General features: G+C 43.2%; 8 protein-coding genes across 10 annotated transcripts in view; 3 read left to right on the forward strand and 5 right to left on the reverse strand.

Moving 5' to 3' along the window:
• The window catches only part of ubl3b (ubiquitin-like 3b), an 8,967-nt gene extending 5,098 nt beyond the window's left edge, over positions 1-3,869 (forward strand). The window contains exons 3-5 of the mRNA XM_080840655.1: positions 548-634; positions 1,028-1,105; positions 2,496-3,869. Coding sequence (XP_080696781.1) covers positions 548-634; positions 1,028-1,105; positions 2,496-2,548 — 218 coding nt within the window. The 3' untranslated portion in view covers positions 2,549-3,869. The remainder of the gene's footprint in view (positions 1-547; positions 635-1,027; positions 1,106-2,495) is intronic.
• Positions 3,870-25,284: 21,415 nt separating this feature from the next.
• On the forward strand, positions 25,285-29,868 carry prss23 (serine protease 23). 2 transcript variants are annotated; one of them, XM_080840635.1, is made up of 2 exons: positions 25,285-25,639; positions 28,000-29,868. In XM_080840635.1, exon 2 carries the CDS (start codon positions 28,018-28,020, stop codon positions 29,185-29,187), a length of 1,170 nt encoding a protein of 389 aa, XP_080696761.1. In that variant the 5' UTR covers positions 25,285-25,639; positions 28,000-28,017; the 3' UTR covers positions 29,188-29,868. The 2 variants fall into 2 exon arrangements, with proteins under 2 accessions (XP_080696761.1, XP_080696762.1); XM_080840636.1 differs by having other exon boundaries at positions 25,285-25,603.
• Positions 29,869-31,515: 1,647 nt separating this feature from the next.
• cfl1 (cofilin 1) lies at positions 31,516-36,212 on the reverse strand. The gene is made up of 4 exons (XM_080840653.1): positions 36,142-36,212; positions 32,352-32,650; positions 31,834-31,910; positions 31,516-31,675 (listed from the first exon to the last, which is right to left on the reverse strand). Exons 1-4 carry the CDS (start codon positions 36,142-36,144, stop codon positions 31,557-31,559), a joined length of 498 nt encoding a protein of 165 aa, XP_080696779.1. The 5' UTR covers positions 36,145-36,212; the 3' UTR covers positions 31,516-31,556.
• A 3,066-nt stretch (positions 36,213-39,278) lies between these two features.
• On the reverse strand, positions 39,279-49,738 carry LOC308366858 (atlastin-3-like). Its single transcript, XM_080840630.1, has 14 exons — positions 49,697-49,738; positions 47,903-48,128; positions 47,311-47,445; positions 45,973-46,077; positions 45,521-45,571; positions 44,978-45,034; positions 43,699-43,791; positions 43,350-43,488; positions 42,955-43,082; positions 42,744-42,800; positions 42,568-42,639; positions 42,015-42,206; positions 41,307-41,546; positions 39,279-40,595 (listed from the first exon to the last, which is right to left on the reverse strand). Exons 2-14 carry the CDS (start codon positions 48,104-48,106, stop codon positions 40,533-40,535), a joined length of 1,536 nt encoding a protein of 511 aa, XP_080696756.1. The 5' UTR covers positions 48,107-48,128; positions 49,697-49,738; the 3' UTR covers positions 39,279-40,532.
• A 1,276-nt stretch (positions 49,739-51,014) lies between these two features.
• LOC308366865 (forkhead box protein N2-like) lies at positions 51,015-53,016 on the reverse strand (the record flags this gene model as incomplete). Its single annotated transcript, XM_080840639.1, has 4 exons — positions 51,015-51,307; positions 51,898-51,953; positions 52,160-52,281; positions 52,429-53,016. 4 exons carry the CDS (start codon positions 53,014-53,016, stop codon positions 51,015-51,017), a joined length of 1,059 nt encoding a protein of 352 aa, XP_080696765.1.
• A 1,633-nt stretch (positions 53,017-54,649) lies between these two features.
• On the reverse strand, positions 54,650-60,852 carry yif1a (Yip1 interacting factor homolog A). 2 transcript variants are annotated; one of them, XM_080840641.1, is made up of 9 exons: positions 60,811-60,852; positions 60,438-60,487; positions 59,662-59,918; positions 59,433-59,537; positions 56,356-56,434; positions 56,036-56,093; positions 55,667-55,822; positions 55,405-55,498; positions 54,650-54,949 (listed from the first exon to the last, which is right to left on the reverse strand). In XM_080840641.1, exons 2-9 carry the CDS (start codon positions 60,466-60,468, stop codon positions 54,791-54,793), a joined length of 939 nt encoding a protein of 312 aa, XP_080696767.1. In that variant the 5' UTR covers positions 60,469-60,487; positions 60,811-60,852; the 3' UTR covers positions 54,650-54,790. The 2 variants fall into 2 exon arrangements, with proteins under 2 accessions (XP_080696767.1, XP_080696766.1); XM_080840640.1 differs by having other exon boundaries at positions 60,814-60,847.
• A 2,176-nt stretch (positions 60,853-63,028) lies between these two features.
• fosl1a (FOS like 1, AP-1 transcription factor subunit a) lies at positions 63,029-65,820 on the forward strand (the record flags this gene model as incomplete). The annotated part of the gene is made up of 4 exons (XM_080840638.1): positions 63,029-63,139; positions 63,715-63,978; positions 65,003-65,110; positions 65,236-65,820. The coding sequence occupies 4 exons, from the start codon at positions 63,029-63,031 to the stop codon at positions 65,818-65,820; spliced, it is 1,068 nt and encodes a 355-aa protein (XP_080696764.1).
• Positions 65,821-68,430: 2,610 nt separating this feature from the next.
• On the reverse strand, positions 68,431-70,075 carry ccdc85b (coiled-coil domain containing 85B). The gene has a single exon (XM_080840649.1). It carries the CDS (start codon positions 69,965-69,967, stop codon positions 69,365-69,367), a length of 603 nt encoding a protein of 200 aa, XP_080696775.1. The 5' UTR covers positions 69,968-70,075; the 3' UTR covers positions 68,431-69,364.
• Between the last annotated feature and the right edge of the window lie 140 nt (positions 70,076-70,215).

Genomic DNA, 70,215 nt, shown 5'->3' on the forward strand with positions numbered 1-70,215 from the left:
CCCACAGAATGAATGAGTCATAACAACAACAGTTACAGTGATGAGTTTCATCTCTCGCACAGTGTAGCTAGCGATTCTATTAAACCCCTACGTACTAATTCTAAATACCAGTGAAACTGAAAGATTTTAATGACACAAACAAATACAATTGTGATGTTTCATGGCATAAACATTTAATATGCACTACTGTCATGGCAGAGTGCATGGCCTCTGTCCCTCTGTAAGTATGATGAGTTTGTTACGCACCTCTAAAAGCTCTCTCTCTCCCTAACCCACCAAAACTTCCAGTCTGATTGTCTACGTCACCACTGCAGCAGTCTGTATGTTGGTCATGACCCTGTTCCCCTTACCTCATGCCTAAAAACGTGTTTCAATGGTGCAGTCAGTTCAGTTGCTTTCAGCATAACAATTCCTAGATACTCATGGTTTCTCTCTCTCTCTCTCTCTCTCGCTCTCTCTCTCTCTCTCTCTCTCTCTCTCTCTCTATCTCTCTCTTTCTTTCTTTCTTTCTCATGGCCTCTCTCTCCCTCTCTCTCTCCCTCTTCAGGTTGGGAGGAGGAACAGGTGAGCAGCCCCGGCATCCTGCGCCTCATCTTCCAGGGTCGCTTCCTTCACGGGAACGTCACACTTGGAGGTGAGCACCCGCCTAACTGCCATCGCTGCCCACTCAACACAACTCGCATCAATGACTCAAACGCAGTGTCAGAACCGGACTCCACCGTACATGCTTCTGAGCACGTTGTACATTCATACTCCTGCACGTACATTCATTACTTCTAGGCAGCGGTGCCTTTCAAAGACAGAAGAAAGGCAGAAAGGCAGTTTGAGGAATAATCAGAGTATATGAGTGTTTTTGAGAAATGGAGCATGTCTTATGCAGTGAGGTCAAGCTAATACTGTTATTTTTGGTTGCCTCAGAAAAAGAATTGACCAATTTGATGCCAGCTGTGCATAGTAGTGAAAATATCCACAACTATCCAAGTGTTGAGAATTTCCAATAAAAATGTTCCCTCTTTCTGTTGGACAGCTCTGAAGTTGCCCCCTGGCAGGATAACTGTCATGCACTTGGTTGCCAGAGAGACCCTTCCAGAGCCCAACTCCCATGGTAAGCCGCCAGCAACTCCTCCAGGCAACCGCCTCAGCTTTCCCCTCCAGAAGGGTTCAAATCCATCCATCTTTCTCTCCCGCCCTTTCTCTCAACAGCAGCTTGGATGTGTCGCTGGCTGCCAGACACTGATTAGTTCCAACTTCTCCAGCGCAAGAACAGCCAGTTCAGAGTTCCCCTCTTTGTTGTCCTTTTCTTCAAGTGTTAGTGAATAGTAGGAGTGCTCTGGCTTGAACGCATGGATACCAAGAGACTTTCATTGAAATATTCCAAGACCCTGTTTACGTGGAGACGCTTCAAGTAATGTCAAGATGTGTTAGTCTTGTGTTGAAGAATCCTGAGGTCAGTAGTCAGAAGTTACTAGCATTAGGGGCTAGCATTATTTGAGAAATGTATTTAGCATTTGAATAAGACTTAAGTCAAACATCTTGATTCCAATACAATACAGAACAGCTTTGTTCTTGTTGGTGCTATAAGTCATAAGATGCCCCAAAAGAACACGTCTTTAGACACAGCTTTAGACACGTGGTCATTCTTAAATGCAACGTCCTAATACAATCAATTAAAAAGCCCACTCACCTCATAAATGGTGTCATATGGCCCATATTAGTTTTGTAATGAGCCCTATCGTGTTTGTTAGAAAATGAGATCGCAAAACAAGGCTGAGAATTGGGGCCAAGTTCTCATTGAAGCAGAGTTTGATTAGACTGAGCCCTGTGTGTGCACTTGGAAATGGATGGGTGCTGCTGAGGTATTGCTCAGTTTTAGCTTCTAGCTCCGTGAGAAACTTCAATACTCACTGGATGGTTAAATTAAATGGGAGACTATGGCATGCCCCATGATTTTAGCAAATATAGTAAGCAAATCAATCTGAAAGATATAGTCTTTTTAGTGTGACTATTGAAACGCTGTTCATGCCGTTGGTCAGAATGAAAAAGTAATTCCAGCTATGTACTTTTTAGGTCTGTTTGAGCATTCTGTGTGGAAACTCTATTTAGATACGAGACTGATCTTGTTTGCACAAACGAGACTTGCCTGTAAGGACTTCATACGTGCTCAAGATTGTTTGTAGACTAGCATCTTTGCCCTATCAGCTGTTAAGCAATGAGAGCACTGGTGCACCTCACTCTTGTCTCCTATCGGGGGCTCACAGCTGAATGGGTGGTCGGCCCAAGATTAAGACGCCGCAGAGCAAGAGGCGTGTTGCAGCCCAAAAGTAGAATGCAGACCTTGCGTGTCTTCACCAAATATGTTCTCTTTTCTCAATGAATGTTTAAACAGTTGGGTTAAGCTTGCGTGTACATTTTCGGTGTGAACCCTTATGGAATGCTTGTAATCATTTTTTACTGGCACATGACTGATATGCGGCCTTTCTCCACTTTCTCCCCAGGCCAAAGGAACCGCGAGAAGACTACAGAGAGCAGCTGCTGCCTATTGTTGTGAAGAAAAAGAATATTAAGAAATGATCGATTTAAAGACAGGGCCCAACTATAACCACATCCTTAATCCCTTCCCTATCCATTTCAGCCCTCACCCCTCCTAGGTCTGTCTGTTTGTCTGTCAGTCTGTGTGTCCACCCATTGTGTGTCTTTGAGGTGATCTTTGCCTGAGAACTTTCAGCTGAATGGACTGGATCCTCGCCTAGTTCTTACACACTTTTTTTTTGTCTTTCCTTTTTGTGCCAAGTGTTAATATCAGAAATGTTGTGTTGTTGCCAAAATTCGCATCGGATTTTACTCAAAACTGTTTGAGGAGGAAGAAAAAAAATGTACAGAATGCTGCCAACTTGAGGCCCCTCCATGAGGTGACCGGGGGAGGGAAGAGGAGACGGACGAGCAGGAACAGCTCTGCATCCAAAGGAAGTCTACTCTGCTCCCGATGTTCCCAGCTCAAGGACAAGAATGCCTCCCTCCCTCATGGAGGAGCCTCTTTCTTTTCCTTCTGTGATGGCCCACGGACTGGGGGTCTGCAGATCATGCTTCTGACTGTCAAAGGAAGTGTGTGTTTGCATGTGTGTGTGTGTGGTCTGTAGTGAGAGACCTTGGACTGTACTTGTCTCGGGACTCTGTCAGGAATTTATTCTGTGTGTTTATAATGGTCTTAACCTCACAACATAACCTCTCCCCCCTCACACCCAGTCTGATGTTCTAGACTTGCCTGTTAGGAAGTGCCATGTGTCACCGCACCCTTTCCCTCCAAATATGAATCTGCCTTTAGGTGTAACGTAGTTCCTTCTGAAGGGCACTTGTTTGCAGTGGAAATGATCGATTGACTGATATGTTATGAGTGGGATTTGTTTTTCTGGATTTGGACCAAGTGCAGAAGAGAAGTGCCGAGGGTCTTGCTTCGAATAAATAAACCAAGAGATGCCATTGGTGCATATGACCGTGTGGACACCGATGCATGGCCTGGTCTTATAAGTGTTTTATCACTTTGGTGTGTGGTTGTGTTTGTATGCAATTTCTGGCCTTGAACCCCAGGATTTCCTTTCGTGAAGTGCAGTGAAGATGTGTGGTTGCATGAATCAACTGCTGGGATGCCCACGGTGCAAAACAACAACAAAAAAACAAGAAATTAGTCCTAGCTCGTCCCAGTCTTGATAATGCGCTGCCATTTTGTCTGATATTTGCCGCCGCCTCGTGCGCACAGACGAGACGTCTGTCTGGCGGGCAGAGGCCCCTTGGGGCAGTCGCAGTCTCATGAGGAGTCAGGGATGCATTAGGAGACGCTGGGTTGACTAGGAGGAGGCCTGAGGGGGGTGGGGGGGGGTCGTGATCAGGCTTTATGTACCCACGGTCCTGTCCAAACCCCCCCCCCCCCCCCCTTTTTTTTTGTTTTTTGTTGAAAAGGGTCAGCTCCACTACACGTCCTCTCAACCCCAAGATGTCATGGGACGAAGGATCTCCGGATGGTTGGATTTCACTTTATTATTATTATTATCCTTTGTTCTTGATTGTGAAAATAAATATTAATGATAGAAGGTCTTTAAAAAGGAAATCTTTTAATACATATTGGTATTGCATTGTATTGCTACACTTTCAAAAAATGGCTTACTGATGTTAATTGAATGAGATCATAGTCCCGAGGGATATATTTGTATGTGTGTGTGTATGATGGCGAGAGAGAGAGAGAGTGTGTGTGTGTGTGTGTGCGAATGTGATGGTGAGAGTGAGTGTGTGTGATGGCGAGAGAGTGTGTGTGATGGCGAGAGAGAGTGTGTGTGTGTGTGAATGTTTTGGTAGGAATGGTGCAGATGAAGCAGGAGAACAAATCAGTCATGGGTGACCGTGGTTGTCTTGGAAACGGCTTGAGTTCCTCCTCTGAGAGACCCTTCCTCAGTGATAGTCTGTTAACCTCAGTCACCACCCTGCAATTTAGCTCCAAATGATTAAACAAAAGTTCTGCTTAAAGCTTGTATTATAAATTAATAAAACATCTTTCCAGATAATGTAATATTTGTACGTGTTTTTTTTCTCTTTGTTTACCTTTCTGTGTCTCATACGGGGGACCACAGATTTTGTTTTACAGGTGTTGCCTTTTGTTCGTTAGTGCTGAGATGGAAAGTAGAATGTTCCGGTCCGTTTTAAGCCTAACCTTTTCATAACAATTTGGAGATTAGCAAATAAAAAAAAAACAAGGGATATTGGCTCTTGTACTTCCTGTGGTTTCTAATCATGGATCACCAAGAACACACAAACCCTCAATTGTTTGAAAGAGTTTGCATAGCTGAACTAGTGTAATGCTATTAAATACAACCGGGTAAACCCATGAAATGTTAAATCCGCTCGTACAGAATAGAGAACATGGTTATTTCCATGTGATCTCCTTTTGGTCTTGACAGTTTCCTGTAACCTTAGCAAGGATGTGTTCCTCTAGATGGCAGTGTTGCTTCTAACTCCATTTGTGTGTGTGTGTGTGTGTGTGTGTGTGTGTGTGTCTGTGCACCCTCACGCAGCCCCAGAGCAACGTGTTGTTAAACTCACAATTTGAAATAGAACCTAATAGCACTACCACAGAAATGCAGTAATCTGCAGCAGTGATGGCTATATTAGCAATGTACAACATATTTTGCTAAGATTTTCTAATGCATTAATGGTTGAGGTAGACTGTACAGCACATCTGTGTTACAGATATTCTTCATATTTATGTTGGCTCAGTGAGATGTCAGGCAGCATGCCACTAGATGAGTAAATCCCAGTGTTTCCATTCCTTCCACAGTGGCAGTTGCTGGAAGTCTATGGGGTACCCTTATAAAGTTTTTCTTTCATTAGTTGTAATGAGTGTTTAATTTTTTACTAGAGCCTTCCTGATTCAATATATTTTTCCTCCAGTGTTTCTGAAAAGGTCGCTTTATGACGCAAAGCTGAAGAAGGTCCAGGTTTCCACTGGAGTTTGGCAGCTGACTTCAGGAAAAGTAGATCCGTCCAGACACTTTTATTCCAGCACTGGACTCCTGTTCTTAATCATTTCATATTTAAGCCCCTGTGCTCTTGTGCCTGTTGTGTGTGTGTGTGTGTGTGTGTGTGTGTCTGTGTGTCTGTGTGTCTGTGTGTCTGTCTGTGTCTGTCTGTGTGTGTGTGTGTGCATCTGTTCTTGTCCTGTCTTGCCCCCCCCCCCCCCCCCCCCAGCCCTGGCAGCTTACTCACACCTGCAGATAGTAAAAACATTAGTGGAAAGAAACGGTCGTGTTTGTGACAAAAATGTTACTTGTTGGACCCTCTGTAAAATGTGACCTTTTCTATTGAGTCCTGATGGTGTTTATGTCATATGTTTGATATTATGACAATATGTCGGTATGGACATACAGTGCCCTCCACAATTATTGGCACCCTTAGTGAATGTGACCAAAACAGGCTATGAAAAAATATATCTTTGCTGTTTATCTTCTTGGTCTTTCCCTCAAAATATTCACAAAAATCTTACCTTTTCATTGAAGTAAAATTCTTGAAAGAATTAATTTTTTTGACATTACATAAAATATTTTTCTCCAAAACACGGGTGCCACAATTATTGGCACCCCTAGAAAATCCTTTAATTAAAATCTAACTGAAGTATTTTAGCAGTCATTTTTTACATTTTTGAGTTAACCTAGATAGATAGATAGATAGAAGGATACTTTATTTATCCCGAGGGAAATTAAGGTCATCCAGTAGCTTAACTTACATACATACATGAATCACAATAAATACAAAAATACAAAAATCACAATAAATACAAAAACAATAATAATACACATAGGGAGAACATGTACACAGGGGGTGGGGTGTTTACATATAACATATACATATGACATTGTGCGTTACTTGTGAAAGGGCTGCAAATAGTGAGAAGTAGTGCAAAAGTGTTCATGTGCATGTGTGGATAGTGCAAAGAGTCCTGTGCTTGTGTGTGTGGGGATAGTGTAAAGTGATATAAATACTTAAATAAAGTAAAGACAGTCCAAGGGGCTAGTGTAGCCAGTAAAAAAGTGGAAAAATAGAAAAGGATGGGCAGTGGGATGTTATAAAGTGTGATGAGACACACTGTTTGATTAGGAACTCTTAAGTGGTCAAACATGGCTTCCTGCTTCACAGAGGTATACATATGAGGTGACACAGGCCAAATACCCTTAGTCATTCATCAAGATGGGAAAGACAAAAGAACTCCGTGTCAAAGTGCGCCAAAAAGTTGTTGAGCTGCTGGATCCTGGATTTAGGGATATAAGAAAATATCTAAGCAGTTGGAAATACCCACTTCCACAATCAGTCTGCTCCCCTACAGGTAGTCTGCTCCCCTACAGGTAGTCTGCTCCACTACAGGTAGGCGGCTCCCCTACAGGTAGGCGGCTCCCTTACAGGTAGGTAGTCTGCTCCACTACAGGTAGTCTGCTCCCTTACAGGTAGGTAGTCTGCTCCACTACAGGTAGTCTGCTCCCTTACAGGTAGGTAGTCTGCTCCACTACAGGTAGTCTGCTCCCTTACAGGTAGTCTGCTCCCTTACAGGTAGTCTGCTCCCTTACAGGTAGTCTGCCTAACTGCAGTAGACACATGCACAGGGTGGTCGAGGTGCCTGTGGTGAGTGCATCTTGCTAAAATGCACAGAATGGCCTTTAGCAGCATTAGTGTATGACCAGACATCCTCAGTGTTGACTCCATCGTTCCTTATTTTTCTCTTATGTGGAAGTGAATAGGGAGAGATACCCTTAGCAAAATCCCAGGAGAGATCCATGGGGGGGGGCTTTGCTATGTGGAAACCCTGTCACAGGCCGGTTTCTCAAATCCTTTGAGGCCCATCCATGTAACGCTGTTGTGGGAGCCAATCCCCCCCCACCTCTCTCATTCTCTCTTCCTTGCAGGTCTTGACCTAGCCCCTTCTTAGAGGCCATCTGCAAGCAAGACGGTGGAAAAAATGTAAAGCTCTATGTAAGATCTATGTAAACATAATAAAAGTAACGGATGCATGGTGCCTGGTGCTGGTAGGGCTTTATGTCTCATGACTGTTTATTTTTTCTCATCTTTAGCTCTTCCCTGGATTTTACGCCAGTTCCATGCCTTTTCCACTTCCTGCTTCAGCTGAGGCCAACTTATCTTACTCTGTCAGTTGCACTAATATTAAAACCAGCTGTGTGTCTAATACTCCCTTCCAGAGCAGAGGGACTGAGCACACGGACACGTCACTGATAAGGCAGTCTCCCCACTGCCACGTCTCCAGGGCTTTGGAAGAAAAAGCTGCCTAATTCTGAGTGAAATAATGGGGCAGTGTTTGTTTTCCATTGTGGTGCCAGGGTTGTTTCTCTAGCCTACTTCCACCTCCTCCGTCCCTCGGGGTAGCCTGTGGTCTGACCGGCACCACAGGAGCGCATGAAAGACTTCAGTAGGCCAATGTTGCTCGCATGGCTTGAATGTGTGAATCCCCCTCTGCTGCGCTCTCCTCAAAGGTCACATCCCAGCACGGTGCGAGACCCAAGGCTCCCTCAGCTGAGCACCGCGTCAGAAGGCAGCCGGGGACTCTGCTGCAGCGAGCTTCCCGCTCCCCTTCTCTCCCCTCACAACCCAATGGGGAAAAAGTGATTATCCACTTTCCATGCGAGAGGCCCTGAGAAAGAGACAGAGAGACAGCTGCAGCCGGGGCACCAGTAGTTGGGTGGGAGTTGCCTTTCGGTAGCTGTGGGTGGGAAGTGCCAAATCAACACAGTCCCTCTGTTGCTGCAGCCGTGAGGAGGTGGTGCAGAGATAATGGCTGGAGCCATCCCAGACGGGCGAAAACATTCACTTCCATCCCCATCTTCCCGTCTGTTTGGCTGTTTATCTTCTTAGCTGTTGGGCCCAGGAGCTGAATAACATGCCACTGAACTGAAGGGACTCGAGAGGGAGGAGCAGTCAACAACTGCATAACAATGTGAGCTCTGTACCTCTGAAACAGAGAGACAGAAAGAGAAAGAGAGAGAGAGAGAAAGGAGGGCAGACTGAAAGAATCTGCTGTTCGGCACAACATTAAGGGAAGAATTTTTCAGTGTAGTGAGGGAAATGTGTGACGGTGTCGTGAATGTTTACCTTCTGTCACCTCATTATGTCTCTTAACTCCTGAAAACACCCTCTTTCCTCTCATGACTTTCAGATGAATGCAGTTTGTATGACTATTAGCATTAAGAAAGTCCTGTAGCTGCTAAGCACTGTGTGATTGGCACAGCTTGTTTTGTTTGGCTGTGGGATGGCTCTAGGAAGGTGCCATAATGAAGAAGGATTATGTCATGAATGACTAATACTCAGAATCTATGGAACTAAATCCAGAGAAGTTTACACAAGCTCTCAAGTTCTGCTACATGTAATTGTGTGCAGTTACTTTATTTTACCAAAAAGGAGTTTTTTCATTGCTACTTCTGTATAGTAGCGAGAGTTCAGCTACCCAACTATTTCATAAATTAATCTGAAAAAACAAAACAAAAAAAAACAGTATAGTTCACCATTCACCAAGGTCAAATAAACAGATTTATATTGATGCCATTAGTTCTGTTGACAGTGTTATTATTTTTGACAAAGTGATCTAATTTTGCCTAACTGGCATGAAAAGTTTTAGTCTGATCAGTATAAGCGTCCAAGTTCATACACACATTGAGTTCATGCGCTGGTTGTTTTAAAACGTTGCAAAACGCTATGTAGCCCCATGTGTGTATGTAGAACTCCAACTTTGGTTTGACCGAAGTTACACTTCTACAAGAATCCTTGCTCGTTAAATTAGATTTTCTTTCAGATTCTTCATCTAAGTCTTCAGACAACAATTTTCCTCCTGTTCCACTGCATATCCTATTAGCTGGATGAAGACAGAAGTGCTTGGTTCACGCTGTGCCACCGGTCAAATTGTCTTTATTAGTTCCCCTGGCGATTCTTTCCACAGCCTGCCTTTGCTCACAGCGTGTAATGGCAAGACCTTTATGCGTCGTCTTCATGCCACAGAAGGGAGTATTCAAGCACCTGTAGCATCGCTGCTAAAAAGACAGGTAAGAAGTAAGGTAGGTGAAAACGCTATGATGCATGTGGCAGATGTGTGGAATGTGCCAGTTTTGTCACGTAGTGTGTCAGCATTGCCAAAAACGGATTACGGTATGAAAACCCTACTATTTTGTAGCATTGTTTAGCTTTGAATGGCCTTTCTTTTGTGGGCCATTAAGTGGAACAAGTTGTGTAAAACAGAGGATAACGGCTTTCTTTTATAGGACATGCCCTGCCATGGAACTGCATCATTAAAATACATATTTTTTAACAAAAGCTCTTGGTAAGACCCTGGGGTTGGTTTTGGGAGACCCCAGTGTATTACAGCAAAATGTCTCTACAAGTCCTCTTGAGTGCGTAAGCCCTCCAAAGCTAATGAGGTAGTATAATAAGAGAGGATGTGAGAGATCATTGAAGATTTGTTCAGGCATTTTTTTGGTCAAATGCAGCAGTCTTAGATCACAGCGCTAGTGTCCCGTTCTCATTTCAATGCAAATAGCTAACAGATGATGTGTGAACTTTGGGCCAATTGTTGTGGATTTTGCAAAATGTTGTTTGGTTTGGCAATCACATATGTTGTTAAAACAGTTCAAGTGATGACTTCGGGGAATGGTCTCATTCAGGCTGGACCTGCGGCCTGGGCTCGTCTGAAACCATACGAAGAGAAAACAGTCCATAGAAATGAGGCACAGCCGGTGCCAAGAATGGCCCTCAGTATTGTTCAGTGTCAACAATGACATGCAACAATCTGACAGGCAGCAAACTCACGCTGAACAGTCCACCGCAAACAATGGAGCTCTCCAAGCTCACGTTTCATGCTAAACTCTGAAGTCTCTGTGAAGTGGGTCGGTGAGAACTCCCATAATTAACTGCCATGATGCTGTGATGGCTTTCACTACAATGCATTATAAAAGACCAGTAGCCACACACTTCAAACATTCATATTATCAACATTGGTTGCCAGATCAAGGCTGCCTCAGAAGCATCACCTATCGCCATCTGGTTTGAGTGCCTCCATCTTCTTCAAACCGACAGAAATTACACCATCTTCTTCCACCGCCATAAATAACACCATCTTCTATCACAGACAGAAATTACACCATCTTCTATCACAGACAGAAATTACACCATCTTTTTCGGCCGACGAAATTACACCATCTCCATTGGGACATGTGAGTCAGCTCACTTCCCTTCCAGACCAATTGGGAACTGCTGGGATTGGGCCGTCCTCAAGTCTGATTCTGTGTCTATGTCCTCAAGTCTGATTCCCTCAGGATCCGACGGGGCCCTCGCACCTGTGCTGCCTGGGCCAACTGCGTCAAATCACATCCTCCCATCCTGCAATTCCCACACAGGAGAGCGTGATGGTATGTTCTAGAAACAAGAAATGACTGATGGTCTGTTTCACAACCACAGAGAGAATCATGCACTGCCTGGCTTGGACGTTGCTGTGCCTCTTGTTTGCTCATTACACTCTCCGGGACACACACACACAGCCCTCACTCACCAAGAATGCAGTTGAAGCGTGTTCTTGAAGCTGTGTTTCCAGTAAGTGAAATATAATAAGGCTTTCTAGGCCAGTGCTGGCAGCTGGAGGCTTGATTCTGGAGTGTGCCATGTCCTTCTGTCCAAACCACCACAGCAATTAGCCCTGCTCTAGCAGAGAGAGTCACTTCAGCTTGATTCTCAACTTCACTTAATCAGTCTCGCCTGTCAGCTTCGGCAGGAAGAAGAATCCCCTCAAACAATGTTCGCTTTATCACATACAACTACAGTCGGAGATATAGTTCCTTCCTTCTGAGTCTTGGGTCTGTTCTGCTTTGCATCAAACACTGAAGACAGTGCCAGGGGACCCAGAATGCACCTCTGCTGAGCTGTAGGCAGGAAAGGATCTGCATGTCAGCAGCTACTGTGTCGGAGTCCTCATCACTCCCTGCAGCCAATTACAATTGGCCTGGCACTGGTGCAGCAGTTCCATTTGGGAGAAAAATGTCGCCCAGAGGTCTGCTTGTTTAACGTATACCTGATGCCTCAGGGTTTGCATTAAAAGGCGCCGAAGGATTTGATGGGTTTGTGCAAACAAAGACTTCATGTTTCCACTGAAGTGGTCTGCACAGTTTCTAAAAGAGGTTTGAAAAAAAAAGAAAAGATGCGATTTGGCAAGTGGAAAGGAAGAACTTGAGTATAAAACTGAAAGAAGAAAAGGGAAGAACAAGGGCCTCTGTTTCAGTGTAGGCTGAAGAGTCAGGGTGAGACCTCGGCGTTTGGCTCCGAGGCTGGATGACATGGAGGTGGATACTCCCTGTGTCTGGCTCTCTGTGTGAGACACATCTGTGTGTCACAGAGCATATGTCAGAATCTTCAGAAAGAAGAATAATGAAGGCTGGGAAAGTGATGCAGGGAAAAGTGCAAGGATTTCTTAGTGCCGCTTTCAATTCCCCTTTGGTTTATCAGACTTCCTCTGAATGCTGGAACTGCAGTTCTGAGATGGCATCCGAAGAAAAGTCAAAACTTTACAGCTTCCAGTGTAACAAATTGGTAGCCAAGACGTTCTTAGACATTAAAGCTATTTCAATCAGAGCATATTTTGAAGTTCAGAAGGATTTGCTATGGCCTGGTGTGTAAAAGAGTTCACAGAAATCTGTCTTGACTAGAGCTGCTTTGACAAATGGTTTAACTGTGTATGTGTGTGTGTGTGTGTGTGTGTGTGTGTGTGTGTTAGAAGTCACGGTGTAGTCATTTACTTAAGCACATAAAGGGGCCCTTTGCGCGGCGGTTCAGAGAGTTTGTATGCCCGGGCACAGTGGCAGATCAAGCATATAACATTCACCCAGCAGCACTGTGTTATTGGTGCCGGGCTCTCATCCTTACATGTCAATACACACCTCTGCAACTTGAGACAGGTGAAAGCCTCTTTTAAAAGTGCTCATTAAGAGCAGACGAACCTTTGTTCGGAAGCTATAAAGATAGGAGGTGACGCCCTGGCTGTAAATCAGATGTCTGTTCCTCACTCAGAGCCCTGTCCTGGGCCTCAACATGCCCCTCGTTTCCCCTGCGTGTGTGTGTGTGTGTGTGTACGTGTGTGTGTGTGTGTGTGTGTGTGTGTGTGTGTGTGTGTGTGTGTGTGTGTGTGCGTGCGTGTGTGTGCGTGCATGCGTGCGTGCGTGCGTGCGTGCGTGCGTGTGTGTGTGTGTGTGAGTGTTGGCTTTACTTCTGATCCATGCTGGCCGTCCAGCCCACCCAGTCCTCTCTTGATGGCCGTGTCACTTGATGTAACTCACATTGGCAGCTGTCTGTTGAGTTAAAGTTCAAATGCTGACCTCTTGACACTTTTGTCGATCAGTTTTTTTGCCATGTATTACTAAAGGAAATATGCTAAGATATTGCACACGAACACACAAAGCCATAGCTTATTGTTGATAGTGCTGCATGAAATAAAACAGAGATTGTTTGGAGCTGTGACCAAAGTAGGATTTGTTGTTGGAGACTTAAAACTAAAATCTAATGCAATGGCATAGATGCAATGACTATAGTCCAGCAGTGAATAGATATGGTTTTGGAATGACGATGATAATTCTGTTGTTTTCTAAGACCTCCACTGCGGAGGACATCTTGGCAGCGTTCCGGTGGTCATTAGACACTAATTACACACACAGCACTTGTTTGTTGTGTGGAATTTTCCAGGTCAAAAATGCTAAAAAGGAGACATTTTGGACTAAAGAACGAGGGCATGTTCTAGGTTAGTTCAACAGAGAGGGAGAACAGTGATGGATACAGAACGAAGTGCATGTGAATGGGCCCAATCATGGCAACATTTGAGTTTGAGAACTAGTTGACACTTCCTGGCATCTCATTCTCTCTCTGCCATGCACAAATATTTTCTCTCTGTCCCCCTCTCTCTCTCAGGGAGGCATTGGCTAATGGGGGGTATTATTGTAGCAGAATAATTTGCAAATGTGTGTGGAGAGTTGTGTAACTGTATCTCAATCTGTGTGTGTGTAATTCAATTTGTAAATGTGTACAGCAACCTGCAAATGTGTTTCAGAATCCGTGTATACATTTGTAAATGTGTAAAACAATCTCTTAATGTGTAATGTGATTTGCTTTGAGAATGTGTACCTGTGTAGACATCTCTGTAAATGCATGCATATTATTAAATTACTTATTGGCTGACAAGTCTTAGTATTTGGCTCCAAGAATGGAATGGCTGGAAATACAGCCAAGTCATCGGTTACAACTAAGGCGGACCTCTCAATTGGCTGTCATTTTACACTTGATATTTGCTTTTCTCACGTGACTATTACATGATTACGCACACACAGATCGAGAGACAAAATCACACAACCCTCTGCACACATTCGCAAAAAGTTCTGTCACAGTAATGCTCCCATATTGGCTGTAGGGCAGCTGTTGTGTGGAGATCCTCTCTCTTCTGCTCCATCTCTCTTCAGCTCCATCTCTCTTCAGCCCCATCTCTTCTCAGCTCCATCTCTCTTCAGCTCCATCTCTCCATCTCTCTTCTGCTCCATCTCTCTTCAGCTCCATCTCTCCTCAGCTCCATCTCTCCTCAGCTCCATCTCTCCATCTCTCTTCAGCTCCATCTCTCCTCAGCTCCATCTCTCCTCAGCTCCATCTCTCCATCTCTCTTCAGCTCCATCTCTCTTCAGCTCCATCTCTCCTCAGCTCCATCTCTCTTCAGCTCCATCTCTCTTCAGCTCCATCTCTCTTCAGCTCCATCTCTCCTCAGCTCCATCCCTCCATCTCTCTTCAGCTCCATCTCTCTTCAGCTCCATCTCTCCATCTCTCTTCAGCTCCATCTCTCTTCAGCTCCATCTCTCTTCAGCTCCATCTCTCTTCAGCTCCATCTCTCCTCAGCTCCATCCCTCCATCTCTCTTCAGCTCCATCTCTCTTCAGCTCCATCTCTCCATCTCTCTTCAGCTCCATCTCTCTTCAGCTCCATCTCTCTTCAGCTCCATCTCTCCATCTCTCTTCAGCTCCATCTCTCTTCAGCTCCATCTCTCTTCAGCCCCATCTCTCTTCAGCTCCATCTCTCCTCAGCTCCATCTCTCCTCAGCTCCATCTCTTCTCAGCTACATCTCTCTTCAGCTCCATCTCTCCTCAGCTCCATCTCTCCTCAGCTCCATCTCTTCTCAGCTCCATCTCTCTTCAGCTCCATCTCTCTTCAGCCCCATCTCTCCTCAGCTCCATCCCTCCATCTCTCTTCAGCTCCATCTCTCTTCAGCTCCATCTCTCCTCAGCTCCATCTCTCTTCAGCCCCATCTCTCCTCAGCTCCATCCCTCCATCTCTCTTCAGCCCCATCTCTCCTCAGCTCCATCTCTCTTCAGCTCCATCTCTCCTCAGCTCCATCTCTCTTCAGCCCCATCTCTCCTCAGCTCCATCCCTCCATCTCTCTTCAGCCCCATCTCTCCTCAGCTCCATCTCTCTTCAGCTCCATCTTTCTTCAGCTCCATCTCTCCTCAGCTCCATCCCTCCATCTCTCTTCAGCCCCATCTCTCCTCAGCTCCATCTCTCTTCAGCTCCATCTCTCTTCAGCTCCATCTCTCCTCAGCTCCATCTCTCCATCTCTCTTCAGCTCCATCTCTTCTCAGCTCCATCTCTCTTCAGCTCCATCTCTCTTCAGCTCCATCTCTCCTCAGCTCCATCCCTCCATCTCTCTTCAGCCCCATCTCTCCTCAGCTCCATCTCTCTTCAGCTCCATCTCTCTTCAGCTCCATCTCTCCTCAGCTCCATCTCTCCATCTCTCTTCTGCTCCATCTCTCTTCAGCTCCATCTCTCTTCAGCTCCATCTCTCCATCTCTCCTCAGCTCGATCTCTCCATCTCTCCATCTCTCTTCAGCTCCATCTCTCTTCAGCTCCATCTCTCTTCAGCTCGATCTCTCCATCTCTCCATCTCTCTTCTGCTCCATCTCTCCTCAGCTCCATCTCTCTTCAGCTCCATCTTTCTTCAGCTCCATCTCTCTTCAGCTCCATCTCTCTTCAGCTCGATCTCTCCATCTCTCCATCTCTCTTCAGCTCCATCTCTCTTCAGCTCCATCTCTCTTCAGCTCGATCTCTCCATCTCTCCATCTCTCTTCTGCTCCATCTCTCCTCAGCTCCATCTCTCTTCAGCTCCATCTTTCTTCAGCTCCATCTCTCTTCAGCTCCATCTCTTCTCAGCTGCATCTCTCCATCTCTCTTCAGCTCCATCTCTTCTCAGCTGCATCTCTCCATCTCTCTTCAGCTCCATCTCTTCTCAGCTGCATCTCTCCATCTCTCTTCAGCTCCATCTCTCTTCAGCTCCATCTCTTCTCAGCTGCATCTCTTCTCAGCTCCATCTCTCCTCAGCCCCATCTCTCCTCAGCTGCATCTCTCCATCTCTTCTCAGCCCCATCTCTCCTCAGCTGCATCTCTCTTCAGTTGCATCTCCATTTGCCCTCTTCAGCCGTCTGAGTGCTGTGCACAGCTCATGTCAGATGTGGCGTGTGGGAACAGAGAACATGTATAGGGTGTTTGTTTTTGGTGCTGGTACAAGCGCTCTTGTCACAGCCCTCTCTTAAAAACATGGTGATTGCTTTTTGTTATTTTAAGATGCTCTCAAATAGACTATGCTGTCAGGGATGAGGCTGATGCCTTTCCATGCAATGTTTTCTTTGGCTCAACACAGCGGGTTTCTAATCTCGCACGGATCTTTCCATAAAGTGAGACACATAAATGGGTCTTTAGCATTGAGTCTCATCTAGCTGGTTCTAATGCCCTTAGAAAAGGTCTCTTGCCTGGCCACTAATGCCAAGAGACAAGGTTCCAATTAAGCAGTTGTCATTCCAGTTTGATTTGTCACACTTGAAATGTCAGGCTGAGTCTGGTCTCCTTGGTATTAATGGATTTATATAATTATTTCAATCAGCTGTGGATTAGCGAACTAGCGGAAAACAATAGCTTCAATCGAATCAGTTGGACAACAATAGGGAATAGTCGCGCCAATGGGAACTGCACAGCCACATTCCACTATTGTCATGACGCAGAAGCCCCATCTTTTCATCTGTTGTGATGGAAAAACATGCTCTAATAAAGTCCATGTGTATTAGATTATACGATTTTGTGCCATATGTCAAATGGCTTACATCTAAGCCCTTTCTTTCTGTGGTCCTTGTTGGCTTCTTTAACTCTGTACCTTCCAGCTCATATTTTGTACTTTTCATACATTTCAGTGAAGCCCAAGGAATAATTTGCTTTAGTTAGATTTGTGGCATTTAAAGGCTTAAAGGGGCTTGTCGGGGCCTAGATTGCCTGGAGACCGCGAGGCCAGTTTTCGGCTGAAGCCGTGGATTCGCTGTTCCGCTATCCACCGAGACCAGAACAGGCTGCCTTGTCCTTCCCAAGTGAGGAGGAAAGAAGTCCAATAATAAAAGATGCCTGCCAAACCTCTGAATTCCTGATGAGGGAAAGAATGCAGCAGGAAAAGAAGCCATAGCCCCCCTTCCCCCTCTTCCTCCCCCCTCTCTCCCCTCTAGCCCCTCCACTCCTCACTTTTTCTGGTAAACATAAAAAATCTCCCTGACCCTTCGCTTATTGCTCTGCCTTCTCCTGCTAAGGGAATAAGGTTACTTGGAATGATTAAGGCCCTTTTCCATCTCCGATTACCTAATTGCTGTAGTTGAGAGACCGGTCATATTGGCTTACCCACACTCCCAATTATGGATCATTTGGGGTCATCCGTGTGATCACGGTCACGTTCTGTATTTGAGAGGCTCTAGTGGTTCTACACAGAATTGTTGTGTTTAATACAAACACCACAGCAACAGTGACACATGACATTTTGCTAATGTGTATGCACAGTTAGTCGATATGATAATAAAAAGCGTTGCTGTTACTGCCCATTCAGCCCGACTACTGATCACAACATAAAAAGGGGATAATTCATTTTATTAGACGAACACTAACAAAAAAAGGCAAGACAAGAGTGTCTAGTGTGCGTGTGCGTGTGAGTGTGCGTGTGCGTGTGCGTGTGCGTGTGCGTGTGCGTGTGCATGTGCGTGTGCGTGAGCTGTGAGCATGTGCGTGAGCGAGTGAGCGAGTGAGTGAAACACTAAGGGCAAGAGCAATCTGTATAGAGGAAGAATTCCAGGTCTTCTATTCCAGGTGTGGGCGTTGAACTAATCATCTCCCCAGTGCTGCCTACAGACGCACAGGGAGGCCTAATGTAGCGCAATAGGTCAGAACAATTACTAATACTTCCATACGTTTTAGTAAAATCATTGGATTTACCTGCACTATTTTCAGTCTAGTAATTGATTGATTCGTTTATTTATTTATTTAAATTGCCACTTTTGAGGACAAGTGTAATAAAGAGGATCTACCTTCATCAAAGCAACACACGTGAGAACAGACAACAAACATTTAAAAAAATAAAATAAGAAAGCAGTGGTTCTTTTTCGTCGTTTCGTCGTTTCTCTCTTGTTTTGTGTATCTCCTGTAGGGACCACACAGAACTCTGCATAGCAGCTGTCTGATGCTCTGCAATCTGCTACGTGCGTAACATCATTATTCATTACAGGCGACGGCGACCTGTGTTTGCTTGCTTGTTTTCTGTCTGATGCAGTTCAGTGCCTCAGTAGGGAAATGTCTCATTAAGGAGGAACAGGCTCTGAGCCCATTCCTCTGATTGGATGCTCCTGATCAGCATCTGCTAATTAGTTCTGGATGAGGATGTCTACAGATTTCACCATTTAATGGGGAGGAAGGGGGGGGGGGTGAATGGGTGGAGAATTTGAACTTAGCTGTGAAGCACTGAAGATCTGGCAGGGATCCCTGTTACTGCCTTACTTGTACACTCATACACACTTGCGTTTCCATGGCGAAGCTCTTTGTTCAACAGGGAGTGGCTGCAGCGGGACCGATAAAATTCCAGAACATTCCAGAGAGGACTCAGGTGGCCCTTGCCGTGCTCCACTGCCCCCCCAGCATGCCTGCGCTGACAGATGAGTGTCCAAGCAAGGGGCACTGACATGGCTCTGTACACGCAAGCCTGCCTGCCTGCCTGCCCACGCGGAACACTGGCCAAACACAGGCTGATCATATCACCACTCAGGAACTCCAGCTGGAGTCCTAATGGTGGGATTTACCAGGGGATCAGGCCATTGTTGGTAAAAAGAACCTTCCGGCTTTAACTCTCACCTGCATCTAACGCAACTCTCTGGAGCAGTTCAGCCAGGGGTCGGCTGTAAATAGCTTGGACCGTCGTTGCCTCACAGGAGAACTGTTCCACTCCGCCTGATGTCTTGGCTTCAAATCCTCCTCTGAATGTGAATGTTCTCCCCCCCCCCCCCCCCCCCCCCCCTTGCACACACTGTTGTGTTTAAATCATTTCTTATTTGATTGTTTTTCAGTGCTTACAACTAGAAGAAGAGGGTGGAGGCCGGGAGGGTGGCATTGAAGACGGGGAAATAACTGGCGTCCGTCTAAATTAAGTCCCACGTGTAGGTTGACACGCTGAAAACCTGAAACCTAATCTGCATGGGAAGTTGTCTCTGACGTGAGACAAACACATGAGCGACGACGGTATGTGTCCCATCTGTGATCTCACTCTTGAGTGGTTCTGATTCACTGAACCTGATTGGCACAGCAGAAGCAATGCATGGCTCTCTCGTCTTCAGTATCGCCCACTAGTTTGAGTCCCAGACATACACACAGGCATGTTACATTGTGAGTCTGGGCATTTGAAAAGCCTGACTCAGATATAAACAATATGTTGCTACATAACAGAGACTCTGTTTGAATGTGCTCCTGCAGTTTGAAGCTTGCACTGAACAGAAGGGGTCTCTGGCACGTAGTAATTCGACTCCTCTTTGATGAAGGAGTTGGCTAACTTCATCCCTCGCGTCGTGCGCTGCGTCTAGCTTGTGGACTTTCCTGCTCCCCTCCATGCTGATCACAGGGCCGGGTGCAACCGCGGATGCGCTAACTGAGCGGCCATGATCCAAACGGTGTTCATTAATCTGCCATCACAAGTTCCTGCAATTTGTTTGCTCAGCTGCCTGGATGACCTCCACTCCCATCCACTTTACATCTTCATTCATCTTGGCAGGATCCACTTGGGACAAAGATCATCTCTGTTTGATTTGAGAAAGAAATGAGAGACATTCAGCTGAGAGAGAGAGAGAGAGAGAGAGAGAGAGCGAGAGGGAGAGAGAGAGAAAGACAAAGACAGAGAGGAGAGAGAGAGAGAGAGAGATAGAGCAAAGGAGAGAGAGAGATGTGGAATGTTCTCAGGAAGGGTGTATCGGCCTCAGTCAGAAGTGTTAGCCTTTGAGTCGTCCTCAAAATGCAAAGGCGTCATGTTTTGCGACTATGACCTCCAGGTTTTTCCCAGGGTCAAAGCTATTGGTTTGTGCTGGTGTGTCTGGAGTTCCTGCAGGCTCCCAGTAGAGGAGGATCTGTTCGTGTAGAGCCCTAGACTGGAGCACACATCCCCCCTTGCAGCTGGCTTCCCCTGTGGATGCATTGCCAGGCAGATGATTCTGTGTCACAACCTCTCGGAGAGAGAACAGAGGGAGAGTCGACAGAGATGGCAGTCTGGGAGACGTAGATCCCTCTCCGCCTCTCTGGTTTCAATTTATGCGAATGTTTGTTCTATGACAACGGGGGACATGAAGGGCCTTGGTTGTGTTTAGTTGTGCAACGTGATTTGTTTTTGGCTTCATCGTATTTAGCCATTGCAAAAGTTAACAGAGTCTAGCGGTTTTGTGAACAGAAATTGTCGCAATTACAGGCAACCACAGATATATTTCTTAGAGTTCAACATCCTATGTGCTAACTTATTTAAGAGGCATTATCTGTGAGGCTACACTCATCAGCAAACTAATGCAGCCCCTAAAACTACTGAATAGCTGAAAGAATAATTGTTAGCACTAGGAAGGCGTCATCAGCACTTGCTCAAACACATCTGAAAATCAGGGTATGGCATCCACTCACTGTGCATGTTTGCAATATGCTTTCATAGAGTAGCACACTGCTCAGGTCACTATGTATAACAGAGCTAAATCCCCACCCAAGGGGTGAGATCAGGGGTACAGGCTGCAGTGTGCGTGACAGTGTATGCAAAACACCAAACCTGTGAAAAGTACCAGGCATTGGACACCCAAGTGTGGCAATGTGTGTTTCATCAGCCGACTGCTGGCACAGGAAAAATAATGAACCTTTTCTTTTAGACGCGTCTCATTGCAAGTCACTGCAGATCCATGTGCATGCCAGCCTGTTTGTCTTGGCCTGGGGATGCAACGAGACACATAATAATTTTCTGACATTGTAATTAGATGTGAATTTCCAATTTGTAAGTCTCTTGCATCTCGGATCACTTGCCTTAACCCATGTTGGCACTTTTGGAGTCAGTATTATGCTTCCTCAGGCTTCATCATCAAACTCATGCCCAAATAATGCTTCTCTTTCAAGAAATGTTTACAGTTTGATGAAATATTCGGTCAAGCAAATTATCTTGTGTCACCAATTGAAGAACATCAGGTAAAATTAAGCGGCTAAAAATAAAAGACAACAATGAGATCCACCCACGCCCAGGCCAGACTCTGAGGCGCTCTGATCTGTTAACTTCAGCATGTCCTCAGTCCATCATGAAGCCGATACTGTTTGAAGTTGTCTGCTCTCTGGCGTGATAACAAGCCTACTGAAGATTCTTGAAACAGTATCCAAGAACGACCGTCCAACCCTATAGCCGTGCCAGCATGCCAGGTCTGCCTCACACTTGCAGTGATAAGAATGATTCATCGAGCATTCCTGCTCTTGTTTTCGCTAACGGTGTTTTCCCCCGTTTTCCACTCTCCACTCTCCTCTCTGTGCTGCCAAACTGAAGATGACCTCATTCTGCAGGGGAAGAGTAGCTCCATGCGTACCCTGTAGGCCCGGCAGGAGTACTAGGGAGCGCAGGAAAGAGCAGACGCAGCGGTCGGTGGAGTGATGAACAGATGAATAGCTTCATTTTTAAATAGCATCACTGGGGAAGAGAAGTCACTTTGTTGTTTTCAGATAAAAGAATGGTTTTGTAATGGAAAAGAACACAGGCCAAGTCTCTCTCACACAGGCATGTTATTGGAAAGACCAATAATGAGTGTGAGGCCGTTTCACAAGAGCAAAGAAACAGGGAGATGAAGTGGGCCTGAACACTAGGGCTGCTGAACACGCTGAGAAGCCTGTGGTGTGGCTGCGAGGAGGGAGAAATAAAAAACCCAAGGCTGTCATAAAAGCAGGCTGAGCAGGACGTAAAGAAGGGGAGAGTGCAGTGAAGTGCAGAAAGGGGACATTGTTTGTGTTCACAGCCCAGGGAACTGCTGAAGAGCTACTGGGAGACCGTGGCATTCCGAGGACCACATTAAACTTAGAGGGATGGTAATCTCAAGCTGGGAGGGTCAAGAGCACGGGCTGTTGTTATGAAAGGTTCACTCTTCTACTGTGAGCCCGAACCACTGGCTAGTTACTGGGGCCAATTATGGGATTAAGGGAGCACAGAGAGAGCCCTGTGATCTTGTTAATAATCCCCACTCACATTGAGAGCTGTTGTAAGACAGCCGGCGTGTCAGCTGAGCAATCACAACAGGACAGACTACCCCACCGGCCCACCGGCCACCCAGTGGAGCACTGCACCTGCGCACCAGTGATGCACTGGGCTCCAGGCGGCCTGCTGTAGGCAGCGACTGTACACTCGGCACGGTGGCAGGCTCTTGGTTTGAATGTGGAGATGTGTACTAGAGAGGGTGCTTGAGCAGGGGGAATGGGGCATGTAATCCAGTCGGCTGTGCTGTTGGGATACGGAACATAAAAGAATGACAGAGGAAAAGGTCTGCACAGTGTTTGTGTGCTTGTGTGTGTGTGTGTGTGTGTGTGTGTGTGTGTGTGTGTGTGTATATGTATGTCTGTTTTGTATATATGTGGATGTGAGGGTTTCTTTCTGTGTGAGAGTGATCAGGATGAAATGTCTGATTGTGCAGGCTGGCTCAGTGAAGTTGTGTTTAACAGAGCTGGGACAGGAGTCCTCCCCTGAGGGAAGGAGATATAGACTCCTAAAAGAACTCTATAGCCCATTAGGGTCTTCTCCGCTTACAGCGCCAAAAAAATCCTCCATTTCAGTGGCACTCTGACGGAGCACCTTAGCAATTCTAATAGGTTACAATGTTGCACACGGGGTATGAATAGAATGCCACAGAAGCTTGCTCTCACACAGGCTTTGACTTGTGCTCTCTAAGGCGACTGTTTCCATGGAAATTGTCGGTATGCCTTGTTCACACATACCCTGTGCTTAGTCACACATATGGAATCTTTACAGTTTCCTCTCAGCTGCATCAATTCTACACCATCTCCCTCGGGAGTAATTGGATTCACCCAAGCAGCTGCCGTAAACGGACTTAAAGACACCCTGAGGATGTGTGCCTTTAGAGCTTCTGTGAAGTCCTTAAATCAGCCTCTGTAGTTCTGCGAAATCCTTATGTACTGGTGGTGCAACTGGATGTGATGCCTTGACTGTTTGTGTAAGACTACTCTCTGCACATTTGTAAGGGGTGAGACGGACTGCGGAGTGTTCCAGATTTAGCCCATCACGCGTAGGCCACTTAATTGAATGTCTGCTGTGTTTGCGCGAGTGAATCATAAACACGGAGTGACCACAGTGCAGGACACTGACTGTGGGAGACCATGGAGGCGTTGACCTTTTAAAGACACATCTCTGATGTCAGAGGTGAACCGAAAGGGGGATTCTGGACAAGTGGAGTTGTGGTGGCAGGAGGCACTCCCCCCCTCCGCCCTCCCGACGCACCGTGTACTCCTTCACCCCACCATCCACCATCCACCCCCTGGTCCCCAGCAGGTCTGAGGCGTGAAGCCAGGACAGGTCAAGAACAACAAGCTTACTGTACAGGGAGCTGGGGACTGTCCAACAAAGTGGATTCCAGTTCGCTTGGAGACTGTTAGGGAGTGTGTGTCGGTTGGCGACTGGAGTGTGTGTAATGCTTGGAGACTGTTAGGGAGTGTGTGTCGGTTGGCGACTGGAGTGTGTGTAACGCTTGGAGACTGTTAGGGAGTGTGTGTTGGTTGGAGGCTGTAAGAGAGTGAGTGTAACGCTTGGACACTGTTAGGGAGTGAGTGTAACGCTTGGAGACTGTTAGGGAGTGTGTGTCGGTTGGAGACTGTAAGAGAGTGAGTGTAACGCTTGGAGACTGTTAGGGAGTGTGTGTCGTTTGGAGGCTATAAGAGAGTGAGTGTAACGCTTGGACACTGTAAGGGAGTGTGTGTCGCTTGGAGACTGTTAGGGAGTGTGTGTAACGCTTGGAGTCTGTTAGGGAGTGTGTGTGTCGCTTGGAGACCATGAGGGAGTGTGTGTCTGTGTTTTACTGCTAATAACAGGCTGAGGAGGAGAACAGTGCCCACATGTGACTGCCTCTGGCTCTTTTAGGTGAGTGTGTGTGTGTGTGTGTGTGTGTGTGTGTGTGTGTGTGTGTGTGTGTGTGTGTGCCTCTGGCTCTTTTAGGACTGTTTTCCATTGCAACTGGAGGTGGCCGATGCAATACTCGGGGAGCATGAAGGGGAACAAGTGCACCAGACAAATGGAGCAGATGGTTGCTTGCCAACACAAACTCGCACAGAGGGGATTCTCTCCTGCGTGCCATGAACCCCCCCCCCCCCCCCCCCCCCCAGGCGAGTGATACCATCGTTGTGCTTTGCTTTCTTGTGGTTGCTCACCAATTCGCACATGCTCGAACAAGACCTTTCCCAGACTTCCGGTCAGGCTGTTCGCTGCTCCCACAAGACTGAGCCCACAACTTCCTGGTGACTCACTGCTTGATTGTCTCTCCCGATGTCCCCACAACAAAATGTTCATGAACACCACTGACCTGAGATAGCCAGTGTGGACAACATACAAGTTTGTGTGATTTCCATCTGTCTGAAACATAAGTATCCTGTATGGTGATTGTCAGAAGTCAGTTGGACACCAGGCCAAGTGAGCACATGATGGATCAAACAGTTCTTCAGTCAGATGTTCATTCAGATTTTGGACTGTGTGTCTTCGGGTCTCTCTGAAACACTTTCTGTGTGAGTAACACATCTGTTCCGAAGGCGTGGTGGTGAGCTCAGGGACAGGCTCTCCACAGGACAAGGGGAGAACGTCTCAAATTCCACATATATGCATGAGGTGTGAGAAGAGGACTTCAATAAGATCAAGGTCAGAAGGTTATGCAAATTGGTGGATCTACCATCTTAGCCACAACGTGCCCAGACATCTCTGGAATTTAGCCAGCCAGTGGACTGCCATGGACCCTCAAGGCCACTCGTTCAACTAAAGTTTGAAATATCTTTGAAAAGATGTGCTAGTTTTAGGTATTTTGTCCTATTCTGTGATACAAATGACAACCCATTAGCCATTGCATCAAAGACATCCGATTTATTATCTCAAAAATAAATTAACGATATACATTTGTTAGCTGAGTATTCATCTATATTTTCGTGGAGTTATTGGAATTACCACCCCTATATTTATTAAACCTTAGTCATCTATTTGTTATTTTATTCCCACAACAAGCACAATGAACTTGAACCACAGTTGTGATGCATCTCATAGTAACAAGAAGCCCTCCCACAACCAATCCCTTAAGTTATGAGAAATAGAGACTCAAACTTTTGGGCTAGTTGTAACGGCACTAGGACCGTGTTAGCAAGCGCAGCAGCGTCTTGTCGTGTATTCGCTATAGCAGCCGCGGTCCCACATTACTTCCAGTCGCCTGTCCCTCATGGGACGGAGGAACTGTACAATCCCATACGTGGAAAATATGCTACTTTGATTCCCACCATTCGCAGAACGAGGATAGACGAGGCTCAAGACTGATCAAACCGTCATTAAAATATTATTGCCTATCTGGCGAATCTTGTGGACTGCTGGACCAGCTGGACCTGTCAAAATCTCTGGCGAGATGGGACTTCACTTGAGAATTAACATACCCGGTGTTCTTGAGGAAGAGGAACATGACTGAAATGTAAACGAATGTCGTTTTGGATTTTCTTATCATCAGGTAGAGTATCACTCTTACGTTCTACATTCTTACGCTCTCCTGACCAGCTTCGTCAGACATTATTTCATGCGTTGTCTATTGAAATGAACAGTTTGAGGCATGAAGTTTGCTTTCACCAAGGGCCCTTTTGGCTCTTCTGTCTAACTAGAATATGCAGTTACAAATATTCCAAACTCTACTTAGTGTGGAATGTTTGAGAACAATGAACAAACTTTGACGAGTGTAGCTACGTTTTTTCTTAACGGCGAACGGTTTGTGTAGAGAAAGTGGGGATTGGGCAAACAGAGCTTGTTGTCCTTTAGTTTACCAACAACACTAGGAGTGGACACTGGATTGCTGAGTATTCAAACATCTAAGAGATAACAAAAGACGAGGTGGGTGGGTTTCTGGGCAAACCTGTGATCTGGGAAGCAGGTTCTTCTCAGGGAATTCCAGAGGCGTCAGAAGGGGGTCAAAGATGTGTTTAAGGCATGGTTGAAGAAAATTGTTAAGAGGAGTGAAGAGCAAGGGCAACATATGCACAACATTAATAATTCAGTTGCCACCAGTGATAATAAAGGTCTTATTGCCGGGAAAACGAAACTTTAAATACTAATCTTTGTGTCATGACGATTTTTATGTGTGAGTTAGTTATTGACCTGTAGGTGTGGCAATATAGGCTAATTCATAATTCAAATGTTGTTAACAATTTTGAGTTAATTCTAGTGGTTCAGATTCATGTAGGTAGGTAAACACTGTCGAAAAGTTCTAATTGAATCATTGTTGAACATTGTTGTCATCCACACCATACAGTATATCATGGTGTTTTATCGTCAGTCTACAAGAAGACAAGAGTGATGTTAAAAAAATCACTTAGGGTAGGATCCATGTAATGTGGGGTTAGCACGGGGCGTGCCGGGTGACCCCGTCTCCAGCTCTGCTTGAGTTCAGCTCATCAGGTTCATGTCTCGACCTGTGCAGACTCACTCTCAAACACCTGCGCCCACTTTTGACACAACACCCTAAGGGCCTATATTCGTACCCATCATATATCTATATTTGTCAGTGCTAGACTCACGTGCATGCGTACACACACTCTCTCTCTTTCTCACACACACACACACACACACACACTCACTCACTCTCACACACACACACTCACTCATACATACACACACACACACACACACACATTATAGCTACATTTTAGAAATTTTAATATAGAATAGAATATGCTTATCTGAAACATAAGCACTTAAAATGATGTAATGGCACTTGTCTTCTTGTAATGAATTGAAAACAAAATCCCCATCAAATTAGATACTATTACTGGAAAATATACTGACTTTGTATGCATTCTCCTTATAACACATAGTTTACCAGGCAGTCCTACATATTTTCCACATTTGTGGAGGCACCTACGCTAAAACTGCTTTATAAAATCTAGATAACCGACAGGAACCGTTTTTATTCAGTCAGTGGCACTGATGTGACTTCTTAACGACTATAAAGGTTGTCTTGGCAGTATGGACAGAGGACAGTGGCATGGAAAGAGCAGGGAGTGCACACACACACCACACACACACACATGAATCCAAGCTTGACAGACTTGAATCCAAGCTTGAAAAGCTGCGTCCATACTGACAAAGGATGGAGCTGGGGACTTGGTGTGTTAAAGCAGCAATACGGAATTCTGTTCCAAAACTAGTAAGCTTAGTACTTCAAATGCATGCAAAAACCTTGCAAACACCACCAACAGCCCAGCTGACACTGATAGAAGCTTGCCAACCCACTAACTGGTGTGTTTTGGCAGTCTAGCTGGAAATGTCATGCATGTGAAAATGTTTTCTTCATTTTTGCCGGGGGTTCCAGCCCGTTACACAGAACAACATAGGGCATATCTAAGATGGCTAGTGGGGAAGACATAGGTGTTTATCTGTCCTTCACATGACCATATGCAATCAAAATGAATTTTAGGATGGTACCAAAACAAGTTGCCTATAAAACCATACCTCAAAAAGTGTCAAATTGTTGCATAGTGTTACTTTTATAAAGATGAAACTGGGGACTTGATCTGTTAATTAAGGTCTTGTAGCCTGCATAGCCTGCAGTAACTCAGCTGAAATATGGCAGATGGATAAAATGGAGGAGATGTGAACTGCCATGGTATGTGTTGGACTGCCAAATCTGTTGACCTGGCATGCAAGGCATCATAAATCAGATTAGCCGCCTGCTGATGGCCAAGCCTGAATGGTACCTTTTCACTGCTGCCAGAGCTAATAGGATCATGATTTTTAAAAACGTTCCTTAGCCGCTGTTGATGCTGCAGATGTTTTTGAAATCTGAAAGATGGTGTGACTGTTTTCAATGTTTCCTTTTAGGACAGCCTACGAACAGCCATGACACTTGATCCTCCATCGATGTCTTCTCGTCTCCCCTGCGCCCTCCTGCTCGTCTGTCTTCTGCTCCCGCTGTCGCGCGTGTCCTGTGCCCTGCCTCACCAGCCTGCGCCCCACATCCCTTCCCTGGTGGCGCACGTCCCCCTGCCCCTCTCGCGCTCCCGCTTCAGTGCCCAGGCCCATCTGGACTTCACCACACACTGCAACGCCAGCTGCTTCCACCGGGGACAGGGAGAAGGGAGGGAGAAGCTGACGGAGCAGCTGGCCTTCGAGACGCTTTACGCTGACGGCTCACGCACCCTCACCGCCGTGGACCTGGACGAGGTCGAGGCGTCCGAGAGGAGGGACGAGCCCGCAGTCCCCGTTTTAGCCACAGGGGGGAGCAGGGCCTCTGGCAGGCGGCAGAAGCGGCAGATCTACGGGGCCGACGGGCGCTTCAACATCCGCGGCGACCACTTCCTGTTGGACTATCCCTTCTCCACGGCGGTGCGCATCTCCACCGGCTGCACGGGGGTCCTCGTGTCCCAGCGCCACGTTCTCACCGCAGCCCACTGCGTGCACGACGGCAAGGATTACGTGAAGGGGGCGCGCAAACTCAGGGTGGGCTTCCTGATCCCGCCCTCGTCCCTGGGCAATGCCACCCTGCTCAGCACTCCCCCCAAGAAGAAGCCTCTGGTGCGTTGGGTGCGCGTCAGGCGAACCCGTGTCCCCAAAGGCTGGATCCAGGGGCCCCAGGAGGTCAGCATGGATTTCGACTACGCCCTGCTGGAGCTGCGTTGGCCCCACCGCCGGCCCTTCATGCGGATGGCCGTGGCCCCCTCAGCCCAAGACCTGGCCGGCAAACGCATCCACTTCTCCGGCTTCGACAGCGACCGGCCCGGGGAGCTGGTGTACCGCTTCTGCCCGGTGGAGGACGAGTCCAACGACCTGATCTACCAGCACTGCGATGCCCGGCCGGGGGCCAGCGGCTCCGGGGTGTACGGTCGCGTGTGGGACGACGGCTTGGAGCGCTGGGAGAGGAAGGTCATTGGGATCTTTTCAGGTCACCAGTGGCTGGAGATCGACGGGGAGAACCGGGATTACAATGTGGCTGTGCGCTTCACCCCACTCAAGTTTGCGCAGATCTGTTACTGGGTGCATGGGAACCAGATGGACTGCAGTAAAGACTGATGTGAGACAGCGTGATTGATGACAACAAAGGACAAAGATATAGCAGTGCCTGTTATTTCGTATTTTCGCCGGTCTGTAGTGAGCTTTAATGTGGTTTAGAGTCCATGTTAGTCTTTGTAGAACACTATTCCCCCCTAAACTATGTTTCTACATTTTATTTAATCCAAATTGGATCTGAGAATTTGACTTACATTACCCTTGTGCCTGATTAAGGTTACTGAACAACTCTTTCAGTACCTTTGCTGCAAATTCATCAAATTACCCAAGTGTCATAAAAATGTTTCCATCTGATGATAATCTGATTTTGCACTTTCGATCTTAAACACCCCCTCAATATTGTTCTGAAACCACTGACATTTGTGGGGGGAAATCAAATGACGGAGAGTCTATGTTTTGCCCTAGATTTTACTCACATCTTCCTTTTGAGCTACACCTTCTGTGATTTTGATATTCTGTTCATGTATCTGACTCACTGGTCATTGACATTTCACACTTCTTATTTCAGATTATAATGGTTCATATTCAATTCAGCTAATGTAGTTGTTGTACATGGGACTGCGTAAAATTGATAGCTTCAAAGGGCATGGTTTTGGGGGAAACTTGATGTTGGATATAAAATTATTTAAAATGCTTCTATTTTAATTAAAGATGTCTATCTGAAATGTCTGTCTTGAAAGTAATTATGCAACCATTCATTCGACAAATATTGTAACAATATCAATATCATTTTTCGACAAACAAGCACCATCCGCTAAAATCATGTCAGTGCCCTCAGAGAACGGATAGATTAAAAATGGGTGTATGGTGCCCTCTTGTGGTCAAACATTGAATAGATCTGTACAATATAGTTAAGCCTTTAGAACGGCAATAGCGATCGTATAATGACTCAAGTTGCTCGCAAAATATATTGAAGACTCTGGCCGTCGGCAACCAGGGCGGTTTTTCGACTACTACTGAGGTCAAAAGTTAAGACGGTGATGTCACGCATTAGTATTGTCAGAAAACGAAGTCAAATGGCGATCCAAGTCAGACCATAGAGCTCCATGAATCAAGCAGGGTTAATGGCGTTCTTAATTCCCATGTCACAAACGTATCCAAAGATTCAATCAAATGTGTCGATGTATGGCCGTTCATTGGGAGTTTGTCACCACAGAATCCAATGCATTTCCATCACAGTGGATAAAAGAATGTATGACGTGGGATCAAACAGCATGACGCTGGATGTAGGGCAGTCATTATCTTGAAGTGGTGAATGCCAAGGCAGCAAAAAAAAAAAAAAGATATAGATATATTTGTGTTGCACACAAAAATGTCTAAGTTTAAGTATTCAAAGACAGGGCTTTAAAATAGAAAGCAACCCAAATCGTAGTGTAGACTGACCCACACAAAACGTTGTGGCGATTCAAGTCTCAGGGACTGCATTTAGTAGCAAAATGAAACAAGTCATAAATTACGACATACAGTCTTCCACTCAAAAAGCAGTTTGAAAATCAAGCAGAGACAGGGAGTAATTTAGTGCCTTTTTTATTAGAGATAAGGAGACAATACAAAACATCCACAAGCCAATAACCCTCGTAAGATCTGTACACCGGCTGGTCAAAACACTCACTCCCTAACAACCTTCAGCTCCTTTCAAACAGACTTTACCTACCAGTTCCTACAATTTTTCAGTTCTTAATTTCTTCGCTTTGAAACACAAGTGAAGAGAACGTATTCAATATTATAACAATGATGCCCTGGTTTGAAACTTGGAAATTGTTGGGAAATAAAAAGAAAAAACCCAACAAAAATGGGGTAGGGTGGGGGATAAAAGGCTATGATTTATTAAAAAAAAAAAAAAAAAAAAAAAAAAAAAGTTTCCCAGAATGCTTTTTGTTCACGTGCAATCATTCTTTTGGAGTGAAATGTTTTCCTTTCTTTATACTTCATAGTCTCAAGTGCACACACATACAAAAACATACCAAGAGGTTTGGCAAAAAAGGGAAGGTAACAAAAACGGTTATAAACCGTATTTTGCAGGATTCAATTGTTGTAAATTGCAACGTTTGCTGCCCTGTCCGACTCTCCAGCACTTTGTAAATGGAACTCAGAAAGAACAAAAACCTGTCAGCACATAATCACTTCTCAAGTTATTATCCTCCATATTTTTTTTAAAATCTTCATTGTCTTTTTCCTTTTTGCTCTTTTGTGTTTTTGTTCCTTGAATATGAACCAGAATGACAGCCTAAAATTGTGTGGAGTTTGGAAACGGCCACCCTCACCCACCCCACCCGCAAATATTGCCCCTTTACAGTCCCACCAATGATCCTGCCCCTCCCGCTGCCCCACCCTGATGGAATGAACAGCTACACCCCGCAGGGAGGTCGTCCTCATTCGCTGAGGGGTTTCCCCTCCAAGGAGACCACCGATGAGCCGCCTAGCTTCTCAGCCAGACTCCTTCGGTCTTTGATGTCGTCCAAACCGTTCAACTGCCACTCGTGTTTGATGCCTGCAAAATCAACCAAATGGGTTTTAGGTACATAAGCAGGAAACTAACGGACATTAGAAGGAAAGTAAAAATCACATTACTAAGCCTAATCGTTACGGAAGAAGTCACTTTTGAGGCCTAAGAGAAAACCTGCTCCCGTGGTGGTAATGGTGACTCACCTGTGAACTTCTTCTTGATGGCATCCTTGGAGCTTGCGTAGATCATCTTGCTTTTCAACGGAGCGGTGTCTGGAGCCCTAAAACATAGGGAAAAACAAAAAAAAAGCTTAGAAACAGTACACTGGACTCCCATACCTCACCTAAGATCAAATTCAAAGTTTAAGTAACATGCTATGCATCCAACAGTATGAAACACCTATTTTTCCATATATTTCCAATTACTCTTCTATATTTAGGTCTAATCACATGCTGAACCCCCAATGACCTAAAAATGCAACTTGCAACACACTGACGATGGCTTAGGCCTAAACGCGTCTGTGAATAAACTGGTCTTAATGAAATAGCAATGAGAAAAGCTTGAGTGCGTTTTTTTCTCTACTCCAAGATAACAATCTTTTACTCGCACCCAAAGTCGCCTTTATTTTGGAAGTAGAGCGCGCCTATCCCTACAAACACTAAAAACGCAACTTCTCAACCTCCCCATCATCTGGCTGAGGGTAACACTGAGCTCCACTCACCAGAAGATGAAGACCAGGTCCTCTTTCTTGGTCTCCTTGGTCATGAACGTGGCGTCGTATAGGGCGTAGCGGCAGTCGTCGGGGGGCAGCATGTTGACCAGCTTGTTGTAGGGGTCGCCCTCATCGCCCTGCAGGATCTCGCGCCCTTCCTCAACGACGATCTTCTTCTCGTCGCTGCTCAGGCAGAAGAGGACCACCTTCTTCCTCTTCTTCTTCTCGTCCTCACTGAGGTTGGCTTTGCGCACCTTCATGTCGTTGAAGAGGTGGAGCACGTTCTCGTCTACTTTAACCCCAGAGGCCTGGCACAGAAACACAGAGGTCGAGGTTAGTCATGCCTTTTGTTACTATAGCAACATGCAACAATATTGCTTTGTGCTGAACATTTTAATTCAAACCAGTAAGACAGGCAGCTGATCTGCTGAAGCGACCGAGTCATACGTCATAGTACATTTTAGGGCCCCAGGCGGTTAGCAACTCCATTTAAAAAAACATGATGCACAACTTCTTAAAAAGGAGATGGCTCAAGATGGTTGGGCCAATGGATATTTGATTTAATCCGTCTATAGGTTGCACTTGCAAACAAGAACCACACAGTGGCAGCAGAGAGCTGAAACAGGATTGGGAACTCCCTGACAATGGATGTCACACTACAAGGTAGGTACTGTGGGGAAGAGAGTCTCTGAAGAAACTGGTATTAAAGAAAAGACAACGCTTCTGTTACTTGAACCTATAAGACTCATCACCAACATCTCCTAGCAACCTTGGGCAAGATTCTGAGTAGCATTCTCCCCCCCTCAGACAGCAAAGGACATGTTTGGGTGCAGCACAAAGCACACTATTCATCTCTGGAGATCACGTGACGCCCACTCAGTCACTGACAGGATGGCGTGGCATCAGAAACCGACTCAAGCCGAGAACAGAAGCACTTCCTCAAATGTTTGCAAAACACAACCAAACCTCGACTTAGAGAACCCAGGGAGAGTGAACAGGTCGCTAAAGCCTTCATGGCTACCTCTGAGCAAGGGGGAAAGTCAATAAAACTAGTCATGGCAAAGTTTAGGATTTACATTGGCTGACGATCTTAGTGTTAAAATAAATGCTGACTTTTGCTTACAAGTGCCAAATACTATGCCAGCACCTATACTGTGTCTCCACAGAAGGGAAGAGACAAAAAGAGTTCAGACAGAAACGACCCAGCCACACAAACAGACAATACAGCTACTGTGGGAATCACCTACAAAGAGTCTGAGTCACAAAGACCATAAACTCCACACCGGTCTTCTGATTCCCATTAGTTTACGCAACAGGAGACAAAGTCCACAGCAAAGGAATTAAGCAGCAGGTTAAGAGCTAACAGGGCAGTCCTGCACAATGCGCTCTTCTGCGTATGGCAAAGAGTTAGAGGCCAGCGAACGCCACAAGACAGCATGAGAAGAAAAGACGACAGCAATTTTGAGGAAGTATAGAGGAAGTCAGCCGTTGAAACAGCTTTTTTTCCTACCACAGTAAAAGCCTTAGACCTTAGTGGTCTTTATTGTGTGTGCATGTTGGTCCTTCAAATTAAAGTTCAAAGAGCACTTCCTTGTCTGCAGACAGGCCTCAGGTTGTTGTAGGGGCCAGCCGTCAGCAGCAGGGTGACCCACTTTAAAAGGAATGTGCGTGTGGTGAAGGGGTGTGGAGAGCTTTGCCAAGGGTGTGAGCACAAGAGCTGGTAGAAAGTGAGCATGTTCAGGCACCTATGCAATATGGGCCACAGGTCCCGACACAGGCCTGACAGTTCCACAACACATTCATAGTTCTACCACTGGTGTTTGTCTGACAGTCTTGGCCAAGACCAAAACATGGGGTCAGTTGTGATGCAAATCCATCAGGGCCATTTCGACAAAGGAAATTTTTCTAAATAGCAATATAAACCTTTTTAAAAATCAGACAAATAAAAGGTTCACAAGCTAAATAAATTCAGCCAGCACAGTGAATCCCCATCTGATACGGAGCCTAAGAGATGCTAGCCTCTTACTTCCAGTCAAAGTACCGAGTGACGTCTAATTCAAACGGTTCAGGTAACATCCCAACATAACACTCCGGATACTCACGCTATGATACACTAGGAAGCCTCATGACACGCGGTCATACAGAGTACAAGAGCAGGAAACAATACGGATAACTCCTAATGCTACGGGCTCATGTGTTTTAGTGACAAAGACCAAACAAGTTCAAGACAACAGGTTAGCCAGACATAAAAATAAATAAATAAATAAAGACAGCTGAATGTCCTTTAACCGGAACCGGCATTTCCTGCTTCCAAGAAAGCTCGCCTACCCTTAATAGGCCATGATCGAACACCGTTTTAGATTTAATTGAAAAGAACAGTTCGTGTTCGCACATATCACACTGCACTTAATCAAAAATGTCACACACACAAAAAAAAGAAAAATCACAAGAAGAGTGAATTTTCATGGGAGCAAACTGCCTTTAATTTAACAGGGGATGACTCAGTGTGAGACTAGACTGACATGTCAACATTCCGATGGCCATAATGCCAGGACCCAGAAATGTGCAACCCATGATCGAATGTTGCATTTTTTTCTGACTGGGTCAAGCTGGGCTTTCATAGAGCCGTGCGCTGCCCGGCCATTGTTTGGACAGCGAAAACAAAACGCATTCCACTCAAATTCATTGTAAAATTCGGAGGCGCACTTGACCAAGCGTACACGTTTCCAATAGTTCGATCGAACCTCTGTACTTCCGAATCACCGCAGCATTTGTCAAACCAGGAAGCGCATCGCCATCGTACACCCAGCTTGACACGCAGACAGGCCATTTTCCCCTTCAGCAAAGCAAATACCAAAAAACAAACAAACCTACATGTAAGCCGAAGGGGCTGAGCTGATAACCGCCTTTTATTTAATCCATCAACTGTATTTACCCATGTTAAGGCCGAAAGACAGTTGAGTGAACAGTTAGTCAGTTGAAACTGCACCGGGAATTAGGGTGGGGCCATGTATGCAGTCTTCCTTCATCTGCTAAATTAAGCCGCAAAACGTTAGTGTTATCATTAGACACACAAACGATTTAAAAAAAAAAAAACCATTATGCCATGATCATTAAACAACGTAAGGCCTAGGCCTGATATATGGTGCTCAGCACTGAAACAATTGTTCGTACGTGGAAAATGCTTGAGACAAGCATCCGGAGACAAAGGATGGAGTCGATTTGACTAGCTAGCAGGCTCGGCAACATTTGTAGCCTGCGGGTTAACTAGCCAGCAGAACGTCTACACTGAAATGCGATGCTGAAGAAGTCTCGTTTAACGGTAGCCAAAGAAAACTATCAAACGATACAGAAAAAGAGCACCTTGAAGAAATGGTGTTCAGATGACTGCTAAGATGGTAGTTCTGCTTGGGCAGAAAAAACCGGCCTACGGCCTGAATTTGCGGAAATAATGCGGGAGAGGAAATGGCGCCAGTTGTTTTTGGGTCGCTTCTTCTCCATCTTAACATTTCAGGCCAAATTCTAAGCATTCGATGAAGGGGAACAATTACACCTCTAGATCACACATGGACAAGAACAATGGGACAGTAACAGCCATGATGCAAACTATTTGAATCAAGTAGATTCCACACCAAACACTGCTCAACTCAGTCGGCGTAATTGATAAAGGCGTCAATGTTAGCGCTAACCTGGCCACTTGAAGAAGGTAGCTGACTACGTTACACTGATCACACAATATAGACTTGTAGCTTCAAGAGCCTTTAACCAAAGGTCGCAGAATTGTTAAATGTAAACGTACCATGGTTGTCTCTGTGCTAGTCGGCGTCTGACTGAGAATTGAATGAGCTGTGACGCGTTCCCCGGTTTCGCACACACTTTATACAATTCACGGGCGCGCCTTCCTACGCGTGCTTGGTGATGCTGGGTTGGGCGCGAGCATCTCAGGAAGAGAGTGATCACGAGTTGAATCAAGGAGTATGATGGGAGTTGGAGTTGGATGCCTCCTTGTTTTCACAAAAAACGTTAAGTGCACCCTAAAATAGTTTTTTTTCTTTCTAAATCTGTAACCTACATGATATGACTGTATTGTGATTAAAACGTCAATGCTGGTGTTAATATTGACAGCATATTGGCATTATTATACAAATCAGCATTTTATGGGTTGAAAATGGCTCATAGGCCACCTTTAAAATCATCCTGAATTGCAAAGTTGATCCAAGACCGATGCTGACGTAGAGCCAATTGCTTGGTACAGCTTTATGTCATGATATCAGACTCAGTCCAGTAAACTCTAAACCCCTCTTAAGTGCACCCTAAAATAGTTTTTTTTTTCTTTCTAAATCTGTAACCTACATGATATGACTGTATTGTGATTAAAACGTCAATGCTGGTGTTAATATTGACAGCATATTGGCATTATTATACAAATCAGCATTTTATGGGTTGAAAATGGCTCATAGGCCACCTTTAAAATCATCCTGAATTGCAAAGTTGATCCAAGACCGATGCTGACGTAGAGCCAATTGCTTGGTACAGCTTTATGTCATGATATCACTCAGTCCAGTAAACTCTAAACCCCTCTCCCCCTCCTCTCAGCCCCTCTCCCACCTCTTAGCATTTTTCAAATTATGCCATAGGTGGAGTTAGGGGTGAACTTACACTTTAATGAAAACATTTAGGTATGATAAGGGCACTGTGATGGGACAGTCATTTCATCCGCTAATTGTTGAATAAGAGGGAGGCTACCTATTCCATCAAGAGTCTAGGTCTAGGCTGTATAACGCACATCTGCGTAATTTTGCTAAATATTGTGGAACTGATTAGCATCCTGTTTAAGAAGACTGGACATGCAACAGCATCTTGCTTGTGTGTCTTGTTAAGATATTGTCATGCTTGTTTATAATTTAGATGTCTACAATGAGGCTACTATGTTCCCATTTAGTCTGTACACATAAAGGGTATTTAATGAAAGCATAACTGTCCCATCACATAAACCAGCCTATTGGCTTGGAGAATTTGGGTTGTTTAGGGGTAGATTCGAGCTGCTTTATCTATTTCTTTATTTTTTCAATTTTGTTTTAATAAACAACAAATAAGGTATACTACAGAACCCTTGTTACAAGTGTCGCAGTGGACCCAGACTATTTCCATCACAATTTGCCATGCCTCACCCTTTGTCAGTCTCTGCCCCCTTTAAGGTTCGCTTAACTCACTTCCAAATAAGGAAGCAAACGGTGACGGCCATGAACGCGCATCACCCAATCCCGTGCACACGACGCAGCTCGCGACTCTGATGGCCATATATGGAAACAAGGGCATTTCTATTCAACAGCGAAATTCACACAACGAGGCAGTGTGCATCATGCAGGGAAAAAGGAACGAGAGAAAGAGCCAATGAGGGGAAGAGGAAAAAGCAGGTTACCACTTTCATGGAAGATATGCGTTTTAAGTAGGCCTACTTAGAATCAACACGCTGAGAAATAAGAAATTATAGGTTATAAAACAAATAATGTTGATGTGCTTTATGTAGCCCTAGTCTACAGTCTTCTAACTTTGCAATGGTTCAGCGAATGTCGGATGCTGGCATGTAGCATTAGAAACGGAAATGATGAAATAATAAGATTACGACAAACCAAATCTTTTTATTATACCTACTTCATAAATGGTCACTATTAATCTGAACTGTATCAGAAACATAACAATTTCTTCTCTTGTTGGGTGCTGACACCTAGTGGCCACTGTAGTGCCATTTAAAGTAGACTATTGTCAGGTGATTTTGAGAGACAATATTGAAAAGGGTAAAAGAAAACGTTCCATGCTCAGGCCTGCATCTGCATTTTTGTAATGTATAATAGAGCTGATGTTGGGAAAGTGCTGGTATACACAAGCATACACAGGCTAGTTCCTTTTACAGTTAGAAAATAATATATAGGCTCACAGGCCTATTGGGTAAGGCCTATCATATTGTGGTGCAATGGAATATACAGGACCCTCAACTTAAGAAAAGATAAACCAAATAAATGTGCTTCTGCATCTGTATACAGTAGAGAAAGTAGATCATGTGAAATAAGAATGATCAGCACAGGATGGTGGAGAAATTAATTTACAAGTCAAGTCCATTCAAGTTTATTTATAAAGCACATTTAAAAACAACTCACGCTGACCAAAGTGCTGATACTTACGGGTAAATCAGACCTTTGATATTCAGACCCAACGTATAGCTCATATAACTTAGGCCTGCCAATTCCTTTTAGGCGACAGCAACACAAATGACAAAAGCATCATGCTGCTTGTTCCTTCAGGATACTTTCAGGGCTACTCCAGTCCAGTACCTATCGTATGAAGACAAGGCATAAGGAGCCTCAAGGCCCAGTGTCAAATATCTCCCAATGAAACCACATCACAATGGACAAACATCCACTGTTCTATATCCTCTTACTATAATCAAAGGACAGTGTCCTTATTATACAAACTTTTCATTTTACACCGATATCTGTTTCTGTTATCGGCGTCATTCTTGAAGGAGCTACTAATTCCAACACACAATGGTTATCAGTCTGTGTACACATACCTCTTTGTCAGACACAGTAATTGTTTAAGAAGGAATACAGTAGGACTTTGTACTGATCATAATTCATTTAGGTGTGAGATTTGTTTTAGTCACATAGTACACAAGCCCTGTGATACCTGCAAGTAGTCAAGTCTACTTAATGCATTTATAAAAGCAAATACAACATTTCATGCAAAAAACATAATTATCACAATCATAGTGCTGCCACCAGGAGAACACAAGCTATAGAAACAGAAGTCAACACATCAGAATAATGCATAAAATACTCTTTATTTGGTTATTGTCGCTTAAATCTGTTCAAAAATATGACTTATACCAACAGCTTTAAAAGCTGACGAGAAAATGAATTCCATGCATACATTTTATTTCTGGAATGAATAACAAAAACGTGACATCACAATGCAAATGTGGGCAGGATCATTTTAGAACACTCCTCACACCGACTACTCAGTCATGGAATGGATGACAGACATGGAATGTGATGAGAAGAAATATCAAACAGGGATGGTTATGGCAACCTCAGCTGATAAGAGCATCACCATCAGGCTGCCGGTGGATCCAGAGAGTCCCTTTTCGTATTTGGTGGCATCACTTTTCTTAAAGCATGAAAAAGGGGCAAACCTCAACCAAAAAGGGACACCAACACACTCATGACTGACTGATGATGGGCCGGAAAGAAAGAAAAAAAGGAGAAAAATCTGTTGCGTTGTTTTCTTTTGACTGGACACAGAACATAGATATGACAAACATCTTTGGAGAGACTCAGGTCCATCACAGATTTGTGGTAAAATGAGAAGAAGGGAGCACCACATAATCTAGAAGGTTTCAGAGTTACTGTAAACAGTTCTCAGCTCTCGAGCCCTGGGTCCGAAAGGGAATGTGACGGGACGTAACTCTCTCTCTCTCTCTGCCCCCTGAGAAGCATTAGATTGACTACATAGCGAGCACAGGTGTGGGGAGACCTTTCAAGCAAAAGTTGAACAGCCAGTGCCGTCAGTCCAGACAGGAATGACGATTGACTGTGACCCGGAATTGGTTCAGAATTCCCCAGCGAAACAATTAACATGCTTCTGATATGAGGAACAGGAGGCAAAGGGCACAAAGCTGGAATGCACAAATGGCATTGTTACGACGCAAGCGAAGCTTGACCAATAGGCAGCAGAACAAAGTTCAGTTTTCGTTTATATGTCAGCATGTACACCATCACAGTGTTCCATAAGGTTTTTAACTAATTCTGAGAAGAAAAAAAAAGCCATAATAATTTCAACCAAATTTAAGAAAAGTGCAAATTCACTAATTGGCTTTTTTTTTTTTTTAGCTTCAAGTCATATAAATTGAGAGTACATTTACAATAAGCTGGTTATTGGCAGTGATGGTATGAAGTCAGCTTAAAAAGGTTGTGCATATATTAAGATAGCAAACGCATAGCATCTAACATCAGATGCAGGCTGGTGATGTCATACTTTTCTTTTTTCTTTTTGGTAGGTACAGGCTGATGTGCTTTTAAACGTAGTGTCGACACTGTTTTTGTTTGTCCACAAGAGCACACATGAGGGATTCCTCTTGGCTGCTTTTCTGGATACATCATACTTTGTGATTTCTTGACTGGCAGGTAGCTTCTAGCTTGATTTCTTTTCCTGAAGAGCGGGGGGACCTCTTGACTTGTTCAGCACTACAGTAGCCTAAGAAAGAGATTGACAGAAGAGTTTGATCGTTTGTTGCATTAAAACACTGACAGTGTGGGTCTTAAGCACAACAAAATGACACATTCCTCAACTTAACAGGGAAACTTTCTAACCTGGGCCCCTATTTTTAGATCTTTTGGGGTCCAAACATTTAGTAAGGACAATTAATGATTGAAAAATGGCTATACAATGTTACAATCCCATGCATCTGTGTCATAGTGTCTGACAACATGGAAAGGATCCTGGAAAGGACCTGTGTCTGTTTACCTCAAGAACTGCAAAAGAAAACTGTAGAAAGTTAGTTTCTACATTTTCTGTAGTTTACGTTTTGTTTCTTTCCAGACACTTTTAATAACATTATAAGCCTGTAAGTGGCGAACATCAGCGGTTTACTCTGATGCAGATGCATGCCCCCCAATAGGATTATATTGTATAGCCGCTTTGCTGTTGCTGCTTATAGCGTTCTTACTCAATATTGGACTGATTTCAATCGTTAATTGTCCTTAAAGGTATGGACCCAGAACGATCTAACAAAAAGGGCCCAGGTTGAAAACTCCTGAAGTTTCCCTTTAAACAGCATGAAGAGCAGGATACACTAACATGTTTACATTTGACAACTTTTCAAATTCATTTAAAACCAACAGTGAGTGGTTAGTTAGTAAGACCTGAGGTTGAGGAACAGTTCTATCATCATTGTAAAGACCTCACCTGTTCCAGTAACACCCCTGCTGCCTGGTCTATGGCAGTGCCCACCCCGTGGTATTGTCCTGAGTAGCGGATGAACGCCCAGGTCAGCATGGATAGCATGGACACACCAAGGGCACAGTCACAAGCAAACGACACAGATGCCAGGCCGATGAAGAGCAGGATGCCAGACAGCACGTACAGGAGGCACACAAGGACAAAAAGCACAGCAGGCGTTCGGAATGCACTGAAGACGTTCTTTGACTGGAAAAAGCAAAAACAAAATGACCAAATGATATTAACAAGCAGGTATCAACACACAAACACACAAAAGGCTGATGTGAAGTACAAACTACCTTCTAACATTATTGCTTATGCCATGCTTAATGTGGGGCATGTTCAGGTTTCTCAATGTGTGGAGTTTAAATGTCTAGACTCAGACACCGAAAATCCAGAAAATCAGGAAACCTATGGAATGTGGCTTTGCTACAGATGAAGAGGTGCGATATTTAAAGTACGAAGTAGAAAAACTGAAATGAAGTAGGTCTTCTTTTACAACCAGCCAGCTTTGCTTGTGAAGGACACTCAGCTAAAATAGCTAAAGCTCTCTATATGTGCATATAAATGTGATGTTTATAAACACTATAAAAGCTATAAACACTGTAAACCGTAGACAAAAATAAATAGTATTCTGTTTTCATTTCACTCCAGAGTCCTGGCTCTGGCACTTGCCTCATTGTGTTTGCTGAAGGAACTCCAGAGCTCCTCCAGTTCGGCCTGCAGCTGGGCCTGGTAGCGGTCGCAGAACTCCTGGCCTCCCATCTTCTTAGTGGCCGTGAAGAGATGGAGGGCATCATTGAGACAGAACTTGTGCTTCTCCTCCAGTGAGGTAGGGGCGACGTAGGGCAGGTCTCCTCCACATACCTGACACACAGGGGCAGAGAAGAGGAGTTTGGAGACTTTACACAGAGGGAAAAAAAATTCGCTTCAGTCAACATGGAAAAACACTGAATAGACCTGCGGACACAGAGCCCCACCTTTTCATTTGATCATGGCAGCTACATTCTATTTATGCATGGCATATCAGCAATTTTTTCATTGGGTATCCGTATTATGCAAAGGGACAACGGATGAAAACTAGCTAAGCAAGCTAATTCCGGTGCATTTACATTTTCTGGGAAATGTTTATCAATGTACACTCGCCTTTTTCAAATAAACGCATGAATTTAAAATAAATTATTGCTCAAAGCGCATGCATGTATGTTTATGCGCATTAGTTTCTCACCTTCTCCATGTTCTTGTAATATTGGTCTTTGGCGGCAGCGACTGCTGCAAGGTTATTGGCCTCTGCTGTAGCCTGGAGAAGAGTGAAGGAAAGTTACTACAAGTTTGATCACGCTTTCGAGACTTGGCTCAAGGCCAGGGAGACTTGGATGAGAAGGTAGACAACAGGGAGGTTACCATCAGCATAGACTTTGGGTGTGGCAGGTCTTCGCCCTGGTAGATCTTGATGTACGCCTTAAGTCAAACAAAATGAGATGGCACTGTGAACACTACGGAGGAGTGGATGAGTCATGGCACGGAGTCATACATTTCAATATTCTGGGCACCCAAGAGAAAGTGAGGATGTCTGCAGAGTTGCCGGCACATGGGCCGGGATTGGCGGGCTCACCTTAAAGAACTCGACCAGGCCTCTGCAGGTCACCTTGGTGCCGTTGATCTCCTTCTCGGCCAGGGCATCAGGCTTCAGCAGTGTGGGGATTAGGTTGCACAGCTCCTCTTTAAACTCAGGCGCCACGTCTACAGTTTAGGTGGAAAGGGGCACATCAATGGGAGTTGTGAGGGATCTTCAAGGTATACACTAACAAAACGAGTACATGCTTGGAGCTTTACTTATTATAAATATAGCACTTGTCTAGCACAATAGGAAACATAATTATGGGACAGGACGGTGTAATTATGTCAGGTAGCCAAGATGCCTTATCAGGCAGACGCCCAGAGCTTGCTATCAGGTTACTAAAGGCAACTCGGAAGAGGCTTTTTTTATGGACATATGGAGTTTCATACCACTGAGTTGGCCTTTGAAGGAAGGACTGGTGGCCACTTTTAACCCAGGATGTGGTAAAAGGAAACAGGAAATTGAGGTGAAACAGGAATGAATATGCTCTCTCACTGTCTGCAATTCCTCATGCTGAGTCTCCTTTACCTGGGGGTCACACACACACACACACACACACACACACACACACACACACACAGGAAATATCATGAACCCTACCTATCTTAAATCAAGTCTAAAACAGTTTGAATGTGTTTATACTGCACATTTCTTAAAAGTCACTGTTGCCATTACGGTCTATTGGAGATGCAAATTATGACAATAATGAATCCAGCAGTGTTTACAAAGTTACGGTACCTGCAGTCGTTTGTCCAGAAACTCCCTCCCTCCGCTTAAACCGTACTTGTACTCATAGGGGAAGCTCCAGTCTCGAATCACGAACATGAGGGACTGCAAGGAGAGGCCACCAAGAGTGAGAAACCACAGAAAAAAAGTACATACTACAAATAATGAGTGGAGGTATCAGTTCTTCCAAACGTCTCCAATCATCTATTTAAGGTTACCAAAGCTTTGATGTTTCAGAACACCTCCAGGGTAGGTGCCGAGGGAAAATATTCAACTACTAAGAATTACTTATGGTGCTTTCTCACCAATTAGTTCATTTACATAGCCTGAGTGTGAGTGACTGATACTTTGAGAGCATTTATGAGTTGGTCCAGTGTGGTTTCTCTGAGGTGTATTCGACTTGGCATTGCTAAAATCCAGGACAATTATTTTACATACCAGATAAAAGGGTGGTGAAAAAAAAAATCACATTGAATACACACATCAACTGATTATGGAAGAAATGGAGATGTTGTTACATCATATGCCATTACTGTTACTAATTCTTTGTTAATTCTTCAAAATCTCAAAACCCAAACGAACCTCACACACCTCTCTGCTCCAGAGTTTGATTCAAATACATTTGATGTGTCTGGAACGTATATTTATAATATATTAATCATGTATTTATCATATATTTATCATATATTTATCGTATATTTATCATATATTTATCATATATTTATCATATATTTATCGTATATTTATCATATATTTTCTGTGTTAAACGAGTGACTACTGATGTACTTCTGTCAGGGCACTGACACACCAGTCTCAAATCCTACCTTAAATGAAAATAGTACCAAGATAGATGCATGTATAGATCTAATCAAGATCAAATGGAACATTACACATTTGTAACTTCTCCTAAATACAGTCTAGCCGGTAGTCCTTGACTATATAATTATAATAATTATAATAATAATAATAATACTTCCTACTCCCTTCCTTGAACAAAACACAATGTTCTGTGATGATCAGAGACTCGTCACCACTCTGGGTCCATTAATAGCGTGATACTTCATTTAACAACATTAATCAACAACATTAATCAGAGTCCACACTCAGGAATAATGTAAAATCAAAGTTCTGTGAGTGACATTGTTATTATTAATTGTTTGTCGAAAGAACCAAATGATAATAACTGACCAAAGGACAAACCTGCAGCACACTAGAGTGTGATAACTACATTTGGCTGTATTTATCCAAGTGACCAGGTAACAGCATAAATAATCCCAGCCACTGTACATACCTGAAAGGGCTTCAAGAAGATCTCGTCCATTGCAAGACGACCATACTCTGTGAAAAGCTGCGAGGACAGAAAAACATACAATCAGACACAGACACACACAGACACACACAATCAATGATCAACTCATTTTCTAGAAAAGTTGCAACACCCCCCCCCCCATATTTTATTCTTTAGTGATGCTACTCATGCATAGATGCGTGGTCAGAAGGTAATATCTTATTGAAGCATTTCAAATCATGAATCCAATTTGAATGCCTTTCGCCTCAGGCCTGAGGAACATTAGTGATCACATGACTGCCAGATTTTTACTTCCAGCTGCCAATGACAGCCAAATAGTTCACCCATAAAACCCAAAGCATAAGCTATCCCCCACTGCTCCCACAGTAGACCATTTCATCCCCGCTGAGAGAAAACCAGGCCAAAGGCAATGACGTATAACCCTCCGGGTGTTGCAAAACACGCAGACACACTTAAGTTGCAGCGTATTGCTAACACTTAACAGCAAAAGTGCTGGTGTAGGGGCAGTGTGGTCAGACTGCTAACCTGAAGCTGCTGGAGGTCATCTTCCTGGATGTTCTGTGAGAGGTTGTAGATCTGCAGAGGACATGTAACAAAAATGAGGCACTCTGTCGCTGGGACATTCGGTGGTAGACCAACAACAAGTATCACTTCTGCTGCTAATCACAGCTTCCTCAATAGAACTGACACAAAGTAGAACATTTTTATTTTCATTATTAACATAATTATTAGAAGCTGCATTGTATATATACACATACACTGGTAATTGACTCTCTGAGGAAATGGAATCTGCCACACCTTATGGCCACAGGTGATTCCAGACAAGGGGCTCAAGAATGGAATGGCATGGCAAACACACAGAGAGAGAGAGAGAGAGAGAGAGAGAGAGAGAGAGAGAGAGAGAGAGAGAGAGAGAGAGAGAGAGAGAGACACACACACACACACACACACACACAAAGTTGAGGCCTTTGACATACCTGCATGGAGCTAGTCATTGTGCTGAGGGCAAATATTGTAGCGCAGTCTTTCACTGTGGACTGGTTATCAAAGGCACCCTGAGTGTCCATCAGAAGCACAGCAACCTTGAAAAGACAGTGATGTGATACAAACATGTGTCAGAAAGATCAACATTACCAAGCTTCAGGACCGGCTCGAGATCTGTAAATAGAGCATCTGACCATCACACGAACTGGAAAGAATTCCAGCCAAATTATAATAGTCAAACATAACATAAACATTACATAAACATTCCAGAAAACGAACCCAAATTGTAAAAATGTTTAAATCAATGTCTAATTGTCTTTTAATGTTCAACCTTATTGGTTGGTTTTACTTTATTCCAAGTGAAGTTACCTCAAGAGTACAAGAATGCAGATTAGGGTTTTAAAATACACCTAATTAAAGGGCCCCCTCAAAATGATTATATTTTCAGGCCATCTAGGAAATATATCAATTTGAAACCACAATGAAATAATACATCATGTGTTTGTTAACCACCCTTAACACAACACAGGTACACTACATGGCAACTCGGCTATACCTGGCTACACCAAATGCCAGCACCTAGATGAGATTATACTAATTAGGATGTCACAAACACTCAATTATCATGTTAATGTGAGTTCAGTACACTACAGGATTAAGTAAATTGTGTTGGTTTGATTTATTATTAAAAAAGATATCACGTTTGAACAAGGACAAAATCAAGGCTATATGAAAACATAAAACTAAGGCACAACAATATGAATGCGACATAAAACACAAATGAAATGCTAGATCTACACAGATCAGCAGATGGGACACTTTCTACACCTATCAAAATAAAACAGCACAAGATTGAGTAGATATCTGATTCTCACTTGTATCTATCAAGTGCACAGTGCAGTAAGACATAGCTAAAAGGAGAAATTAATATTTGTAAAATACCTTTCACACACTTACACAGAAGATAATTTCTTGCATATACAAGTGGATCATCTTTTAATATGTACAAGAACTTCCAGATATTGCATGTATATCATTTTTTAAACAAAATTAAATGTTCACTATCCAGGACACTATCTTTTAAAATGTATTATGCATCTTAGCAACAAGGATGATTATAGCAAACAGTCCTGTGTCTTAGAACCCTATGAAAGTGGAAAAAGATTATTTGATTATCGAAATTTTGAACTTTATGGGTCTCTGTAGGGGACCAAATCACAATAATCTATCTCTACATCCCAGCCATGGACACATAAAGCATTGTGCAAACTTCCACGGCCCTAAAAATGTAAGTTTAAGAGCGCATCTCCCTCCGCACCCTGCTTCAGTACCTGAGTGCCGTCACTCTTGTCCACCAAGAACACCTCGCTCCACAGCTGGATGCCTGTGGTCTCAGGTTCTGAACCCCCCCTCCAGGAAAACCCGGTAAGTTCGTCATGTTCCTGTCCCAACCAGTTCTCTTCGTTCTATGGAGTGGAAGAGGTCATTGGGGGAGGGATGGACAGACAGAGAGAGAAAGAGAGAGAGAGAGAAAGAAGAGCAGACAAAGACAAAAAGATCCTTTAAAAGACTGATAGACACATACAATACTATTCAATAATATAGTCAGGCTCCACCCAGTAACACCCCCCCGCCTAAACCCTCCATGCCTATGATGGATAATCACTAGCATGTTCTAGGGCCCCTGTCCAGCTCTGTGTGGCGCCTCTAGAGCGTTTAGAAACAAAAGGAAAAGTGAAGCGAGTGGAAAAACAATGGTGGCAGTTGTGGTACAGCAAAATGTCACAAAACAGCACAAGTAGGTGTCATCACAGGAAGAGGACCAAGCCCACTAAAATGACACCATCTTACCCTTACTCAATGTTACTTAATTTTGCTTAAAATGTACACAAGTGTACAGCTTCTGTGCACGTGATCACTTACCCTCCTGCGCATATAACGAAGCATGAAGTCTAGAAGAAAGCTCTTGCCCTTACGGAAGGCCCCAGCGACGGACAGCACCACTACATGCTTGTCTCGGACCTCTGGGGCAAGAAGAACCTTCTCCAAGGCCTCTGTGTCAAGGTCAAAGGAGTGGTCCTCCTTATTTACCCGGACTATTTGAACTGAGCAAGGCTCACTCCCCATGTTGCTTCCCTGATGCAGCAGCCTGTGGTGGAGACACATGATTATTGACAAAACTAATAAAAACAGGGATTTACTTCACATACAAAAGGCCTTAATGATGTACAACATGACATTAATTGCAACTTCTATTCCAGATGTAATAAAGTACTTGCTTCTTGTTTCTGAGGATATATAGCTTTCTTCACGTTTGTGACCAGATAAGTGGTTCGACGGCTGGTTTCTCTATCGAAACAAACCTGCGTCTGTAGATGCGCACGCGGAAAAATGGGCCAATGGTAACAGCGAAACGCCAACCGCGTGCTACCGAGCCACTCACGGATTCCACCGCTGTTGAATGAGAAGCTTTGTTGTTCCACGGCGACTACCCACACCCGCCGGCACGAAAACACAAGCAACATTTCTGAGGAATTAACCACTGCTAATCAATGTGGATAAGCAAGCAGCAGTCCAAGCGCTCAGACGTTGGGGGCTGTTATTGGTCCAATAGGCAAGAATACATAAACCCTAACGCCCAAGTAACTCCCGTTTCTGTCATGAATGACACCTAGTAAGACTGACATTACTTGCCAGCAGAGATTACGAAATAATGGTTAAGGTCCCAAAGGACTGCATACGTTTCCAAATGATGTCAAAGTTAGAGAGAGTCGACGAAGGACCACAGCACCATCGAATTGTATTCTATGGGTCTGCTTATTTGAACAGCTCACCTCTTGTTGAAATCAGAATAATCTAAACGCAATTTTGCAGGTGCATTCATTTTTCAAGCAACAATTAATAAATAGCTTACAAATCACTCATACCTCCCCGTCGATACAAAGATAGACTAGAAAAGACACTGTCTAGAAAAGAAAGAATGACAAATATGTGGTTCCACCCTGAGTGTCATAACACCTGTATGACATATTACAGGTACGCTACTGTGATCAACTAGGAGTGAGGGGTAACATTGCATGGTGTATGAGCGGTTCTTTATCGTGTAACTACAATAACATAAAATACCAAATATGAACGGCAAATTTTAACGAACGGCAAATTAAGTTGACATGCCGAACTAAATTATTCACTGTTAGACTATTGACGTTGCCTATGCAAGCCACATACAATCTAGAAACTCCATAGATTGTTTGACGGAGTGACCTGGATAAACACGTAACTAAATGGACATTTGATTGGCTTTGCTAAATTAGCGAACGCTAAAGGGTAGCTAGCTACGCTAATATGAACGTAGTTGGAAAAGACTAGGGGCTAGCTAACGCTAGCAAGAAAGCTAAACTAGCTGTACGGGATGGGATGATAATAGGCTTGCTCATATTAGCGTAGCAAAGTACAGGTGATCTAAAACAAACGGCCAACATAGCTTCATTGTCCGAATACGACTTTAAAACATCCGGGTGGTACAAAACGCGTAAAATAAAGCTGATATCTTGTTTCCACAAGTTACTTAACGTTAATAAAACAGTTAAACAAGGCAGTGAAGAGATGCGGAACACCATAATTTGTTCACACTCATCCAACAACTAAGACACGATAGTTTATTAACAGGGACGTTGCAGTCACATAGTACACTTCTTAAACAACAGTTATCCTTACCTTTGGTATCCGTCAATTAGTCCAAGCTTCTTCTTTACAGTAGCTGTGCCTCAACTAATACACTCCAACTAAACTTTTACCAACTACGAATCCATTTGACACTTCCCACATCCAACTGCCCGACAGGATTTGTAGTTCTTTTGGCAATTGCTCATAGCGTCTAGTCGTCATGATGGAATGTAAGTGAACTACGTAGTCGAGTATGCTTTTCCCCACTTGAGGAAATGTCATGTTTCTTGGAACATGTAGTTCTTCCAACGTGTTACGATTGCGGAATCAGCAAAATGTACTGATATCCTATTCATTTTAGATGCTTTTCGATAATGTATGAAAACTAAAAATCACAATTTATTATAAGACAGCACAGGCCTTTTACACTCATTCATAAGGTCATATAAAAATAAAACACAACGTATCCTTTGAGAAATGTTTGTAGGCACCATCAGTTTTTCCATGATTTCTGCCATAAACAGAGGAGGGCGTGTATGCAGACCAAATTGCATGAGAGTACCCATAATTCAAACCACATTCTTCCACCAACATACCAGAATATTCACATACATTTACTCACGGCGTGTTTAAGGTATTCTGCAGTGTTCACATTCATTGCAATATGACGATCAGCTACAGTAAATGTCCGATTTGGGATATGTTTTAGGTAAATAAAAAGGAGTTCTATATTTAACCATTTAAAGAACTCTTTATTGCCATGCAAATTATACAGTAATTATGTGACCGACTTATTCCATGAAGCAAGATACAAGTAAATTCAGCCACTTACATAAGAAAGCAATCAAATATTCACATAATGTTAAAAAGAAGTCTACAAAGTCTAAAATGTCTCATAAGTAACATATTAATCATCCACTATGAACTAGGACCACAAGATTAGTTATTTGTGGATATTTGTGCCCTGAAACAAAGTGGAACCACTGGCAGTATTCTTACAAAGTGTTTAAAGTGTTCCTTTATGAATAACAGGTAATTGATCCTTATCGACCACAGTGTGAAAAACACAAAGATAATAACACATTTAGTCAAGGAATTATACTGCAAAATCTGAGAGGAATGTTGCTTTCCGTGAGCCTTAACATTTCAAGACGAGGGTTCAAGTGCATTGGCTGATTTTCATGTGAGGTACAGTACCTACATCACTGTGTGACAGGAACAATTCCCAGGCAGTTTTATGGTGTCAACACTGAACATCCATTCCATAAATAGTCAGCATGTAGCAATGATTGCGTGTCAAGTCACACACATGTGCATCAGTCTCTGCGAGTGTGTTTAGTAACTGTAGTTGCTTGACCTCATATGTTAATTAGCCAGAGTGTCCACCCCCTGCAAGGTCGAGGAGTGAACCGGCAGCTTCCTGGGCCTCTGTGTCCAGCTGTAATATCTCTACTGTCTCCAGATCCAGGTCAGCGTCTCCTGGGAGCACTAGGTACTGGTACTGGTTATACTGGTAATAATGGAGCTCGATGTAGCCACTGTCAGCAAGCGGATCTTTCTCACCCTCCTTTTCAGCCTCCTCGTGAAGTGTCACAGACTCTATAGCAACCAGCTCCTCCTGGTCAGGGGTCAGGGAGCAGGACATACTGGAGGAAAGGTCGTCTGGGGAGGTGGGGGAAGTGCCAGAGAAGGTTAGACACACAGACTTGACAAGGATACTTAATATTCAATAATTACTGTATGAGTAAATCTAGATTTGCAAATGTGTTTGTGTGATGATTACAGAACCAACACACATTGCTCTACTTTAATAAAGTTAAGAGCAATTATAGTGAATCCTTCACAGTTATTTAATTCTGCTGTTGCCCCAGAGAAGTAGCTCAGTGTGTAGGAAATACTACCACTCATTGACACAAGCTGAAAATCACTTTGCATAAGCGCCACTAAAAGGACATATAAAGAGGGCAGCCCTGGTGTTGCTGTGGCTATAGGTTGCCAGGGCAATGCCATGTTGTTCCCATGACAATACCACCCAAACACACCAGTTTTGCAACCAAGCGAGAAAGTCAAACTACACAAGAACTTTTTACAAAGTTAACTAGTCATAAAGAATAATGGGGAAAATCGGACAAAAAGGAATGAATCTGAACTCCTTTTTATTTTCTTAGCTTTCTTACTAAAAGAGACTTATTGAATACATTTCATCATATGACTGGATTTCAATTGTGATTTTAATATTGGTGTGGTCCTACCTGACATCTCGACAGTTTCACACATGACCGGTAGTCCATAATCAGCTGCCTCCTGCCTGCCCCATGGAAATTAAATGGCATTAAAGTTTAAAAATTTAAAAAAGAATTTAAAAAAGAAACTGTCACATTAAGGAGGGCCACTGGCATTTCCAACTGGTATTCATTTTTCCAGAAAATAATAAAAAAAATAAGCTATTAAGAACATCAATAAGATGGAAAATGTGAAGTCCACCATGATTTATTTCCACGTGTTTACACTTACAATACAGGGTTGTTTAGTAGATTGATGTTGGTACTGTGGCAATAGTGTGTCTTCTTCAGCACCTCTAATAGAGCCGGTCGATATTCTGGACACACGCACCACAATGACCCCTTTCCACCAGACTGTAAACACACCACACAAAATGACTACAACTCATCGATTCACAAATGCACGATAACACACACAAATATCTAAGAAGTGAATAATAATTAAAACAAATCTAAATCTGACTGAGTACATAGAAATGGTTGTCCAACCTGGGTCCTCACCTTACTCTTATCCCTGTTGATGCGGCTGAAGCTCTTACTCAGGGACAGGTTGTGCCGAACTGAATTCCTCCACCCACCCGGGGCAGCCCTGTAGTAGGAGAATGTGTTGATGATCCATTCATAGATGCCCTTCACCGGAAGCTGTTTCTCTGGTGAATCCTCTATTGCCATGAATATGAGGCTGCTGAAGGAGTATGGGGGCTTGCCGAGGGCAGAGGGACCCTGTGGGGCGGGCGCGTGGTCCTGAGGTTCTACACAGGCTAGTGAGGAGATCTTGAGCAGAGGCTGCATGGGGAGTAGGTTACGTCTCTGGTGAAGCCAGCTCAGGCAGGTCAGGTCATCCTGGTCAGATGGGAGCGGTGACCCGAGGCAGTGTGAGGTGAAGTCAGCAAAGTGCTGAGGAAGTGTGGGACAGGAGGGAGAGGAGTGGGTGAGAGGGAAGGAGATTGGGGTGTAAGGGGACAGGGGAGGAGAGGAGGGCACAGTGGCAGAAGAATGAGGTAGTGAGGGAGACAGTGAGAGATATTTGCAGGGAAAGCCTGGGGACTGGATGGGAGACAGAGGTGGCAGTGAATGATCTTTCTCCATCGCTCTCCCTGCTACAAACAGGTGATATTCACATGAACCTGTTGGAAAAAAACAAAGAATCAACAAACATGTAAGCAATCATTTGTTGGACCGCATCTCAAAGGAATGTCCCTACACTGACAAAATATTCAACATCTAGTGGCACTATTATTTGCAAAGATTGAGTGTCAGATATAAAAAAATATTGTACAATATAGGAGATTATAATCAAAGACATATATAAACACAGTTAAAGACGGATCCAAAGGTACAGTGGACAAAAGAGTCGTGCAGTTCAAAGTCCTAACAAATTATTTTTGCTCCACTATTCATGTGTAAATGATTTAGCAAGCCATCAAGCGGATCTACGGGCTCTGAATGACGGAGACGGACAGGTGCACATAAGAGATAGGTCTTTATAAATATATATATTTTTTCTTTTTTTTGTGAAGTCAGACAAAATCCCTAAATCTCTTTCCAGTTAGCAAACAAAACTAAAATGAAGCCGCATGGTATTCCACCTGAGAAAATGGCGCTAGAATATTAAGTTACATTTTGAACAATTAGCAAGCTAACCATTCTTTTGTGGATATGTCTAGGTACGGGTGCAAACAAGAGTAACTTACCTTTAGTGCCAAACTAATGCAAAGTTGATGGGGTGTAAATGTGCATCAACGCGAATTATTTTATCAGTAGAAATATTTCCGTTTGAACAATCCAGCGGCAAGAACCCAGCTCAACGCACGAATTATCAGTGGAGTCCGCGTTCTTACTTTCCCTGGTTTCCTTGGAAACCAAAAGGACGCTTTGCAGCCGGCGCGCCTCCTGCTCGACCTTAAAGTGACATGCCCATGAATCTGATTTACAACTAACTTTACCCCCAGTCAGCGTTAAAGCAGTACACAAGCATTTGGCAAGGAGGCTATTTTCCTTTACTATAATGCCCACAAATATTAGCCCCATATTGAATCTTTACGAGAGCTGATAAGCAAACATTTGCATAGCTCTTCATTTAAACGACTAGCAATATTGAAGAGATGGATGGAAAACACCTGGTTGTGGAGGCTTTTCTCCATTACAAGTTATGCATAATGTATGAAAATACAGTTTCGACAAGAAAGATCCAAAATATCAGATGACTCATCTAAAGAGGTTGACTGCATCAGACACAAATCAAAACATGTTACAAAATATAAATATGTAAAAATGCATTTGGTTAAAATTCAAACGTTCGGTTTTTATTTTACTACAAAAATCAAAACACTGCTGTTCATGCATCCAGTAGCACAGATAAATACAAAAGGAGTAACAAGTGTGTGCTTCACAACAGACACATTATTTCAGCACAGAACGTCAATCCAGGGAGTTGGAAAGATACATGTGTGCTGTATATAGACAAAACAGTTTGCACTCTCTTCAAATTCTTGCATTGGTCATTTTGGTTGCCTGCCATCTCTCCTTTCATTTTAGGCTATTACACCGCCTGGGAAAAAGATCTTACGAGGCTGTAACGTCCTTTTTTAAAAAGTGAAAACCCTTAACTCTGAAGACATTTTGTGATGAGCTAACCACTCTTTGATCGCATTAAATGCCATATTCAGTGTGAGTTTATTAAGGAGTTTTTGAACCCTTTAGCCCCTAAAACAAACAACCTACAAGCAAATATCTACAGGCCATTTTGATACAATGGCCACAGGCAAGTCTAGAAATGACCCTTCATAAACTTTGCAGATGCTCATCATCATGTGATTGAAAGTTCCATGCCAGCAGACCCTGAGGCAGGGGCAATACCAGGTCACCTGACCAGGTGAGAGGTGAGCCAGTAGATGATGACTGGCTGAAAAATAGCAATCGCCATGGTGATGTAAAGGCGGAAACGGGGTTTGGCGCTTGCTCCAGCACCCATGGAGTCCGAGGACAACGAGGAAAGAATCTTCATCTTGAGTGAGCGCACCTGAAAGGGGAGATGCAAGATGCAATTTAAAGAGTCAAAAGATAATTGACATTTTTTCACCCAGACCACAAAACAACATAATTCTTAAATTTCCGACCCAGACCACAAAACAAAATACACAGTAAATAGCCGAGGCCACCACTAGGAAGGACAGATTTGATGATCCCTCCTTCTTTTTACCATACATCATCATTGTGACTTTGAGGATGTTATAACCTGCATAATGTTTCTTCAGTGTTATATTACAAACAATTTAATACCAGACACTGTTTGCCCACACCAAACAAAACACTAGTGTCCTCTGCACAGAAATGCAGCATTTATTATTACATCCCTACATAATTCATTATAATATAACGTTTACAAGCCTATCATACTTGCTCTGCTACAGCATTCTGCTAAAAAATAACTATATATGCATGTTTAACCATGAGTCCCATAAACTCTGTACTCACTATGAAAAACATGAGGGCACAAGAACTCCAGGCCAAAGCAACGTAGTACCCATCACTGCCAAAGAGGAGTCCACACAGGACGGTAAAAATCATCCTTAAACAGAGTAGGAAAACGGTTTAGCTCCAAGGAATCTTGCTTAATTTAATTTAATGTCATGAAATAATTTTCATACTCCTTCACAAAACAGAATCATTTTAAAGTACATTAAATTAAAGCTCTCATGGAGGATTTTTTGTAAAGTAATGGCATAAAAAGCCTTACCCCACGTATTTGTATCCACTGTAAGCAATCAGATCAAAGGTAGAAAGATCAGAGTGCACTGTGAGAAGGTACAAGCTCAGCAGCATGGCCAACACTTCAATGACCATCCAGACCAGGGCAGTACTAGCACAGAGCCCCAACACCTCTGGACTGAACCTGCCCCAAGAGAGGAGACCACGGGTAAGCAGATCTGATATGACAATACAGGTACAATACAGTTATAATCATTCACAATGAATGTGTAATACAAGACAACATAAGTGAGTCATTACAACAACATCTGGGACAGGATCTAATAATACATTTTAAAATAACAAAAACAAAGCTGAACAGGTGTAATTGAATGTGATCAAATGAAACATATTTAACCTTTTCTGGATTCCAAGGGCCATCCCAGCTAGCAAAAGGTAGGTGATGAAAGCCATTGCTATGACAAAAAAGGCAAGAAACCTTATTTAGAATCAGAATAAATACCTGACAATGACTGATTAAAAGCGCTACTTGGCAGTTGTGTTTTTAAAGACAGACTATAAACAATAACTTAGACTTTGGGAAGTGTTAATAACATTGCATTCTGCATAACTGGCAGAGGGAATATTAATTCACATGCTCACAAAACCGATGTATTTTCATCATGACATCCATGTTGGCGTTATTCTTAGTCTAGCAGTGGGAAAACCATGACTCACAGGGTATGTAGAGGTCAGGAGCATTCAGATCATGCCGGGGTGGCAGAGGGGTATCTCTGTGGTATCGCACTTCCCAGTCCTGATGACATCACAATACACAATTAAATAAAGGCATCAGACACACTACTCCATCTTTATCAGGACGTGGAATGCTTTGTGCCTCTAGTGATAGAGAGATAAAGCACAGAACAAACGCTTCCTTACCAACAAACTATGATTGGGGAACAGCTATGAAGGAGTAACGTGAGAGACAGTATGATTGTCACTGGGTTTGAGTAAAATTACTAACGGCAACATGCGCTCAGTACAGTGTTTTCAGATGTCAACGAGAAAAAATACAACTCCAGCATCATGGTAATTACACTCAAGCCCCTAACAGCAAGAACATTTTTAAACATATAGATGAATTTGAAGTAAACCAAGATCTGGTGAAGTAGTCAGTAACTTTAGTAGGTATATGCAAAGATGTGCACATGTAAACCAAGGGTGTAAGTGTACAGCACAAAAACAAACTGAAAGAAGAAGTAGATGCCTGCGTTGTGCATGCAATGTGTGGACCTACATGCTTTTAATCAGGTAAACTCTTCATGCAATTCTCGTGGACAAGCAAATAAGCATAGACTAAGCAATGGGAAAACCAAGCATACGTTTGCAAAATACTTAAGCATTCCATAAACATTGCTGTGAGGAATGAGAGATATGCATTTTAGTGTTAACCATGAGTATGATCTGTTTACACACTGTGGATGTCCCTGTGAATGTAAAGGCATTTTTACACTTCTACGATTCTCTCCGATTTGGTCGTAGAGGGACACCTTGGCACGCCTTGGCACGCCTTGGTAACACCTTCACCCAGGTGTTGCCGCCCATCCGACCCGTCGGAGAGCCGTCGGAGAGCTGGTCGGAGACAAACGCTTTTTTCTAACTTTTCTTAAAGAGACGGAGAGAGTCGGCGACCCCCTTGGCTGTGATTGGCCAGTTTACGACATCATTTCCAAACAACATCATTTACGGAATCACACGTGTCAGGACCTCACATTTCCTGTTTTCTGTCAAAATGTTTTAGTACAACTTTGGTAAACTACAAAGCTGCACAGCATGCAGCATTAGGCTACCATATTTTATATAAACCCTCGAAAAGTACATTTCTCCCGACCACTGTTGGTCTCTTGGCTGGTGGCTCGGTGTTGAAAGTGCCTTCTCCAACCAGCTTCAACTGACATCTAACGTAATTTGCTACGGAGTAATGCTGGCAGCATAATTACTTTGCATCTATTAAATAGGAAATGTATTTCATGTATGTGTAGAACCTATTTAGAATGACTGACTTTACATAAAACGGCAGTGAAAGACATTTGAGTCAAACATTACTTTTGCCTCAATGAGGGTGGCGTGTGAGAGCATAATCGGCACGACAACGTTGTACTTATTAGCAGCGAGGCTAGCTACATTAGCAGCACACTTTTGAGAGTTATTGTGAATACGCTAACGCTTGATTTAGTGGAAAATCTAGTAAACGTACGTACCACCTGTCTCCTGTTCTGTTGTTGTTGTAGTTGTCGCTCAAATCGCTCCAAGCACGTCCTCTGCTTATAACTCAAACTAGTCCAGCTCCACCATCAACCATTGTCTGTTAGTTGCCATCATTCGCTGTTGTGAGGATTCCCGGGAGGAGGAATTTATACAATAAACGACTACCACACACACAACGATTTCTGTAAGATCGTCTTCTTGAAAATTGGGCATTAAAGGTGTCCAGGCAGAGGATAATAAGTGAGTGTGCTCCTGTATGTGTTTTTCATCATATTTATGGTTGAAAAGGCAGTCTCACAACTGTATGTTGAGGTATCAGAATCAGAATAATGTTAATTGGCATGTATGTGCATGCATTCTCTTGTTGTGTTTCTGATATAACTATAACACTGCATGTGGATTGGTATGAAGACTGCAGTGGGTTTAATTTTCTGCCCCTTACTTCATAGTTCTACGGGTATTTCTGTTCGAAGTGTGCATGCTTTGTTTTATAGTGACGTTTCACGCTAACACTTTTGACAAGGGCAACCGTCTCGTTGCAGATTAAACACATCGGTTTTGTCGTGCCCACAAGCAGCACAAATGCATAGCCTACTTGTCAGTCCACTCTGTCTTAAATTCGAGAGTTTTGGAATCAACTTTTCGTGTGTGAGAGCCTGGCAGAGGATCATTAGTAAGTGTGCTAATGTGCTAATGTATGTGTTTTTCAACATATTCATGGTTGAAATCGCAGTCCCACAACTGTATGTTGAGGTATGCATGTTCTTGCTGTGTGTCTGATATAACTACAACACTGCATGATGTATGATGTATGATGAATACCGTGGGTTTATTTTTCTGGCCCTGTCCTCAGAGTTTGGGGGGTAATTTTGTTCGAAGTGTGCATGCTTTGTTTCATAGTGACACATTCACGTTACCACTTTTTGACAAGGGCAACCGTCTCGTGGCCAATGAGTGCATTGTCATAGCGTTGTAGTTATTCAAAGGTTACCCAGCGATCATTGCAGTATGAATGTGACAAAAATTCCAAAGAAAATAAGAACGTATTCATTTTATTGGATCGTTTTATAATAGTTTCTGTATTGTATGTAAGATAAGCATATCGTTTTGTTATAAATCGCAATGTTTTTCACAAAAAAATGACCACCACGATGGAGATACATTTGCCTACTCAAGTGAATATATAGCATTAGACATGCTATCGTTGACTGAGCTACATGTCTCCAAGGCCCATGTGACGGCACCTGCCCGACAGGTCCTGAAGCAGCATCCGTGTCATGTCAGTGACAGTTGGGAGGAAAAACAATCAATGACTTCCATTAAAGAGGTTATGTGGTAGCTACGGGCTCGACAAACAGTCGTTACCCCACCCAGCGGTCCGGCGTTGAATAGGTTGAATAGGCTTTAGGACGCATAGCCGTCGGAGTAGTATGTAAGCCCGACCAGTACGTTCAATTTTTTCTGAATCAACCGCCTGCCCCCGCCTGCCCATTTTTTTTTCGAAGACGGAGAGGGATGCAGAAGTATAAATTAGGCTTAATTACCTGGTGTGTATAGGGGAACATGAGGAGCATCAGTTTCTTGATTACATATTTTGTGTCAACTGCGAAGAAATACTTCAGCTTGTTCATTGAAACAAACCGGCTTATCTGTGATTTGGGCGAAACAGGATATGCACACAAGTTGTCAAACAGTAAAATGATGGCTGTTGTTTTAAACACAAAATATTAATATTCGTCATATTCTAACTTTCGCCTCAAGAACAAGTCTTACCTCTTTGTTGACAATATCCTTCCCCTGGTTAGCAATTGAGGAACCATACATCATAGCAGCATTGGCCATTGGGTCAGTAAATAAATTGTTCACGCCAACGCCAGCGCCAGCACCAGCACCAGCACCAGCAGATGGGGGTCCGCTCATGTATCCTGAATTGTAGTAACCCTGATTGGTCATTTGTGGCCCTCCTGAACTGGTGTCATCAAAGAGCATGGGGTCTCCGGCTGGAGGACCTGCACGAGCTCTTGGTTTAGCTGTATGAGTTACAGACAGATTACATATTTGTCAGTTAATGAAACAGTGCTGCAGGGCAGTACGTTGTATAGCCCGGTCAATCCAACATGCACCCGTCAATAAAATCCGATATGCAGGTAACAGTGCAGTCGCGGCGTTCACAAGGTTATAGTCCGTGACATTATTGACACAGAAGACAGGACAATTAAATAATCGAAGTAACTATGACAGTATGATTTTTTTGTTTTCAAATTCAGAACTGTTACGTTATTTTGCAAGTTAACTCTTCGACAAGCACTTCACACTGCAAGACACAACAGTCTGCTGGCAGTGTGAATTTAACAGTGATCTGGGGTTATCAGTAACAATACTGAACTCCGCAGGTTTTCACCAAACGTAATATACTAAGTTACTGCGTGTGTTAACGTCACTACATTTTCAGTAAACGTTGGGCTAGTTTATCAAGTTCATCAAAGCTAGCTAGCTACGTAACGCTCCTACCGTTGACTGTAGTAGCTAATATCATAAACGTTACTTACTCGCTCTGTGTCCATGGTGTGGAAGATCCATTTTCTAACGTAGGATAATTCTATACAAAAACAAGAAAAACAAGTGATTTACTTGTTAGATCTGTTATGGGGTTGCAAAATCAACTGATTGACTTGCTAGCTAACACCACTGTTGGCAGCAGATGTTACTTCGTCAGCTGGGCAGCCACGTCAATTGCTAGCTAGCTAGTAAGCTAACTAACAAACTACTACCCTTAGTACATCAGAGAACTTCATGTACCTTTACCGCTTACTTAAACTCTTTGTGATTAATCATTGAATGCAATTATTTGTTCTAATAACCAGAAATTGAAGACGTGTTTTATATTTAAAACTAACAACGATTAGCTGACACTTAACTTACTACCTGTAGTACGTGTATAGCCGACCCTCCATTGACCCGCCCTCCAGCTTCTCACTCATTGGTCAATTCATCTTTGCCTGCGTGGCAAGCGTGGCGATCCTTACAATGGTATTGGTCAAGCAGCATTTTTTTTTGTTTTGATAACTTCTAACAATCGATTGGTTTAACAAAATGTCAGTCAAAAGTCAATATGGAAAAGTTTACAACTTATTGTGAGGTCCATCTGAGATGTACGAACTGTACTGTTGGAATATGCAAACTATATAAGTGGGGACAATCCATCTGGCATAAATTACTTATTATTATGTTAATTATTTAGGCTATTAAGCTATCATCAAAGCTTTGGGGCAAACATTACGCTATTTCCCCAATACGTATATTTAAGCCTATACACATTTTATATTCAGCCATGATTAATACATTACAAGGGATCACATGGCAAACGCACTACTCTAAACAATAATATATCATCTTTCCCATATCCTCTACTGTGAATGGGCCGCTAGGCTTCACAGGAATGAAACGGAAATGCTCAAATCAAACGGGCTTTAAGCCATAAAGTGGCGTGATTTATGTGTCACTAGACGAGTATGAGGTGTGCCTGTGCACCGTGTTCTGCACATCTGTATTAAACGTCATAAGTTGCTATAAGACCGACGGCAAACTGGTGTGTTGAGCACTACGCAATTGTTTCTGCAGGTCACGGCATGTCGGAGAGAACGGTGAGGGTGTGTCGCATTCCGTAGGCATGAGTCATATTGGCCTCATCAGTTTCTCTCTCTTTCTGAGTGTTGATAAACCAGGACTAGCCTGCCATGACCCATGTCCATTGCGATAAGACAGAGTCTAAGTAAGTAAGTCTCAGAATAAAAAAAGTATAATTCGAAATTGACGAAGAAGGTGGTAGGTCTACAGTTGGAAATATTGTTATGCAAAAAATTGTCCTGAATAAACGATTAAAAGAAGGAAATGCCAGGCACCTGTCAAAAACATTAAACGACATAGGCCTAGGCCTACAGTTTATTGTTAAGTCATATAAAACAAAACGTCATATAGAAATATAATGCAGGTAAACCCGAATAAACTACGTAACAAGGTTAAATGTTTAATGTCTTTCCCATTCTGTCCTAAAAAGATGACTCATCCCGCAGTCGAGAACGTGTAGCAAACCATGTCTTAGCCTACCACTGACCGAAAGGCAGCTGTCGAGAGCAGCCTCTTTCGTAATCAAACGTGGAATCTCTTGTTCCCCTGACTGAAAAGTACATGAAGAACTTTGAATCTGTAATAGCTCATAATCCTAACGGAACATCCAGGGGTTCTCAGATAGTCTTATCAAGGAGGATGGACCACGAGCTACTGCGAGAAACGTGAGCTAGAGCTAGTCTCGTGCACTCCACTGAGTCATTTTACGAGACAGGCGGCTTTCCCTGCTTTCGATTAATGTGGTTGCCTAGGCCTAAATTATGCCGTTGTAGCCAATTCATTGTTTCGACAATTTAAGTCAATGCTAGGGTATTTAAAAAAAAAAAAAAAAAAATTTCACTGCCGATGACTTGAATGAATATAGTGCGTTTGATATGAATTGACAACAAACAGACACGAAATAAATAAATATGGCATTTGACAAGGTATCTTGTCTATATACAGGTTACTTTGCAAACAGTTTTGTGGTAATTTTTGGGAAGATATAGACGTACTTGTAAAAGGCTACACCATATCCACATTACACCATAGCTATTTAGCCAGGAAACAACAGATGAAGAACTGTCAAAATGGGATTCCCGGAAAAAACTAAATATGGTCATATACGTCACCAGTCCGCATGTGATCTGCCCGCACCATTTCCCGAAATGGGAGGGGCGTAAAGTAATCGGTTGTTAGAAATTAGGTGTTTATAATCCATGACTCCTCCGTAATTTCACCAGAGTCTGAAACTGAATCTATACGAAGAGTCATGCTATACCACGTTGTCATAATCTAAAGATATTCCTGGCTGTTTTGCTATTCAACAGGTGCTTTATCGTTTCCCTATACCCCTCGGATCTTGGATTATTCTTCCCGGCAATAGGTGGTGCTTCCTTAATTTTGAAAGTGCTGTATTTGCTTTGGCAGTGGATAAAGGCAGCCGAAGGAAAGAAAACATCAGTTTTCTCGCTCAACTGTATTTTGTTGTGTAGCCGGAGAACACAAGGACACTTAGTGAAACATCGCATATATGTATCGGAACTATCTTAGAGGAACCGACCAGCCCTTCTCCGAGAGTAGCTCTGGCTCCGGATCCAATCCAACTACGGGAACGAGCACTACCACGCAGCAGCAGCAACAGGTGAGCTACCTTCAGATGCAGTATTTCAAATGTATAGGTTTAATTGTAGATACGGTGGAGTAAGGTTTTCTGTCTTTGCGTCATATAACAAGAACAATAACTAGCCATATAAATAGGCTAGCTTTGACCTAAAGTTGTTGACCACGTAGTCTTATGACTCTACATGTCATTATAACGTGTGCTATAAGCATTCACTGGTATTAACTACCTTGAAGGATACAATTGATCTAAAACTCTATGTTGTTATTCATTGTTTGACTATGTCTATGCTTTGACTGGCTGGTGATAATTATTTTCTTTCATCTTCATTCTTCCTTCTAAGTAAGTAAACACAATGACACAGCTATAAATTAATTGTGAACACACTGTCCTTTTAGTGAGAAAATAGTAACCATGGTCAATTATTCTAGATTGTCATATGTTATTAACTTGCATGATTCAATAATTGTCAATCTGTTGTCATAAATTGCTGTCCAAAATCCTGGTAATTAAAAACTAAAATTAAGAAAGATAATTTAATATAAGAGTACATTTAATTCTTCCTTAATATCTCTTTTTCTTTTCTGCAACCATAGAAGTTCTCTGCAGCAGGACCCAGTCACTTTGTGCCCAGCCTCAATGCAATCACCTCCAGTCAGGATTTACAGTGGCTGGTACAGCCCTCTATCATTGGCCCTCCAGGCCCCTCCAGGCCCCTGCGTCCCCCCTACCCCATGCTACCTGGCGCCCAGTCATCCATGGGGGGCTTTCGTCCCACTCAGGGCCAGTTTCTCCGCCCAGGGGTTATACGAGCCCCTACCGGGTCAGGGCACTCCACAAGACGCCGTAATGATGAACACGTAAGATCAGTGGCAATGCTGCTTTTAGTTATGGCTGTTTATGGGTTTGTATGTATGTGTGTTTGTGTATGTGTGTTTGTGTGTGTGTGTGTGTATAAATGGATAGATAGCCTCAGAGAGATAACTTGCATCGGGTGGGGGCCTTTCATAGTCTGTTGAATCTATGGAGCATGCTGCAATCCACTGTCCACATAGAGGAAATGGGAGTGCTAGGTTGACAGATGGATAGTCTGATGTCAGTAGTGTGTAATATCCTGTAAGGAGAGTGACTTGGTTGTGTAGTTTCACTGGTTACACAGGACCAACTGAGTGGAGAGAGAGGTCAGAGCTAGAAGAAAGAGGAACACATAGATACGCCTTCGCTTAAGAATTTGGTGGCGACAATTTAGATTGATCACATTGTTTTGTTGTAATATGTACTTTTTTATATGATGATGTGAAAAGGTAGTATCGATTATGTTTATTTACCTTCTTCAAATGAGCTCCAAAGGTGATATGGGTTACATAATAATAATAATAATATAATTTATTGTCCATGTTGACCTCTCACCTTCAGATATCCATTTTCAGACTGAGTTAAGTGTGTGAAATAATGCGGCAGGAAATGAAATATCATGTGACTCATTGGGGTAAATCACATGACTCAAACATGACTCATCAAGGGGGTCTAGGTGTGACTCATCAAAATGTCAGGAAGGGAATAGAGGGACAGACAAACAGACAGACAAAGGATCGAATGTGACAGAGATGCTGTAAAATCATTGGATGGGTAGATGAGCTGGTAATTATATAAACTGAGATTGGGTCATTAGTGCCCTCACATGTATTAACAGAATACGTCCAGCAGGTGGTAGTGTTGGACATGTGTCGGAACAATGTGGACTACAGTAATCATAGGCCCACATGAAATGTATGAATGAAAATTTCAACTTCAAACTGTTGCATACAATTAGTTTAGTTATATCAAACCCATTTGTTCTGAAACGATACAAATTTAATATGCTGTCTTTTTTTATCCTTGCAGTTAACCCATGAGGAGCAACAACGGCGAAGAGTCAGGAGGGAGCGAAACAAAATGGCTGCAGCTAAATGTAGAAACCGCAGAAAGGAACTGACTGATACCCTTCAAACTGTAAGTTCAAGTCTGTCAGAAAAAAGTAAAGTCACAATATAATTTTCTCTGTTGTAAAACCCATTTGATTTTAGGATGATTTTTGTTTGGGCAAGGGAATATTAAACCTCTTTTCTCTTCTACAGGAGACTGACGAGTTGGAGGAGACGAAGTCCATCCTACAGAAAGAGGTTGCAAATCTGCAGAAAGAGAAGGAGAAGCTTCAACTGGTTCTAGAGGCCCATCGCCCCATCTGCAAGGCCCAGGATTCAGACTCCGACTCTGACACTGACTCCCGTCCTGTACTCCCTTTTCTTGGAGGCATCAAGATTGAGCCGGCTGACACTGCTCTACCGCGACCTTCAACCTCAGCACCGGCAAAAGTAAAAGCCGAAAAACCCAAGCCGAAAATCATCATTCCACCTCCATCTGCCGTTAACTTTTCGTCTGCCATCCATGCCGAGTCCGAAGCTCTTCACACACCTGTGCTCCTATCCACGCCGTTGTTCACACCGTTCACCGCCAGCATGGTCTTCACCTACCCATCAGATACAAGCCACTCGGTGACTGCACAGAACCTCAGCCTTCCTGGTCCCTCGTCTTCCACTCAACAGAGCACCACCTTTGCTCCTAGGAAACATGAGCCTTGTGGTATTGCCCATCGTCGTAGCAGCAGCAGTGGCGACCAGTCAGATCACTCGCTCAACTCTCCAACCATCCTGACCTTGTGATGTTCTCAAGCTTTCCTGTAATGACTAAAGAACATTGGCCGAGTATGATGCATATGATAAAGATTATGAAAATGATGCTGACAATGAAGATAATGTAAAAAAAAAAAGATTAGTTTAGAAAATTACTAGGTGGCAACTGAAAGTGTTTTAAATCAAAACATTTCAACTAATGAAGAGGAAGAAATAGTGCTTTGGTCCCATACTTATGAAATAATTTAGTAATAACTGTTCCACATACAGTATATACTAACATTTGTCCTTTTACAGGTTAAAAACTATACAACACTTTATTCATAATATACATTATATATTATAGCTTTATTTAATGAATCCCTTTATTTAATTAATCTACTGGGATGAACTTATTGAAATACACGTATCGAGCTTCCAATAACATTATCAAATTGAAAGATGTTTTTTTGTTGTTTTGTTTTTCATTAATGGCATTTGTGAGTGTTTAACTGTTATGCCTGTTAAAGTAAGATGCATGTTCCCTTTTCAAAGAAGAAACAATGTGTTAATTCAGAATAGCTGAACATGATGTGGGAGGATTTATGCAAGTCTCTCTCTAACATTTATCGTAGCTTATACACATAATTTATACTAAAAATCGATGTAATTCTTACATTGACATATGTATTGCAGACCTGTGGAATGCTGCATATTTCATATAAATGTATGATCACTATGCACTTCAAATTACTTTCTGAGTGTTACACTATTTTGTAAGGTGCGCTAATACATCTGAGATGTTGAAATATAAAGGTAATATATGCAACTATGGCACAGAGACACAACCACGGCTGGGCCATAGGGGTACGTCTAGATATTTATTTTGGAAAGAAACATATCATATTTTTGTAAGAGTTGTCTGTTACTACTCTGTAATAAGAAGTGTCTTCTGTGTTTGGAACTACAACATGTTTTCACTGATGAAATAAAAATAGTGACTCATTTTGTCGCAAATATTATAATGATGTGTACATGGTCACATAATTCAAATTTAAATAGAAAGTATGTCCAAGACACTCATTCTGAATTCTGCCTCCATTTTGTCCTGAATGTTGTTTACGCAAAAGGAATACGCTTGGTTCCAAATGGTGGGGTACGTTTATAGCTATGGTATACCATGGGATGCATGAAATGACAGGTAATACAGCAATTTATGGTGAGTAACAGAATGGAAGGCTCGACTTCATGTGACTCAGGATCGACTCATGGTTGGTTAAAAGAGAGGGGGGAACTGAAGAGAGGAAGGGAGGACACGGTACACAATTTCCTCTTAGGATGTCCTGAAACCAGACAAAGGCAAATACTGTGACTCGCACACACCGATGACTGTTCAGATGTTCAAAAATAAATAAGTAAAAACATTTCTCTGAACCAATGATTGTGACTGAAGAGTTAAAGACATGTACGGGAAAACAACTTGTGATGATTAGGCAAATGAAAAACAACCTGGCAGTGAAACTGAGGCGGTATGGGAAGTGGTAAGGAGAGGAGCCAAATGTATGCTTGTAATTAATGCTCGTGTATAGCGCACTTGAACAACATGTGTGTCACAGAGCCAGTTGGAGTGCTTCACTCTTGATCAAAGGCTTACACATTTTTATATTCATATGAAAGGGTAACTGACAACATAGAAGCTAAAGCCTACAACAAAAAGGTGAATGGGTCAAGGAAATGATACAGCAATGTCGAGACTCTAAAACCGATGGTGGTGTCAAGATTGACAAGTGAATATGTAACGTTTCTGTCTACCCTTCAGATCAAGCAGTATATGAAATGGAACGCAGGTAGTATCTGGATTAAAGAAATAAATAAAAAAAACATTGGAGAAAACAAATTTCATGAACTTTGTGACCTGTGCAGTAGAACATAGAGTTCTCTGTTTCTGTATCTCCCGAAAGAGAAGTGAGCCACTCACTCATGCCCTTGGGAGCATATGATGTAGATGATGAGAAAGGGGGAGTTTGTCCACAGCAAACCGATGTGCACATGTCCAGATAAAGGAACCTCTGTGTGACAGGATCACTGACCAGAAATAGCTTCTACACTGGCCACAACCTGAAAATAAGTAACAGGAATCTCCACAAATCATAGCTTTGAATAGACATTGTTACAGGTAGAGCATTATGTCTTTGATCAATCAGTAGGTAAAGAACATGTTTTAAATCCTCCAGGTTAGTCACAAAAAAGCCATGACAGGTTTGGGTGTGTCAATCAGTGTATTTTAAAGCTCTCCAATACACTACAAGCATAGCCCAACAGTTATAGCCAGAGACATTGATATTACTAGGCAATAGGATTTATGCTAAAAAGGAAAAAAAAAAAGAACAACAAAATAGCAGTCACCGAAGTGATGTTGATCATGCCAGTTATACTGGTATTTAAAAGCATTTTGCCAAATTAACACAAAACAAATGACTGGTGAGCCAAACTTATTCTGTGTAGTAATAATAATAATAATAATAATAATAATAACAATAATCTACAATGTGAAATGTCATCTTATCCATTTTTGAAATTACCAGTGTATAAACCTAATACAATGTGCCAAAAATCCAGTCTTGGGAAAATCCAGTTCAACAAAAATATAGTACAGCTACGTGCAGCAAAGTCCTCCAGCATATGGTGGGAATCATGATGAGAGCACTGAAGATGTCTCTGGTCTTTTTGGTGCCGTTTATGCAAGAACATAACTTTCAGCTGGATCTTGTGTGTCATATACTCCTGGTTAAACCAAGGCAGTTAAGCCCCACATGTGCAATTGCTGAGTAATACTGAGAGCACCTCCAGAACCTGATTAGTGATTTAAAGTTACAAACATCTAAATACCAGTTAATCAACTCTCTGCATTGCCATCTGGCTTTAATGATATGATTCCGTTCACAATTTGCCCTTCACTTTAGCTCAGTGGTTTTTGATCTGATCTAAAATAGATCATTATGGCTCAAATCAGGATTAACACGCAAATCGTTTAAAGGATTCGCCCACAGACCTGTCTAGTGCAGTGCAGTAAAAAATGTGCCCACAATGACATGTAGTCCAGTGCACGTGTTGAAAACCTGGGCAAAGTCAGCGATTTGGTTTTTCCTTCCATGGAAAGTCCATTATATTTAGATAAAATGTACATTTCATTTCACTATACAGTTCCTTCTAAAATAAAAGGGCATCTTAAATCTTACAGAAAAAAAAAGAAAACAAACTAGGAGATGAAAAGGCCTGAGCTTGCAGTAAAAATATCTGGATAGCCTGCATATCATCAATTCATAGAAATCCAGTATTGAGTTGATTCACTGTCTTAAAAGGTAATACTGCTTAGACAGAGGATCAGTGAGTGAGGACCTTGTCATGGTCAATCCCACTCTCTACATGGAAAGAATTGGCAGCTCCAACAAAGCTCAGTGGAACCACAAAACATGTACAAGTTGTAAACTATCTTATTTCTGAACGTACTGTAGACATTTTCTCTCCAGTTCTGTTTTACTTCATCTACACTAGGATGGGGTGTAGTGAGGATAAAATATGGCGTTTTAGCATTTCAGTCATCAGGTGAGCAAACCAAGTGCAGCTGGTCCGGGCTGCCCACGCTCCCGGTACTGGAGCTGCCATCGCCTAAGTCCCGCGCCACCATGCACGGTAGATTCAATTCGGTGGACCCTCCAGGACTGGAGTCACTTCGGCTGACACACTCTTCCTCAAGCACCAAACAAAGTTCTTTCAGGTCTAGGTTTTCCTTGACTAGCCCGTCTTGCATGCGTTCCAAATCGGCTAGTTTCTTCAGGTATCCGCCCAGATCCTCCCGCATCACTTTAGCCGCGTTATGACCAAATAATTGCCATTCTCGTGCCAGTTTTTTCACCTTGAGCCGGTCATCATCCAGGAAACAACACAGATCACGCAGCTCCTGGTTTTCTTCTTGCAGGCGCTGATTGATAACTTTAAGCTCCCTGATTTCGAGAAGATGTCCCTGCAATTGTTTATTTACCTCTTTGATGAGTCGACCACGCTGTATAAGAGCTGACATCTTTTCTGTCTCCTCTTTACGCAGTCTGCTAACAAGCTCCTCTTTAGAGCATGCGAGCAAGTCCTCGTCAGACATCTTTGACAACTCTCTGTTGAAAATTTCACTGTCGCTCCCCATTTTGCTGATAAAATATGCAACTGAATATCCAAAAATGTAGTGCAAATTGCGTGCAGTTCAAGTACCAAAACAACGCATTCAGAAAATAAAAAATTGCATATTGCAAAATACTCACACAGCTGCACCACTCACAAATCGTCAATACAGTAGGCTAAAGCTGGTGTTATCAGTCACGACACTCCCGTTTTCGGGCCTAAGAAACAATGTTCTTGTAACTCCACGGCAAATCGAAAAAATAAACGTAACGT

The sequence above is a fragment of the Sprattus sprattus genome, assembly GCF_963457725.1.
Source record: "Sprattus sprattus genome assembly, chromosome: 6".
Classification (NCBI taxonomy): domain Eukaryota; kingdom Metazoa; phylum Chordata; class Actinopteri; order Clupeiformes; family Clupeidae; genus Sprattus; species Sprattus sprattus.

What these genes read in the sequence shown, in the direction of transcription:
- cfl1 (XM_080840653.1), bottom strand. An exon ending in GACCTGGTCTTCATCTTCTG is followed by an intron (nt 31,911 to 32,351) that starts GTGAGTGGAGCT and finishes CCTATGTTTTAG; the next exon opens with GGCTCCAGACACCGCTCCGT. An exon ending in CATCAAGAAGAAGTTCACAG is followed by an intron (nt 31,676 to 31,833) that starts GTGAGTCACCAT and finishes TTGATTTTGCAG; the next exon opens with GCATCAAACACGAGTGGCAG.
- ccdc85b (XM_080840649.1), bottom strand. Translation starts at nt 69,967, where the DNA reads ATGGGGAGCGACAGTGAAATTTTCAACAGAGAGTTGTCAAAGATGTCT.
- prss23 (XM_080840635.1), top strand. Translation starts at nt 28,018, where the DNA reads ATGACACTTGATCCTCCATCGATGTCTTCTCGTCTCCCCTGCGCCCTC.
- LOC308366858 (XM_080840630.1), bottom strand. Translation starts at nt 48,106, where the DNA reads ATGGGGAGTGAGCCTTGCTCAGTTCAAATAGTCCGGGTAAATAAGGAG. An exon ending in ATGACCTCCAGCAGCTTCAG is followed by an intron (nt 45,035 to 45,520) that starts GTTAGCAGTCTG and finishes CTGTCCTCGCAG; the next exon opens with CTTTTCACAGAGTATGGTCG. An exon ending in ACCCAAAGTCTATGCTGATG is followed by an intron (nt 42,640 to 42,743) that starts GTAACCTCCCTG and finishes ACTCTTCTCCAG; the next exon opens with GCTACAGCAGAGGCCAATAA.
- yif1a (XM_080840641.1), bottom strand. Translation starts at nt 60,468, where the DNA reads ATGGATCTTCCACACCATGGACACAGAGCGA. An exon ending in ACACCATGGACACAGAGCGA is followed by an intron (nt 59,919 to 60,437) that starts GTAAGTAACGTT and finishes TAACTCATACAG; the next exon opens with CTAAACCAAGAGCTCGTGCA. An exon ending in AGGATATTGTCAACAAAGAG is followed by an intron (nt 59,538 to 59,661) that starts GTAAGACTTGTT and finishes CCCAAATCACAG; the next exon opens with ATAAGCCGGTTTGTTTCAAT.